The sequence below is a fragment of the Cajanus cajan genome, chromosome 4, assembly GCF_000230855.2.
Source record: "Cajanus cajan strain Asha chromosome 4, NIPB_CcT2T_4, whole genome shotgun sequence".
NCBI lineage: Eukaryota > Viridiplantae > Streptophyta > Magnoliopsida > Fabales > Fabaceae > Cajanus > Cajanus cajan.
Window position 1 is genome coordinate 57178630 of NC_138520.1, and position 72089 is coordinate 57250718.

At 31.8% G+C, this 72089-nt stretch overlaps 7 protein-coding genes across 12 annotated transcripts; 3 read left to right on the plus strand and 4 right to left on the minus strand.

Moving 5' to 3' along the window:
* Window positions 1–9877: 9877 nt before the first annotated feature.
* Window positions 9878–19901, minus strand: LOC109819238 (phosphoglycolate phosphatase). 6 transcript variants are annotated; one of them, XR_014433175.1, is made up of 11 exons: window positions 19641–19772; window positions 19121–19298; window positions 17895–18218; window positions 17551–17761; window positions 17126–17272; window positions 15236–15360; window positions 14005–14209; window positions 13105–13358; window positions 10854–10981; window positions 10588–10727; window positions 10051–10272 (listed from the first exon to the last, which is right to left on the minus strand). XR_014433175.1 is itself a non-coding variant. In XM_020384882.3 (9 exons), the coding sequence occupies exons 2-9, from the start codon at window positions 19228–19230 to the stop codon at window positions 10104–10106; spliced, it is 1545 nt and encodes a 514-aa protein (XP_020240471.1). In that variant the 5' UTR covers window positions 19231–19298; window positions 19780–19901; the 3' UTR covers window positions 9878–10103. The 6 variants fall into 6 exon arrangements, 4 of the variants coding, with proteins under 4 accessions (XP_020240471.1, XP_020240473.1, XP_020240472.1 ...); XR_014433174.1 differs by having other exon boundaries at window positions 10588–10981; XM_020384882.3 differs by lacking the exons at window positions 10588–10727; window positions 10854–10981; window positions 19641–19772 and adding an exon at window positions 19780–19901 and having other exon boundaries at window positions 9878–10272.
* A 2235-nt stretch (window positions 19902–22136) lies between these two features.
* Window positions 22137–23284, plus strand: LOC114915045 (uncharacterized). Its single transcript, XM_029269033.2, has 2 exons — window positions 22137–22587; window positions 22680–23284. The coding sequence occupies exons 1-2, from the start codon at window positions 22364–22366 to the stop codon at window positions 22897–22899; spliced, it is 444 nt and encodes a 147-aa protein (XP_029124866.1). The 5' UTR covers window positions 22137–22363; the 3' UTR covers window positions 22900–23284.
* A 430-nt stretch (window positions 23285–23714) lies between these two features.
* On the plus strand, window positions 23715–27509 carry LOC109819244 (vesicle-associated membrane protein 721). The gene is made up of 5 exons (XM_020384893.3): window positions 23715–24089; window positions 25756–25897; window positions 25986–26106; window positions 26193–26255; window positions 27198–27509. The coding sequence occupies exons 1-5, from the start codon at window positions 23900–23902 to the stop codon at window positions 27324–27326; spliced, it is 645 nt and encodes a 214-aa protein (XP_020240482.2). The 5' UTR covers window positions 23715–23899; the 3' UTR covers window positions 27327–27509.
* Window positions 27510–29618: 2109 nt separating this feature from the next.
* LOC109819241 (vesicle-associated membrane protein 722) lies at window positions 29619–32639 on the plus strand. Its single transcript, XM_020384890.3, has 5 exons — window positions 29619–30109; window positions 30931–31072; window positions 31153–31273; window positions 31498–31560; window positions 32177–32639. The coding sequence occupies exons 1-5, from the start codon at window positions 29920–29922 to the stop codon at window positions 32324–32326; spliced, it is 666 nt and encodes a 221-aa protein (XP_020240479.1). The 5' UTR covers window positions 29619–29919; the 3' UTR covers window positions 32327–32639.
* A 1563-nt stretch (window positions 32640–34202) lies between these two features.
* On the minus strand, window positions 34203–38913 carry PANC (pantoate-beta-alanine ligase). Its single transcript, XM_020384889.3, has 4 exons — window positions 38190–38913; window positions 35629–35742; window positions 35319–35450; window positions 34203–35114 (listed from the first exon to the last, which is right to left on the minus strand). Exons 1-4 carry the CDS (start codon window positions 38706–38708, stop codon window positions 34998–35000), a joined length of 882 nt encoding a protein of 293 aa, XP_020240478.1. The 5' UTR covers window positions 38709–38913; the 3' UTR covers window positions 34203–34997.
* Window positions 38914–39987: 1074 nt separating this feature from the next.
* ATSDI1 (Tetratricopeptide repeat (TPR)-like superfamily protein) lies at window positions 39988–44243 on the minus strand. Its single transcript, XM_020384878.3, has 4 exons — window positions 43915–44243; window positions 42825–43037; window positions 41593–41748; window positions 39988–40612 (listed from the first exon to the last, which is right to left on the minus strand). The coding sequence occupies exons 1-4, from the start codon at window positions 44044–44046 to the stop codon at window positions 40211–40213; spliced, it is 903 nt and encodes a 300-aa protein (XP_020240467.1). The 5' UTR covers window positions 44047–44243; the 3' UTR covers window positions 39988–40210.
* Window positions 44244–49304: 5061 nt separating this feature from the next.
* LOC109819239 (protein SULFUR DEFICIENCY-INDUCED 1) lies at window positions 49305–53588 on the minus strand. The gene is made up of 4 exons (XM_020384888.3): window positions 53353–53588; window positions 52010–52222; window positions 51762–51917; window positions 49305–49923 (listed from the first exon to the last, which is right to left on the minus strand). Exons 1-4 carry the CDS (start codon window positions 53464–53466, stop codon window positions 49522–49524), a joined length of 885 nt encoding a protein of 294 aa, XP_020240477.1. The 5' UTR covers window positions 53467–53588; the 3' UTR covers window positions 49305–49521.
* Between the last annotated feature and the right edge of the window lie 18501 nt (window positions 53589–72089).

Below are 72089 nucleotides of genomic sequence, written 5' to 3' on the forward strand. Positions count from 1 at the left end.
AGAAGGTGATTCAGCACTAGGAAATGATACTGTTATAATTATCAAATCATGGGCTCACACACAGAACCTTTGGTTGGTACCAGCTTTCTTGATAAGTGTGTTTGAGAAGACAAAAGCAATGTCCAAAGGCAGAAAAAATAATTTTGCTCAGGCAAAACAAAAGGTACCAAGTTCTCTCACTATTGTGTCATAGATCTGACACCACTCTGTGCCTCAGATTCCGTTCTTATCTGCATCTTTCCTTCTTCCTCAGTTTTCAAACCCAATAGAATCCACTCAACCAGCCATGCAAAACCTTACACACTTGTTTCTTTTTATGGATTCTTCTACATCTCTAGTCCCTAGTGTTTCAAAAATAAATAACAAAAAGCCAACTCTAGTAGTGTTTCAAGTAGTGATTCTAGTGTGTTAGCTTGTTGGTAAAACAAATAAATGAATTATTCCCCTTTAGATCTTCTAAATCACTTGCAACCAAATGGCGCAATAATTGTGGACTTCTTTTTAAGAAATAAAATACCATAGATGTATTAATAAAAATAAAAGTATCAAGATGCAAGTTGCATTAAATCCCACCTTTTCTTTAAAATAAGGATTAAGATTAATTAATAAGGAAGGAAGAAGACGAAGATTATATCAAAAATAAAAATAACACACAATCAATCCAGATGCTTTGAGAAAGTAAAGGGCAAGATCTAAAGAAAAAGTGAAAGATAAAAAATATAGACATATCAAACAACTCCACATAAATTTGAACTCTTTTGGTTCTTTTGTGATACAAATATGGTAGAAAGCCAAAATATATCACACATAGAAGATAGATTTAAATGTTTATGCCATCATCACCAACATCAACACCATTTGTCACCATCTATATAAGAAAGAAATAGGTGGGTACATACATAACATAGAAAATAGAGTATCTCTTACTATACATTTTTAGCCAAAAAAGGAGATCGAAATTAAATTTTGCTAACGATGATGATGACAACAACATTACTAACAAAGCTCTCTCACTGAGGACAGAAAATATTAATTGTGAACTAAAATAAGAATTTTGAAGATGACCATTACAATAGCGACTATGTTGTTGCATCTCCTTGTCATCTTCAATTAGCTTTATATATAGCTCCAGCTATATATATGTGGTTCATATATATATGTATATGCCTCTTGAGTTCTGACTTACCGTTTAATTTGATATAGGGTTTGGACCACTTGGAACTTCATGATCTTCAACTCCAAATTGTCTTCCAAAATCCTTAGAAGATGGATAATTATGTGAGTTGTGAGTATCCTGAGGGTGCATGTTTGTGGTAGACATGGGTGAATCTGATGAGGGCTTGGTGTTTTCTGAAGAGGCCATGGTAGAAGGGTGTGGTTGGTGGGATAGGTTGATGAGGAGGAGGAGGATGAAGAAAAGTGTGAAGAAGTGAAGAAAATTTGGTGATTTTGATGGGCAAGGTTCTGAGTTTGGTGATGATGATGATTTAGGTTCAGCCATGCAAATTGAAAGAAAAGACCACCCCCCAAGATCCCACAAGGGTTCAATATCCATCAACCAGCTCCAAGGCTAAGAAGATAGAGGCAGACTAGTAGATACAGATTATCAAATTAGGTTAGAGAGAGAAAGAGAAGAGAGGATGAGAAGCTTCAACAAAAGTGATTTTGGTTTGGAGGTATTGAAATTGGATGCAAAATTGTCCAAGAACCAAGACCAACTTATTATGGAAGTTTTACATGAAAGGTGTAGCACATAGATGGCTGAATTTACCAAAATGACCATGCCAGGTATTATAGAATAAAAGTTAAAGCCTAATATTATTGCTTAGAGAAAAAGGAAACCTAATTTATGAAAGAATTTAGCATTCCTGAATAAGATTCAAACAGTATTACTCAATTATTCTTGTAATTTCAATGCCTAAAATTAATTTGAATTCATAAAGTTTTAATTTGTTTTTGTTTTAACACCAAAGGTTTTAATTTCTTTAGATTGTTATTAATTAATTAATTTTTTGTACGATGCTTTTAGCTTATTTAAACTACTTAACTTTTTTAACTTAAATTCATTGATGACCAATTCTATCGAAAATTTTGGTTTATCCCTCCTAATGTGATTTTTTTCTCATTCAATCAGGTTTTTTTACACAAAAGATAGCTCAAGACTTTATTTAAGGGGAGTAGTTTTTTTTTTCTTTTTTCTTCAATTTAATCTTAGAAATTGGCAAAGTTTAGTTTTGTATACGTAACCATTCATCACATTTCTCCTCCACTGTTAAATTACCCTACCCTTTTGGAAATAAAATAAATTTTCGCCAAGTTTAATTTTTAATAGAGAATCTTCATGTTTCCACGCGTGCTTATATATAGTTCAAATACATGATTAATTAACTAACAAAATTAACAGTGCGACATACGTTTTTCATACACAATAATTCCTTAACGCTTCGCATTATTCGAATTTTCGTTTCATGTTGCATTGAAAATTATATTTTGAAATTTTGAGGAAATTATAAAAGCATAATGGGGTCATATCGCAAAATATTAATAACAACTTTATGAAGGGACCATCTTGTAATTGAAAATGAAATATTGTATAAAGAATCTCGAAAGGTAAAGCCATTGGCACGAGATGGAAAGAAGGCGCAGAGTGTGGTAAAAGGAGGTGTGGTGGCTTTTTCTTGTTTGGCTAGTTGTGCAAGAAATCTTTCTTTGACTTGGAGAACCCTAAGAAAATAAAATATATATAAAAAAATATCGATTATGTTCCTTCAATGCTTCATCTTTTTCCCATGCAAACACAAGGATTCAAAACCCTCCTTTTTTCTTTTTCGTTTTTGGCTCCTCAGAGTCAAGATATGCCATATTATTGCTATAGTATTTGCAAATATATTATACTATTATCATTTTTCTTAGCTTATATAAAAATATTTGGAGTTTTATATGTACAAAATCTATATCAGTTCGTGAAAGGAATCTGAAATAATTCTATAGGATTCAACTCCACATCGCTTTTTTTTTTTTTATTTAAGAAAAAATATTGTGTTTTTTTTTTTTCAGTTTTTGTTAGAAAAACTATTACAAAGGGAAAGGAATCTTCTGAACGCATTAGACACACCACAGATGGTTTGAAAACAACGAGTTTGATTAGAAACAAAGTAGTATTCCCAGGAAAGGAATGGTAATTTGCTTTATGTTTAAGATTCGGAAAAAAATTATTCTTCCGAACTAAAATCCAAACCCTTGTTCTTTTTGTTTCTTTTCATGTGATAAAAGAAAGGTGGAAAATCAATATTCCATTATATTGGTTTATTAATTGCAAAAATGTTCGAGCAAATGGTTTCGATTACGTGATCATTATCCTATAATAACGTCACAGTTTACGAAAAAAAATTCTATTTGAGAAATGATTACACGTATTATATTTTGGAAAGTCAAAGAAAGAAACTGACTTTATTGCAAACCTTAAATATATATATATATATATATATAATATAATATAATATAATATAATATAATATAAAAAATTATAATTTAGCAACACGCATTTTTTTACTCGTTTGTTTAATGATTTTATTCCATGTTTAGTCATATTAAAGTGTCACAAATAGGTTGTTTATGGTTCGAGTAAAAATGAGTTAGAATTTCTTAAATAAGGTTAAGTTCAAGTGGTGGATTAAAAAATGTTAATTAATAAAAAAGAAAATTCAAAATTTTTTTAATAAATTGGTCATATACAAAAACCGAAATAATATTGTCATAGAAAAAAACATATTTAAGTTTCGCATTATAGAAGTTATTAACTAAAAATTATTTAACTAGTAAAAAATCTCCAAATTGTTTATCAACCAACATATGAATAAACAGAAAAGAAAAAAAAAACATATTTAAGTTTCTCTTTAGCCTCGAGCTCAAGTTCTAAATAAACATTACATGCGAATGATATTTGATCAATCAAAGCAAACACATACAAAAATGTAGAGAGTGGGAATACATTGTGGCAGTGTGCTCAAAACATAACATTAACAATAGATAAAACACACATGAATACACATAGACATATGTATACTCCCATAATTTCATGCAACATGTATATATGGTATACTTAACAATCATGTTTGCATGGAATGCGCAATGTTATCCTAACTCTACTACACATGTCATGTGGCACCTATTCTAATTCACGAAATAGTCAAATTAAGAGCACATTTTCTACCCATAAGAAGTGTCATTGATGTTTAACGCTTCAGTATGGACCGCACTATATATAATGAGATCCATCCGATGACTCATCAAGGTTACCCAACTTCCAAAGTACACCTTGGTTTTATGCACTAGTGAAAAAAACACTTTTAAAATCGGTCATTTTTTACTTTTAAAATCGGCTCTCTGACCAATTTTAAAAGAGCCGATTTTAAAAAGTGACACTTTTAACATTGGTCATTGGCCGATGTTAAAAGTTATACTTTTAACATCGGTCATGCATCAACCGATTTTAAAAGTAAGATTTTTAACATCGGTCATGCATAAATCGATTTTAAAAGTGGGACTTTTGAACTGGAACAGATCGTTCCAAATTCTTCAAGGCCTAAAACTATAGTATGGAACGGCCCGTACTACAACTGAAACGGGCCGTATTGCAACCGGAACAGGTCGTTCTAGTTGTAGAACGGGTCGTTCTGGTTGTAGAACGGGTCGTTCTATTTTCAGAACGGCTTGTTCTCCAACCAGAACGGCCCGTTCCAGTAGCAGTACGGGCCGTTCTGATCATGCAGCAATCAAAACGGACCATTCTGCAACCAGAACGGGGTGTTCTGGTTGCAGCAAGGCCGCCAGATTCGAAAAAAATAGAATATTACCTTGATGAGAGTGTGAGAGAGTGTAAAGAAAAGAATAGAGGGAAGGATTAAAGAGAATGGACAGAAAGATCAAAAAGAATAGAGGAAAAGAGAGTAAATACAAGTGTTGACATTTTTAAAATCAGTTATCCAGTATACAAAGAGTAGCACTTTTAAAATCGGTTCTTAAGTAGCCAATTTTAAAAGTGCTACTTTTAAAATCGGCTCTTAAGTAGCCGATTTTAAAAGTAACTTTTAAAATCGGCTACTTAAGAACCGATTTTAAAAGCTACTTTTAACATTGTTTCTTTAAGAACCGATTTTAAAACCCCGATTTTAAAATTAATTTTTGTACTAGTGATGGGATCAATGTACATAAGCCTAAGGGTTCTCACACAAAGTTTTTGAAACTCTCAAGACCTAGGCTAAACTTGTTATGACCTCCACCATCTAGCTCATGTCTATTTCACTCCGACTCAAAGACTCAATGCAATGGTGCATTGCTAATTTCAATTCAAATCCAAGTCCCACTAAACTTCTAATCACATACAAATGAGCTCATTCTCATCATCTCATGGACAAAGTCCCTCCTCTCAATGGCATTCAATCTCATTACAATTATATACTTAAAAAGGATCAAGCAACATAAAATCACAATTTTCAAGCATACTAAGTCTCATATTTTTCATATATTTCACAACAAACATTGATTGTAATTAAACATGAACCAAGACATCAATATGTCAACACAACAACACAATTCATGCATTTAAATATATACACCAAAGATGACAAAGTGTCCAACACTTAGGGTAAAAACTCTCCTACTTAGCCTTAAGGTGACAAACAAGAGGGTGTTCTTTGCAACTCTAGCATTAAGTGTTACAATTAAGTCTAATGGTCAATCCTTGTTTATATCATGACTTTGATATATATATATATATATATATATATATATATATATATATGTATGTATATAGACATGTCAGTTATTATGTTATTAATCATATAACATAGTAATGTCCTTAAAATAATTTGTTTATTCAAAGACATATCAAATGTGACATTGGTAAGATTCTATTAAGAAAAAGACATTATTTTTTAAAGTATTTCAAGTCAAGTATTATTGTTGAATAGAACGACAATAATACATTGAGACTATTGTGTGAATTGAATAACCACATCTCACAGATCATGGATATTTCAAGTTGGCATACAAGTATAAATATTAGGAATAATATTTATATTAAATAGACCCACCATATGAGAGGTCTTGACAATTGTTATGCAAGTTCCATAAGCGTTTCTCATGACAACTATTGTAAGGTAGTCCTTCGACTTGAAGTCATTATAATTCCTACATATAAGGGTTATAGACCTTAATGTTATAAAATGTTATGTGTAACATGATAATTATAAAGCTAATTATTAGGTCTTCAACGAATCATATTGAGGGGTATGAGTGATTAAAAAGAATTTGTCTCTCTTACATAACAGGAGTCATGCCTTGGACCTATCAATGTAGTAAGACATGAAATATGCGTGACCATGTTCCTAGGAATGGGTCAATATGTAATATTGTATATATATGTGTGTGTTTGAACGTCTACTCAAGTACCAAAAAATTAATGATTAAACTTAAAAGGGAAAGACATCATTATATCTCGTGTTCAATGCAAGCATTAGAACAAATTTAAGGGACAAATTGCTTTATAATAATTTGGATTTTGAAAAGTTGAAATTGAATCACAAGTCTTCCAATAATTAGATGACAATGAAATATTTGGTAAATGTTAATCATTACTTATAATATTATTATTATATTAGATATAATATTTAATATTATTAAGGAGAAACTATAGGATTACACTCATAAAGTAAGTATTTGGAATAAGTAATTAGATAAATATGATATAATTTAATAATTAATTAATTAAATATGATTTAATTAATTGACAAAGATTTAATTAAATTGATTGGTAATTAAGTTTGTAATGTAGAAAGTCAATAAGGAAGTAGACATCTGTTACCTTAGTGGTAAGCACCACACATCTGGCACTAGGAGCCAAAATCAATGATCAGCTCTTTATACTATCTATTACTCCCACGCTTGGTGAACTTACAATTCATAATTTATGACCTTTGAGACCCTTTGAGGTTTCCTAATTCATCCCTAAACATATAACACTCACACGTTGAGTTTTAGCTAGATTAAGTATTAATTAGTATGTTCCTAATCCTTTTCAAAAGCAAACAATTAAATAATTTCATCAATTCAATCAATCACTTTAGGGTTCCTAAAAATCCCTAAACCTCAAGAGTATCAAGAGGAAAACAAATCAACAACACATCACAGATCAAAACTCATCAATCACAGCAGTTATGATAGAGACCAAAAAGAAATCGAAGGTGTTATCATAAAAACTAAAATGAATGATATTTTTTTAATTAAGTGTAGTAGGAACTAAATGATAACATTTTTTTACCATTGTAGACATCAAATGATGAATTAAACCCTAGAACAATTAACCTGGTTAAAAACACAGTTCCAAGAGCCAACCGAAGCAAAAGCGAGGGGCAAGCGCTGAAAAGTAGAGTGGGCATGGAAGTTTGTAGTTTTGCGTTTGGAAATTAGAATTGGGAAAGGCACACGGAAAGTAAAGCGCATATAGTCTTCAATATTTTGTGAAAAATATGAGCATATGCAATTTTTTTTTTCTCATAGAACAGTGAAAGAAGCCAAAGAGTCAGAGACATATATGTCTCCCATGAAGGGTGTGGTTGGGTCCCCACAACCTACCATCTTTGTTACAGAGATATGGAAAGCCATAGTACGTTAAGGTCTGCTTCGTTATTTCACTATTTATCCATCACTTTCAGTGGCCGATTCTTCTTCTTACTTTTTTTTATTTTATAGTTTTTGCTTTTGGGCATGGCCACTTTCCCACCACATTTATTTAACTTGAGAAGTTAATGATAAGAGTATAGAATGAAAAAGAAATCAAGTTAATACATGTCTTTCCGACCAAATGAAAACCAAAGTCCATCTGGGTTATATTTTCTCCACTTATAATTGCAAGAGCATTTTATGTGAGTTATGCTTGTAATAATATAGTTCAAATGGTAGTACTAAAATAAGGTTGTTGTCGTGCGTGGTTGAATGATTCGACACCCCTTTTACTAAGGTTTGTCCCTGTAGTTTTCGTATATGGGTAATTACATCGTTTGAATTATTATTTGAATGAATACATACGAATCTTGAGGGAGGTTCTGGTGGGCTTTTCAGGGAATCACGGCTCATGAGGGAATGAACTGGTATTCGTTTCCTCTTGCTGTCCTTAACGTGCATGTGTGGCAGCTAGAAGTTGGAACGATCAAATTATCATAATAATTAATTTGTAACAAATAAATATTTTTTAAGGGATAAGTTTTATCATAGATTTTTATTATAAATAATTTATGTTGTGATATAAAAATATTTTTAACCACTTTTTTAATATATATATATATATATATATTAATAGATAGATAGATATGTAGATATTAAATTTTGTTTAGAAATAAAAATAATAATGATTAATCCAAAGAGATAAGAGCTTGAAAAAATTCCTAAAACTAGTATCGGTTTAAAAAAAAAACTCCTTGAAAATGTTCTTATCAAAGAAAACTTTTTAAAAAAATTTCTGTTCATAATAATTATTTTAATTTGTATATTGAAATATTTGTTTTCTTTAAAACTAAAAATTATGTATCAAGTTGAGAAAATAAAAGTGTATTCATCTTTCATTTATAATTATAAAATATTGTGTAAGTTAACTCGTTTTAGATGAACCATATCCATTAAATACACAAGATTTTTACCATTAATAGGTTTGCCGAAATAATTCAGATTAAAATTAATGAGGGAGATCTTAAAACATGGATTAATTAATACTTCATTCTAAAATTCCTCGTTTGGACATGGTAGATAACTAGGGGGAGTTTCTTGAATTTTTTTTGGTTAATTATTGGACACGAGTTGAAGTCACAGGTGCAGTTAAAAAAATAAAAAATTATAATCATTGATCAGTATCTTCTATTTGGTATATGCATGAGCATATACTATTTTAATTTTAATTGTTAAAGTTTTAATCAATAAATTAATTTTATAATTTCTCTCTAAATTTCACTTATCTACATAGAAATTTAGAGTAAATACAAAATTTATTACAACGAGGGTGTGTGCTTCGCATTGGTGTGGATACAAGAAGCAACAATTAGTTGCTTTTACATTAATTTTTACATGATTTGGGTATAAATGTGGATCATTGATGGGAAAACAAACACGTGCACTACATAGATACATTTTAAACCAATTCGTCTGCATTGATTCTATATTGATTCTAAAAAACCTCAATTATGTGTGGATTATAGTTACAAATAAAGTAGATTATTGCACAATTTTACATTGGTTGTGTAAAAACTTTAAATTATAAAATATAGTTACTTATGTTTTTCTGAATAATGAGTTATGTAAATAAATTAGGAAAAGCATAATAAATTAGTAATTTATCAAAATTTATTAATTTGAACTAGTATTAAAATAAATCCTTTTATTCTTTTCATGTTTTAATAAATTCTGTCAAGTTGGCCCGTCAACTAACCTCAAAGTGGGATGGGTTAGGATTTTTAACTTAACATCACTAGACAAGCTAGCCCTTTATGCCCCTCTAGTAATGAAGCGAGTTATCTCACTTTATCACTCTAGGGTTAAATTTGAATTATAATAACATTGAGTTGGGTTAATTTGCTGTTTTTTTTTTCAAACAACCAACTAAACTTTAATTGGGCTCGTTAGGTTGGATAATTCTAAAAAAAACCATCAATCAGTGATTTTTTCGCTTCATCACAAGTCCTATTATGAATACAATAATGTATAACATCGGAAATTTGACATTTGCAATGTTATGTGATTGTTGAATATGCTGAAAAGGCCAGGAAATTGCAGCCGAAAAAGCCTCCACGTTCTACTATAATGATATTCCAACCAAGAAACATGCAACTTCAAAACTAAATTTGCCATTATCACGAGATGAATAAGCTTTCCTGATGTATATACCAGTTAAACCTCACATGTTCAAAATGGAGGGCAATGCAATATTTTCAATTTGATGGAATTTAAACCACAATCCTTCTATAAATGCCACCATATATGAAACAAAAAGAAAGAAAGAAATAAACAGAATGATGAAAAAATTAACTGCACTACACAAAACTGCACCACTTATCTCACTTCCATCTGAGAGACTGCCTAATGCCTGTATAAATGAGTCCTAAGGACCTCCCAATCAAGCTAACTAAAAAGAATGAGATAGCATCGCTAACTCTATCGATAACTGCTCTAACAAGGGGCATGGTGATGTCAGACAACTCAAGGAAAAGGCTGAAGTAATACCGCCTGCAATACATAAATTAACAGCAATTACATTTATTGTATGAAAATGTGTTTGTTTATAAAGTGAACAAGGATGTAAGAGTGTACCTTGATTTGATTTAAAGTATCATAATCTTACCCCGCTAAAATTTAAGAATAAACATACCCCTAATTGCTCAAATAAAAAGAGCATTGTTTAACTCATAGCAGCAAATATTGATAAGAACTTTGAAAGAACCACGCCACAAACGTTAACTGATTTAGTTGAAAAGTCCAAGGCCTTATAAATTTCATACTAGAATCCTTGTATTTTCAATGTAAAATTCAAGTCTCATATACCTTATAATTAGATTATAACATCCTTGCACACTCTGCAGCTTTAGCATCCACAGAACACTAGCCCCTTTGACTAGTCTTGGACAAACACTACAATATCAGCGTCACCACCCGTGCCGCCCATTTGTAGTTGGGAGACATGGCTGAAGGTTTTAATACCAATTGATAAGAACATTGAGAAGTCCACACTACAAAAACTAGTTGTAGTTGGAAAGTTCAAGACCTCATAAACCATTTCATACTTCCAATTGAGATTCTAAGTCTCATACCTTGTAATTGAATCCTAATATATACCGGCCAGCTGGGTCCGTTTGGTCTATGGACTCGACCATGCTAACCAACGTATTAAATGAACCACATTTTTGTCTTGTTCACGTCCAACCCACAAGCTAACTCACTGGTCCACGTGCCCAATAATAAAAAATTTGAAAATTCATAAAAAAATAATTTAAAAATGATAAAAACTGAAAAATGTCCAGCGTACGATATAAAAAATATATATTCATGGATTAATGAAATAGTAAAATCTAGAAGAAAAACTCATCCAACTCAAACATCAAATAAAGCATTTAAAAAAACAATATCTCTAACATTTTACATCAAAAAATTATGAATATTCAAATGCTAATTAAATACTAGTGATTATATAATTAAAATATAAAATAATAAATGATATTTAAAAGTAAAAATAATAAATAATATATTGAAGGAAAAATTGTACTCACCTCCTATGAGGTCTGATTAAATAACACACATCTCCCTTCTAATTTTCAAAAACTACTCACCTCCCTTAAAATAGAGTCATTAGTTAAAATGAGAAAAAAGAGAAAAAATAAAAGTCAATTCATATTCTATCAATCATATACATATCTAACCTTTGTTGTTATATCTTCTCTATGAAAATTTTCATTGTTCTTCAATTTTGAAAATAATAATTTTTTAGTTGTTCTTTGAAATTGTTTCTTAAAAGTTGTTATATTTTTTAAATCACAACACGCATGATATTTAGAATATAATTTGAGAGTTAAAATTGACTAAGAGATCAAGTCTCATTCAATTATTGACACATTAATAGTTTGTTCTCTTGTATTAGCATATGTATGGTGTTATCATATATAAGGGGTTGTATGTGTCACTTAAATAAATAAGAAAGGTTAGTGTTCACTTAAAGACTAAAAGGGAGGTGTGTGTCATTTAAAAAGACCTCAGGAGAGATCAATGCAAGTTTTCCTATATTGAAAGGTAATTGATCTGCAGGCTGGCCTATTAACTCACAGATCCAACCTGTTTAATCTGTGGGTTAAATAGATCGAGTCAAATAAACTCGCACTTAAATATTGTATAGCATTTTAGCTGATCCTAACCCATTTCGAAAAACAGCAACCCACCACAAAAATATGTTAATATGTTAAACAAGCTCAGAAATTCTCATTAGAAGCCATCTAGTGAACAGAACTGACCATCGGCAGATCTCTTAATTCCATAAATTAAAGGTTTTATTCCACAAACCATGGCTACTATTCTCCTGAACTTTGTGGACATATAAGCAAAATGAAAGGCATGATAGCCTCTTTGGCACGTCCCTATAATCCTAATCCTAATAAGAATAATCTTGCAGCAGATTTTTTTTTATCAGCCATTAGCAAATTTTTATCATGCTTAAAAGAAACATTAATAAAAGGCCTATTGAATTCTTTTCTCTTTAGTCTATGAGCATGTTTGAATTTTATTTTATTTATTAGAGAAAATTTATTTTCATTCAAAAGAAGTTGAGTCTCGCACAACAGTTGAAGTTGCTGCCGTGTCATGTGTGACCAGGAGGTCACAAGTTCAAGTCATGGAATCAACCTCTCACCAATGCACGTAAAGACTGCCCTACAATAGACCCATAACGGATCTCACCCTTCCCTGGACCCTGCCATGGCCACAGGATCGTTATACCACTAGGTTTCCCTTTTTTAATTGTATTTATTCAAAAAGCTCTCATGACGATTTTGATTATAAGCTGTCTTGATACAAAATAAACTCATCCAAACACTATTCTATCTACAGACTGCTCATCTTAGTTTTCTACCTGCATCAAATTCAGACCCTTAATTTTAATTCAACAGCTGCATTCAATATAGTTCTTACAATCAACGGCCATTCAAATCATACAGTTAACTGATTGTTTTGCATGTGCCAATGATGTCTTAATTTTAACTTTGCAAATACGGGTTGCACTCCCAGCTGACGGAAGCTAAAATAGATGTCATTTGCTAGGCAATTAGAAAGTTTAATTTGGACCCAACAGTTGCAAGTAGTGACCCATGTTTGCCAAGTTAAACACAACATATCATTAGATATTTAGCAACGTACCAAACAATCTAAATTACGTAACAGTTGGCAATAAAGACTACATTATGCACATACGGAACTCAACTGGAAAAATTGGACAAGCAGCGACTAAATGAACATAATGAGAAATGTAGTGACAAGACTTGATTAAGCCTTAATAGAAGGGGTGAAGAGAAAACATACCATCCTGTCAGGGCTCTTAATTCCTTGGTCCGCTTTACAGGCATTGAGAAATGGCTAATCTCAATGCAATGTAATTCAAGTGACATTGTTTTTGAATTTTGCTGGGTAAGCCTCTTCCACCAATTTTCCTTTTCAGTCTGAATATTGTCCGTTAGATCAATGGGTTGGCTCTCAAGAATACACAAGTCAAAGCGATCCTCATACATTGACGCAACTGTGTCCATGTTGTGGTAAAGCCACTGGTTCAAAGCCACCTGATAACAAGAATATCACCAAAAAGAGTTTCATAATAAATGAATCACAGAAAACTTGTTAATAAATATCATTTGATCAGACATTAATTTGTTAAAAGCAATGCACTAAATACATTTTGTGTCTAAAGAATTCTTTTAGTAGAACTTTTGTCATTATCTACATATGTACGATCTACACACAATGTATACCATGCAACAAAATTCCTGCTTTCGAAGATGTACACTTCGGTTGGTATGATAAGGATATTAAGAATAAAATAAATTTGTCCATGTGTGGCTAAATGAGCAAATACAAATTTTCCATATAACCTGTCCTCTCCCCATATATAGAATATCAGAGAAACAAAAGTTATGCGAATATAAAAAGAGAACAGGGACAACTCCGGTTTAGTTGATTTTACAAAAACTATTTTTTTCTACTTCCTAACCATATTCTACAAACAACAATAAAGGAAAATTTTATTCCAAGTGAATAATACTTTTTATGGAGGAAAAAAAAAACTGAGGAACCACAGTAGAAGCTTCTCACAATAAATAATATCCACATTCAATTGTTACAACTCAGTGGGCAATTACCAATATGGGCAAACAACAGAAACAAGATCCACGACCTTGAAATTTAAAAACCACACTATTACAGTAGTACCTCATTTCGTAACTTTTGGAGTTCTCTGGTGGATAAAGCACATAATGACATATCCAAGCTATTTGTTTTACTTGACACATCACTATCAACTGAAATGAACTCCAGATATATGCTCGCAACCCCATCTGCTAGAGCTATCACTAAATCTTCCAAAATGGAAATCCCATGCACAGCAAATATACGCGAATCATAATAGCAATCCTCCCTGATATTAGAGAGATGACTGGTGAGTCTCTTAAATCAAAAGATTACTTTAAATTTATGAATAAAGGGAGTAAACATTCAAATTGGTCCTCCACATTTACACATCACCGCAGTAGTCTGCCAAATATTTTTATTCCAACGTAGTCCCTCCCTCAAAGTTAAAAAAAGTCACCATATCCGTCCTTTTGTGTCACCACAATAGTCCACTTAAAGACAAATTTGGTTACGTTTAAATATGAGGGACTAGTTTAGACTATAAATCTTTGAAAGACTAATATGGAAACATGCGTCTAACTTTGGAGGATCAACTTGAGGGTTTGCTCTATAATAAATGAATTTTACAAAAGAAAAACATGACATGGTCACGGACTCATAACATGCTAATAAAATCAAACATGGTTAACTACTCTAATATGGACACTGACCTTCATCCAAAACAAATTTCCCTGTGTAGACAAGGCCAAATTTGTAAATCGGGAATTTAGAAACCATGCAGCGGCCATACATCAGATATTTTGCAGGACAAACATCATTTGCTACACCTTAACATTTTACAGTAGATGGAAGCAGGACATGGATTTAAAATCTTTCTATGTTGGTTATAAACCCATGGTAAGAATAAAACTAAAGAAAAGACCAAACTAATAACAATATCAACAGAGTTCCTCATGCTAACAGTTACAGGTCAGGTTTGCTTGGAAGAAAACTAAGCCACAATTTTTGGGTCCATTTGCAACTCACTTAAACTAGAATTCATGTTACTTAGTTGAAAAGCATTGAACCATTGAACAGATACATGAGAAAAGACGTGTTGATTAGAATTTAAATTTAAAGAAGAAAAGACAACTAAATGCCAAAGGACAATAAGGATGAGCATCAAGCAAGCGCACTAAATCATATGGAGCATCCCTGCTTCATTGCATAAACTGAAATAACATCAAAAATAGAATGCAGAAGAAACCCAAAAAGTGAAGAAAAAAAAAATCACTCTGAATAAAGTAAAAATAAAAATAAAAGCTGATTTTACCTGAGAGAACCAAAAGTAAGATACCAGAGTAATTCTGAATACAGATCTTTCTTGCCAGACCTTGTAATGCTCTGTACAATAGTGCTATCTCCTCTCACCTTTTCAAGTATCATAGAAGCAAGTTCCTAAAAATAATCACAGAAGTAAAATCAATACCTATGAAGCCTAGGTGATTGCCATATCTTGAATGTACTTCATAAAGTAATTTATGAAAAACACATGTAAAAGCACCAACATTTTTTTTCCCAAATTTCTCTGTCAATATATCTTGGTGAAGCATTACAAGCTTATATCACTCAAATACAAGCTAATCCAAGAAATACACCATGTTTTGCTACTAAAGTAGTGCTTCACCCAAACTTTTCAGATATCTATTAAGATGTTTAGGGGTCTGGGACTACATAGAATGTAAAAACAAAATTTTAACTTCTTTTTGATAGAAGTATATATAGGTAGGAAGTTTTTGTGAGAACCACAAAAAAAAAAAAAAAAAAAACTTCCTTACTCCCAAGTTGAAGTGAAAGTGGGGGGGAGAGCTCCTACTTTTTTTTTCAAAAAAAAAAAGTAAAAAACTAAACAGATGTTTTTAGTACATAAAAAATTCAACAATAATAAAGTTTTATGTTAAAAAAAATATAATAAAGCTTAATTTTTTGGGTTAAATTTATTCTTTTATACTGATTAAACTTAAATTATTTATTTATTTATTTTCCGTATCTTCCACTCATCCAAACAAGAGAAGTTTCTCCACATCTTTCTTTTGTATTCTATCCATCCAAATTCCAAAGAACACATTGTTTTTTTAATTCTATTTTCTTTTACTCTTTCCTCCCTGTTTTACTCTTTATCCAACAAAGCATAAAAGTAAAACTCCTCTAATTAGCTTCCATTAAAGCTCTACTTTTAGGGCTTAATAAGAGAAAGAAAAAAAAAAAACAACTTTTATTTTAAGAACTTAACTACAACTGTAATTGAAAGAAATTGTTGGATCAAACACTAAAAGGAAGCCTACAAAACGTTGGTTGATGGGTCAAACACTACCTAAATGAAAGAAATTGTTTCATCATCCTTTCAAATCTTGTGCCCTCATCGGGTATCATTTCTTACTTGGAATTCTGCTCCTCTAAAGTAAGTGAACCTTCGAGAGATATGTGTCAAATTATAATTGCTGATTGAAAAATTAATGCAATATATTTTAACTTCATGAATTGATATATATATATATATTTGTGCATGAATGTTTTCACAAACTCAATTGTTAATTTTCTAATCAATTATTACAACTATGCACTTTTTCATCTAAAGTACACCCTTGAAGATAAAAGAATTTGTTGGAGATCTCACATCAACTAATTATATAGCCAAAATAGAGTACATAAATGGGAAACAATTTTTACCTTACAAGCTAGTTTGATAGGGTTGAGTTAAGCCTAAAACTATTTTCTTAAGAAGGTATCAAATCCTGTCTTACTAATTGTTTTGGGGGGGGGGGGGTGATTAAGTCAATTGCTATTCGGCCATTATCAAACCACTTGCAGATGTTTATTCCTGCAAGTTTCATGCTTGAAATATTCAATCCTCAACATAAGGCATGCATGTTGAAGTTCTCATATGAATAATTGATATGGCCAAAGTAGAATAAGTGGAGAAAAATCCTCATCTTACAAGTCAATTTTGTAAGATTGAGTTAGGGGCAAAACCACTTTCTTAACTTAATTTGTTTATGCTTTGTATTTCTATATAACATATCATCCCACACTATTATTCTAGTTTTAGAAATTTTGTCGTACCCATATCCATGAAACCTATATATCAGTACTTTAGTCAAATGCACTAGCAGTATCGGCATGAGTTGAGTATTGAGTGGTACATTTTACTTTCAAGAAATACCTTGTCATCACTTCCCTTTAGAAGGAAAAATTCCTTCTCCAGCCATGCTGCACAGATAGAGTGACAGGACCTCTGAATAATTTCAGAAAACAATCCAAACATATCATCTACACCAACAGCTCTGGAAATGCTTGAGATATTATTAACCTGCAAAACAACATTTTGAAACAACTCATTCCAATTTAATCTTATTCAGACATGAAAACCTGCTCAGTAAAAAATAGTAGGATAGCTAAGATATAATTAGCCGGTAAACCAAACAACAAAAACATATCCTGCTAGGTTATTAGCCAGAAAACACATTTAAAAATTTATTAGAACAGAACCGATGCTGATTCCAATTTGTCAAAATTCTAGATTATACCAATATAACATAACACATGCATATGACACTATTGAAAGGAGAAAATAAAGACATTTCCTGCCTCTTCCTCAACTTGTTGAAAAGCAGCCCAGATCAACCTTAACTTTGGACCCCTGGCAACAGCACTTAAACTCAAGGGTCTCTTTGCAGATTGAAGGATGATGTCTCCAGAATAAGCCTTTTGCTCTAAAGAATTTAGAGAATTTAAAAGTTTTCCTCTCACCACATTTAAAACATATTTTGACTCAAATCCATAATTTTGCTTCACTGAACTGCAAAAAAGAAAAAAGTTCTCAAGTAATTAGACAAATAAATTAGTCCTTTATCAAAATACCACAAAATATTCATCCATTTAAAATGATAACAACAATTCAACCTTCAATATCTTGGTGTGCTTACCCTTACCTACCAGAAATGTCCGAGCTTTCAGCAAACACATTTTTATCAGAATTAGTCTTTTGATAACTAGCAAAAGATTTCTCGACAGGAATTACTCCAGCCATATAAGTGAGAAATATACTGCCCATCAAAAGCACCTGGTCAACAACTGGAACCAAACCAGAGGATGTTGCACCATCAAAGTCAACCAAAGCCCCTAAACCAATGCACTTTATTGGAAGTTGCTGACGACGAGGAGTAAAATTCAAATCTATGCCCCCAAATAGACTCAGTTCAAAAGTTTTCCTTGTAGAGAAGTGAACAAATTTACATCCATTTCTGGAATACTTTCTGAACAAATAAATATTGAAAGGTCAGACTTCCAAATTCATAATAGCAGGCATGAAAAGCTGTCAAAGATCACTGCTGCTTATTAAAATCAGGAAACTGATACATCCAACCAATCAACAATACATATAATTAAAACAGGGTAAATTAGCAGAACCGTCAATGTGATATGTATATAGAATATTACTGAATGCAACAAACCATGCAAAGTAATGAAATCCCCGTTTCTACAGATAACACTGTGAGTTATTATCCATAATGTAGAAGGGGAATTCCAATTTTAGGTATTTACTTTTAAATGTCTAAACATGCCCTAGTCGAGTGTTACTGTTACCAACAAATAACAGCGTAATTTCACAAAACTTAAACCATAACAAAAGTTAGTTTCAACTGCCACCAACCAGTGCAGTTTTATCAAGTTTTTTTTTGTCTACCAAAGAAACACTTTGCACATTGTTTTATCCATTTTTTCCAATTAATTTACATTGTTTTATTAAATGATTAACGATAAATATTCTCGTAACCTTCAAAATGTTGAACTTTCTCTTTTGTATGTGCCTCTTCTAGTTTAATATGTCCCCATAACATAAAACTCCCACAGTCTATTATCCACCCTAGTCCACTCCACATACAAGGAATTGAAAATTTTAGCTATATTCCATTATAGCAAGTACGAAAATAATACACAAAAGGTTCCATCTTTCATTTTCAACCATTTTTACTATTTCATAAACAATCAGTATTTACTATATGCCAATTCTCCAGAATTATCATTTCCATGCTTCCTTCAAGTGCGGAGGAAGGAAATAGAGGATTCAAAGCTAGTCACACATGTAAGGAAGAAGAAACAAATGCCAAGTAGAAAAATAATGAATAAATAATAATATAATTAAGAGGAATGAAACCTTTGAACAGTCTTGAGATTTGTAGTCTGACCCAAGAAGGGTCTCTCTCTAACAGGCCTTCTCTGTGTATTCAACTTAACACAGAATGCGGAAGCCACACATTCTGCCATTGATAAAAATGTTCTTGCTCCAAACTCAACACATGGTGCTGCTCTTACATGCGCATTTGATCAACCTACTACAGAAAACATCAAATGTTTATCAAAAATAAAATAAAATAAAATAAAATAAAAAAACCTAAAATTACAAGCATAAGCTCAAGAAAAATTCAATACAACTAAAATAATAAACAAGGATGAACCACCCCTAATAGGCACACTAGTGAATTTAACAGTGAGAAAGAAAGGAAAGGGAATCATATACATTCTTAACACTATTCAAGGTCTCCTAATGTGGAACAATCAATCACCCACAACTACGCAAGTAAAGTTCCACTTAATAATGTGTAATCGACTAACGGAAACATAAATGGACAAAAACAAAAGAGGAATTCGGAGAAAAACGAAATTGAGGTTCATACCAATGGTGAGAGTTGGAAGAGAAAAGGGAAACGTGAAGAGAATGAAGGAGTGTGAAGGGATTAGTGTAGTCAAAGTTTGGCGGGGAAAGGGTGCAAGAGGTTTAGAAATTGATGAGATGAGGATTGGATTTGTGCGTACCTGATTCGTTTCTTCGTGGCGTGTAACTATTTTCGGTGTACAGTCAAATCGTTGCTAAGTAACGGCCCGATTAGGGCTTTAACCTTCAGCAACGTTAGATACCGATTTCTTTCCTTGCTTGTAACAAGGTGTTAAAATAATATTAGGTTACTACAATTTTTTTTTTTTTTTTTTTCGTCCTTAGAGTATCCACCGCCGATAGTAGTGACTAACCTCCTCGCTGCGTTGGAGGCACCTCAAAGGGTAGATTTAACGCGGCTGCATACACAAGGCAGGATTCGAACCTCTGACCTTGCTTAAGCGTGAATCAACCCCTACCGCTGAACCACTTGAGGTTAATATAAATTAATTTTTAATTATCTTTCTAATCTTTCTTATTTTTATAAAAAATAAAATAAAATCCTATACTTTAAATATGTACTGTATTTCATTTTGTATAATAGATTATTTTTGTTTCCCTTTGTGAAACTTAATTTAATAATTAACTTAAATCACATTTTACCCAGAAAAGGTTTTGATGTATAAGAATGCAAGTTTTATAATTTCAATAAATAATTCATGTGATGACATATTAACAGATGATGTATGTCAAATTTGATAAAGTCTTCAACTATAGACACATATGAGATCTATATGTTAAATGAGGGATCAAATGCTTAAAATGCAAGTAAATGATGAATAGGGTAGAAGTGTTATGTTTCAGATGAAGGTTATAATATTATGAAAACACAAACTAGATTTTTTATATAATGAAAAATTAAAACTGTATCTTGTTACAAGGGACACTTGAATCTTGCCCGCTCAATTTAACATACAACGCACTTACCATGAAGCTAAATAGTCACATGTAATTTTACATATGTAATTTTTTAACAATTAATAAAAATTAGACTTAAATACATTAAGCGAGTTCTTGGTCTCTATAAAAAAAATTTATTTACTTTTTATCCTTCTAAAATTTATAAATATTAATTTTTATCCTTATAAAATATTTTTAGTTATTATAAAATAAGTAAATTTTAGTTTTTATCTTTGTAAAATATTTTTTTATTTTCATCTCTCTAAAATTACTATTTTTGATCTCTAACAATAATTTTAAGATATATAAATAACATTTATTTTAAGAACCTACATATACTTGTATGTTATATGTTACAAATATATTGTACATATATAGTTTTATTTCTATTTTTTTATCTTAAATTATGTTAATTATATTATTTTATTTTATTTAATATAAATCATTTTTACCAATTTAATAATTGACTACCATTAAATCACTACCATACCAATTTAATGAGATGTACGATTTCATAAATTTGATTCTAGATAGAGTTTGGGGTTAGAGCTGTTCATTGGATCAAATCAATTTAATAAATCTGATAATTTAAATCAATTAAATTAGTTTGAATCTTTTTTCAAGTCCAATCTAAAACAAATCATTGATTAATTTGGATATCATATTTACATATTTAAAATTCAAATCAATTAATTTATATATTATTTTTTAATTAGGTAACAATTAATATTTATATATAGTTTTGATTATTTTAAAGACGCTTTTGTATTATAATATATAATTTTTTCATTATTTTTCTCAAATACATAAAAAAAATTAAAAAAAAATATATATTGCAATATATATTAAGTGTCATCTTCATATAAGATAATACATTTAAAAATTTTAAGTAGATTAAGAAAAGAAACTGGAAGAAATTATATTGAAAATCTATCAATTTAATTAATTTTTGACAATATATCAATTTAGTTAATGTTAGAAAACCTATTTACTTTAAGAAAAAAAGATATTTATTTTAATTTTTCCTAAAAAAATCATTGCATATTCAATGACCCAAAGCGAACCAATTGATGAATATCTGATTGGTTCAGTTCAGAATTAAAAAAAAAAAAAAAAAAAAAGTTATAAAATTTAAATCATTTAAATTTAATTAAATTTTGACTCAAACTTGAATTAATCCGAGGAAAGAAGTGCACCCTTAGTCAGAGTCAGGTGCAAGAGGGATATTTATAGTTTATTTGTTTTACCCGTTGAAACGGAAGCTTTCACAACATTATACATCTTTTATTTAGAAATACGTGTACCACACTGGTGTGCTAATAGGCAATAGCATCGCATTGAATGTTGTTTCACTTGTAAATTTATACACGAGAAGTTCATATTTACATTGATGTACTCTTTTAATTGCTACACAGTTCCTTTGTAAGAACTCTAATTAACATTCCATGTCCTAGAAATTTCGAAGTGATATCCGGTGGTTATGAAAGCTAGCTAGTACTTGAGTTAGTTACTTAATTCAGGTATATATTATTGTTTAAAGAGGAGATATTCGAAACAAGAAGTAGCAGGAAATTGAGAAACCTAGGTTAGTGTTGGTAGAGGATGTGCATGACAGTTAGGTTGACAATGACAGGTGTAACAGTCTAGAGTAAAGGGTTATCACAGTTAGATTATATTGAGGTATAGTTCTAATATAAATAACAAGGGTTAAAGTTGCAAGTGCAAGTTAGTTAACTACGGAAGAATAAAGAAAAGTGAGAGAGAAAATTAAGAAGAAGAAGAAAAATGGATTCATCAGGATCAAGATCAAGATGTAGTGATAAGGAGAAAGAAGAAGATGAGAGGGAGATGTTGGAAATGGTGGAACAAAGGAGAGGCTTTGTCCAAGCATGGTCATTGAGACCACTCAACCAGCCCTCACTGCGCCACCGCTTGGCCATGGCCCACCACGTTGAACAACAAAAAATCGCTCAATACGAACGACAAAAAATGGCTCAACTCGAACTAAGGTACGTGCCTTTCATTGGAATCAAAAAATATGTATATAACTCCAAATTTGTTTTTATGTTGTATAAATAAATTTCCTATGATTCATATATAGGGCACGAGCCACTCGCGACCAAGGTGATAAAGACCCTCATCCCATGTCGCAAGAAATGGTGAAAGATGGCACAACAAATGCTGAAGAACCTAGTAGCAATGCCCCTCATCAAGAGACCACAAGAAATGCAAAAGAAGAAGAAGAAGATGATGATTATGATGGTGATGGTGATAATGATGATGACGCACAACAGAAGAATAAGAACCCACCAAATGAATAAGTCCCTTTTTGTTTCGCTACCCTACCTCACTGCTTTCAGTTCAATTGTGTTGTCTGTACATAAATAAATCATTCCTTATGATTGTTTGGCTAAAACTAGTACTCGTATAAGGATTACCTGCTATGGTTTCTTTGTGTGACTGATATATACAATATACAATGATATGATTAGAGCTTTTGATAACTGCATAATCCCTATGTGAATCGCCCATATGAAGCGTGTGTTACAGAATGCTAAATGTTGACTATTGGGCAATTGACTATGTGTTGATACAAATAGTTTACTTCAATCTTTTGGTTTGAAATTGTTGAACTCCTAATAAAGAGGCTTTGTTGAGAAAAAATATTTGTGTTGTATGTTTGCCTAAGAGGTAAGATAGAAAATAATATTTGCATTGTTTCCTTGGAGAAATAAGGTAAAAAGATTAGTCGACTCTGATCTCGGAAAAACTTGAAACAAAATAGTTAGGTAAAGAAATAGTTTTGAAGATTGAAATCAAATTTTACTTACATATATATGATTCAAGTGAACGATATATACTTGTACGTCAATTTTGTATAATTTATTTTACAAATTAGCCCGAAAGAAATAAACAGCGAAAAGGACATGCAAGACTATATATAATTAATACAAGATGAATGGTATAATAAAAGAAGAAGAAAAAAAACTAGTAGATAGGAATTCACTTATTTGATTAAATTTTTTTAATAGCAAAGTCAAAGAGAAGAAAAGGTGCGAATTAAGGTGCTTACGTACGTACGTTACGTGTTTCTACAATAAGATATTAGAATTTGGCTGTTCCATTGGGGTCTTCCAGAATGCAAAGTCTTGTTCCTCCTCTCGTCTCTGACCACGTCCCTTCCTAGTTTTCAAAACATTGAAAAATCGAAACGCGCTTTTGCTTCATTCTTCACCCTTATTAAAAGTAACCCTTTTGAATCATTTCTCCTTAAAATTCAAGAAACCAAACCAGACCAAACGAAAGCATCGTTTGAGGCATATGGGGCAGCAATCGCTGATATACAGCTTTGTGGCGCGTGGCACGGTTGTCGTGGCGGAGCACACGGACTTCACCGGAAACTTCGTGGACATAGCTTTTCAGTGCCTGCAGAGGCTTCCAGCTTCCAACAACAAATTCACCTACAACACCGATACCCACACCTTCAACTACCTCACCCATGATGGATTCAGTAATAATCTCTCTCTCTCTCTCTCTCTCTTTCTCACTACAATACCCTTTTCTTCATCTCCATGCTTCCTTTATGTCTTAGTAGCCGCATATCATGGATTGCATATGGTCTTATGGATCCTTAGGATGTCTTTGCTGTTGGTTTCACAATATTGAAATCTATGTCTTTATTTTTTAGTATATAAAATTTGAAAATAATAACACTACCAATTTGAAGTAAAAATGAATTTAATCTTAGTAATTAGAAGATGGGTGGTTTGAGAGTACAATGTCTTTTAAAATATATATATATATATATATATATATATATATATATATATATATATATACAAAAGAGTTTTTATATATTGCTATAAATATAATTCGCCTTCTTGTAAAATTAATCTATATACATAATATTATATTTAGTTAAGAGTTTTTTCCTCTCCTATATTTATACTTTGAATTCACTATCCCTAATTTTTTAACTATAGTTAATTTTTGTTTTTTATTGACTAATTTCTTTCTTATATTTTATCTCTTTTTTTCTGTTTACTTTTCATTTCTAATAAGTATTTTTTTTTCTTTTTTATGTAATATTTATGTGTCAATATATATATATATATATATATATATATATATATATAATTATTTTTTATAATAAATTCCGCCCACTAATTTAGTGTCCCTGTTCATACTGCTATCTATTCCTATTCGTCATTGAATTGTGGTTTGATTATGCGCAAATAACAACTAGTAAAAGTTCTAATATAAGGTGTACATTTAACGATTAAAATATATTAAATCGTGGTTCGCTTATGCACAAGCAACAACTTGTAGAAGTTCTTATCTATGGTGTACAGATAACGATAAAAAAAAAATATTAGGAACGGGTGTATAATTAAGTATTAAGTAAAAAGGGATGCAATACATGTTAAAGAAAAAATTAAATAAGGTTTTAGTTCCTTATTTTTTAAGATTTTGATTTTTAATTTTCTTTTTAGAATTTGTTAATCTTTTATCTTATAAATTATAAATTAGTTCTTATGATAGTGGTGATATATACTAATAAATTATTATTAATTTAATTATTGATATTTATGTGATTATTTAGTCGATATTAAATTACATGACACTTTAATTTTTTTATTAACTCATAATCAAACATTTTTTTTAAAAATAAAATATGTTATAAAGACAAATTTTTATCCCTATGATCATAAACAAATTGTAAAATTACAAATATCATATAACTTGTCATCTATTAAATAATTATTTAGATATCAATAGTCAAATTATTATTAATTTATTTTATACATTATTACTTAATAAATGAGATTTAAATTTAAGAACTAATTTATTAGTTGACAGAAAATTAATGGAAGATTAAAAAAAATTAAGAGACTTAAAAACTTAATTTACCAAAAAATTTAATGCAATACATAGATACATACGACAAGGTAGTGGTTGAAAAATTAAGATATAAGTACGAAATACATGTTAAGCAAACCAAAAATGTTGTCTCGTATGCATGGTTTTTCGTTCAAATATATAAGCAGAAACTGTTATTTCTGTCAACTTATTTATTAAAATACGTTACGTTTATGCTTTCAATTTAAATTTTGCTTTCCTAATCCTTCTGAATTACACAAAAAATAGTTTAAGTTACTCACTTGTATTATTTTCAGGTTACTGTGTTGTGGCAGTGGAACCTGTTGGTCGCCAGCTTGCAATGCCCTTTCTTGAACGCATAAAGGATGATTTTACCAAGAGATATGGTGGAGGAAAAGCTGCAACAGCCACTGCTAAAAGCTTAAACAAAGAATTTGGGTACTTATGCACCATGAATTAAAGCAAATTTGCCTCTATGTTTTGAATTGGTATATATCAATTAATATGAATATGTCTTTGGTTTTAGACCCAAGTTAAAGGAACATATGCAATATTGTGTGGAACACCCAGAAGAGGTTAGCAAACTTGCCAAGGTGAAAGCTCAGGTTTCTGAAGTCCAACAAGTTATGAGGGCAAACATTGATCAGGTATAATAATATATACTAATTATTGGAATTTAATTATTTTATATTATGTATATGTTGCCAATTATATTGTACCATTTCTTGATCAGGTTCTTGATCGTCAAGTGAAGATTGATGTTTTGGTGGGCCAAACTGAGGATCTTCGCAATCAGGTACTTTTAATTAATTCTTCACACATGATAAAATATTTCTGGAAAATTGAACTGAGAAGATGATTTTAGATCATGCAGAGTTAACCTATATGTTTTGGTTGAATAATGCCATAGTTGTGAAAATTAAACATTGTGTATCGGGAAAAAAAAATAAGGAAGTATTATTTTGATAGACAGGAAAATTTTAGTTTTCTATAAATTCAAAGTTGAGAATGATAATTTTTTATGTTTGATTTATTCTTTAAAAAAAAATATAACATTTCGTGGAACATCGTTTCTTATAAATATTTGTTACATAAGTTTTTTCTAAAATTTTTATGAGAGGTGAAAGTCATTTTTTCTAAATTAAAAAAAAAAGTGTTATAGTAATAGAATTATTATATTATCTTAATTTACTTACTAATTTAATGTCGTGAAAATTACTGGTTTTTAACATATATTAATATTTTAAGAATATTTATGATTAAATAAATACATTTTAGTTATTCTTAAAAATCATTATTTTAAGAATTTGTGATTCATATATATAATTATGATTTTTTGGTATGAAAAATTTCTCTATACCAAACATTTTGCAGATATTAGGTTCTTGTGAAGGGTAAGTTCACTTTGTCGCGAAAGTTTAATAAAATTACAAAACTATGATATTTATTGTTGTTTATGAATTTTGTGTGCACCAACCCTGTCTCTTGCAACAGTTTTTTTCTTTCAATGGATTACACTTGGCTCATTTAGATTGCTTGTAAGCTAGATTTAAGTAGCAGCCAAAATGTTTGTTAAGGAAAACTATCGTCATTGAAGTATTTTTTAGTGGTATGTCATAATCATCTATATGTTGACTTGACCTTTACTTTGATTTGTTATATGTCATAATCATGAATTAAAATTTGTATAGAAAAAATGATTGTAGAGTGTAATTGGTATTTGCATATGGCTTTACAGGCTGAAGATTTCAGGCGGACTGGAGGCCAGATAAGGAGAAAGATGTGGTATCAGAACATGAAGATAAAGCTAATAGTACTTGTCATCTTAATTGTCATCATTTTGATAATTGTTCTTTTGGTAACATAACATAGAATATTACAAGTTTGTAACCAATAAAAATAAGAGTAGTTTCATTTTTTTAATTCAATCTTAAATGTTTTATTTTAAACTCTTTTTTTTTTTTGTTTTGGAAAAACTTGTGTTATTATTGTATGAGTCTCAAGAGAACTTTCACATGAGAAGTCAATAGAATTGTGAGTGTTGAGCATAGCAGTATGTGACACCCCTTATCTCTATAATTATCATACTTAATGTAACCGTCTAGTCGCGTGAATATTACTTTCAATATTATACGTATATAATAATTATGTACATTATATTATTAATATTATTAAAGAAAATTTTATAAACTTATTGCTTACATATAACACTTTATATTTACATCATATATTAAACAAAAATATAATTACAATAATGTATATACTTTTAAACTACTTATTTCTTACACTAATTTTATAATGTTTATATATCGGGTTAATACAAGTTCACTATAGGATTAACATGATTCATTGGAGGTAAATAAAAAGTGACTACTATCTGGCCATTTATGATAACGGGATTTTGTTGAGTTGGTGAAAATACAAAAGTTAATAATCTTATCCCCTAAAATGTAACGGCACTTGCAGACGCGTTCATACCCCAACTGGTACCCGAAAAAATTACAGTAATAACGGAAGTGAAAGAGTCTGGTATGGTTGGTAGATCCATCTATTTTTCATTATATTTAATTAAATATTTTAAACAAGAAAAATAAGGAGTGAGAACAATTATCCAATAAATATTAATAACAGTATGCATAGAAATATTTAATATTAATAAATATGTATTAATTATTCTAAAATAAAAATTTGAATTATACTTGTAGTGACTATTCAGGATAAATGAACATTGTTATAATATCAATCAACAAAATGATATTTTACATTTAATCCTTACTCATCCCTAAGGTTAAACCTCCAACTACAAATTAATTCAAATTTTATCTTCTATGACCATAGAATAATATTTATCTTCATCAATACATGAAAAAATAACAACAAGACGAGTCTAAGATATCAAAACTATATTATAGTTGATTATAAAATATATTTACATTAAATAAATTTGAATAATATTTACGTAAAAATAGTATATTAAAAGTCTCAATCATATATATAAATGAAAATGACAATCATTATAAAATAATTAAAAAAACATAAAATATGAATACTTTAATAATTATTATGGATAAAAATAATCATAGATTAAACAAATAAATAAGGTTAGGGACACCTCACTAAGTAAATATACTTAAAATATAACACAAAAAAATAAACATAGTAACATATAAAAAATTTTAAAAAGTTAAAGTTCTCGGTCCCCCTTCCCTTAAAAGAAGTAAAGTTGCTCCAAGATATATAAGATTGTTTTTATCTTACTCGTTTTTCTCTTCTCTCACAAGGTTTCCTTCACTCGTACTTTCTCTTACAAAGTTTCTTGCTCTCTCGAAATTCTGTTCGAGGCTTCCCTATTTATAAGCCCGTTCACCTTCACCGTTTCACCTTTTCACCTTATTTATAAGGATAATAAGGTTTAGATAATTCTCAAATTGATTTTCGTAATTTGACACTTTATCTTCTGGAACATTAATTGTTTACTACAACTTTATAGATATCAAACTTTATATCACTTTGAATGTTGATATCAAACTTTGTTAAAATTGAACAATAATTTTAAAATAATCAAAACATTCATATTTTAATATATTAATTATACTAATTATATATATATATATATATAATATAGATAGATAGTAGAAGCTCCTCCTATATATATTAGAAGCTCATAACAGAAAAATAATCAAAACTCTTAACCCAAAAATAACCGCCTAACAAGAGGTGTACTTAACTTGCTATTTTTTATTTATTTATAAATAACTAACTTACTATTTATAACATCCAACTAATTGAATTATATCAAGAGAAAATATACTAATTGAATTATATCAAGAGAAAATATAGTCTCTTACAATTAGTTGTTTTACATATATAATATCCAAAAATATTTGTTTAAAACCCCATAAAAATATGAGAATAGTACCATATCTCAAATTCATATATTAAAAAACGAGTTTGAACATGTGAAACAAACACATTCTAATTTTGGTGGAGAAACCCCAAAAAGCACCGAAAAGTAAAAACCAAGTAAAATCCGTCGTGTAGACGTGATGTTCTTCTAGAGAGAATGGCAACTTTTTTCCAAAACCCTCCTTCTCCCCGTTTAAAAATGCCACGCAGACGCAGCAAAATTTGAAAAGCAGGAAACACTACGGCACGGCGTGGCATTCCCGTAATAAAAGATAAACCCGAGGGTCGTTCAACAACGCGTACCCTTTTTCCTTCCGTTTCACGCTTGCTTCGCATCTAAGCCAACAAACAAAACCAAACCCAAACGCCCCCTTTCCTTCTTCTTCCTCTCACCCTCTCCGTTAAGTACAGCAGAAGAACGAGGCCTCAGCGTTCTTCTTCTTCTGCGCCTTCTCTCTCTCTCTCTCTCTAAAACCCTAACCCTCGCTCCTTTCTCTCTCCTCGCCCGCCACGTCACCAGCGTTGCTCCTTCTGCTGCGGTTGTGGTTCCGGCGATGGGACAGCAATCGTTGATCTACAGCTTCGTCGCTCGCGGCACCGTCATCCTCGCCGAGTACACCGAGTTCACCGGAAACTTCACCGGCGTGGCGGCGCAGTGCCTTCAGAAACTTCCTTCCTCCAACAACAAGTTCACCTACAACTGCGATGGCCACACCTTCAACTACCTCGTCGATAACGGATTCAGTAACTATTTCTTTTTTCTCTCTCTCTCTCTCTCTCTATATATATATATATTATCTTGTTGCGCTGATCTGTTTCCATTTTTGCTGCGTCTGTTTTTGGAGCCGGATTCGGCGCGTTTACGCGTTCGCGCAGCCGTGAACCTGCGCCGTTGGATGAAGATCGGGCGGTTCAAATTGCGGATGCATGTCTGAATTTGAATTTTCGAGATGAAATATGATTCGTCCGATCTTCGTCCAACGGTGTTCGTTATTTATTGATCTGCGTGCAAAGAAATCGTACGGGAAAGGAAACAAAGAAGTAGCGTTCGGTTTTCGGTGTACGGCGTGCTTTGCTTGGTTTGATTAGGTTAATGCTCGGGATCGAGCTTTGTTTTTTCATTGTCGGAATGTGAAACGAAAGGGAGGTGGAAAAGGAAGCAGTTAAAGTGAATTTGTGTGATTGAGAATTGGATTGTTGCATTGTTGTGTTTATAGGCATATTTAATAGTTTCCATCTGATGTATATGTTATGCTACATACTAGATTATGACATAACATTTCTATTTTTAGAAACATTATTTGCGGATAGGAAAGAAGATTGAGGGATATTTACCTGTTTTGATAGCTATTGAAGAGGTTGATCGAGGAAAACTTTATAATTTTGCAAGGATTGTAATAGAAATCATGTTTGTTCCGTATATAGACTACATGGAATTATAAATGACTAATTCTGGCCATATTTTTTGTAGTTTTATAGTGTTTTTTTGAAACTTGTTGATTTCTCTTATACTTTATTCTATTTTTGACTGACGTAACTAACTAAATGCCTTCTGAATGTTGTAGCTTACTGTGTTGTTGCGGTAGAGTCTGCTGGACGGCAGATTCCAATTGCTTTCCTTGAACGAATCAAGGAGGATTTTACCAAGAAATATGCTGGAGGAAAAGCAGCAACAGCAGCTGCTCAGAGTCTCAACAGAGAGTTTGGGTATGTATGTGTGCTGCAAATTTCTAATGCTGTTTTACTACAATGACATCAATTATTGTGAAATGTTTGTTGTTCTTTAGACCCAAGTTGAAAGAGCAGATGCAGTACTGTGTTGATCACCCAGAGGAAGTTAGCAAGCTTGCTAAAGTGAAAGCTCAGGTTTCAGAAGTCAAAGGAGTTATGATGGAAAATATTGAGAAGGTAAAGGAATTATCTTATCTTCCCTCTTGCTTGGATGCTATGATGCAGATATTTATCTTTTTGTTGTGGGTTGGTTGAGTGTTTCCCGAGGCTAAAATTTCCCATTAGTGCTAATTTTTCTCTGGTAGGCATAGATCAATGGGATTGAGATTGAATTTAAACTTGTATAATCTCATAATTTTTTGACTGAGAAGTTGCTGCAACGTTTATATCCTATTTGGCAGGTTCTTGACCGTGGGGAGAAAATTGAGCTTTTGGTGGATAAAACAGAGAACCTTCGCTCTCAGGTGTCACTCTACACCTGTCTCTCTTTAAAATTGATTATATACGTGGACCAAAACCTTTCCCCCATAGACCCCCCTTTTTTTATTTTATTAGTGTTATCAATGGTATAGAAGTAATTATATATCTTAGACATGGGCATCATCTACAAACTGACGCATGAATTGAATACTAATTTTCTGTCTAATTCAGCAATTTGAGGAAACTTCAAACATAGTAGTAATTTTCCGTCTATATTCACCAATTTGGACAGATGCATCACAACCCAAACATTAGTTATTAGATAAGAAGATTTTTATCACAGAACAATATATCTAATTTGTTATGTGTGGTTTCTCACATTTCACATTATCAGATATTTTTAAGGAGAATTTTGTGCATGTTATACTAGGTTAACGAGAGAATTGGTCACTAAGATAAAACCAATTTACTTAACTACCCTTTGATGTGTGTATGTTATCTGAGTATTGTGAGATGTAACACTTTCTAACATTGAATTTGATTCATATTATGCTTGCACGGACTTTCTTGTTAGAGCAATTAAAATGTCAATGGTTTTTCTTCCTTACACATCATTGCTTATATTTTTCTTGTGCCTCTTGGACTTGGTTGATTTTTCAGGCTCAAGATTTCAGGCAGCAAGGAACCAAGATTAGGAGAAAGATGTGGTTCCAAAACATGAAGATAAAGCTAATCGTTCTGGGTATCATAATTGCGTTGATTCTCATTATTGTTCTTTCCGTTTGTGGTGGCTTCAACTGTGGTAAATGAGTCTTCACACGTTCTGGCTTCAACTGTGGTATTTGTCTCCTCACTCGATAAGATTGCAATTGCTTCTACTGTCGACATAGTGCTTTTGACATACATTTTGGGATTTATATTCTTCCGATTTCTACAATGATCAAATTGTATGGCATTGCTTGTATAGTGTGTAATGCTTTAGTCTTTTCTCAACTTGTCTTTTATAGCGTAATATTAATCTGCCATTCTCTATAGTGTAGGTGGGAGTTTCACCATTTGGTCTTGAGGATCATGCTGTTATATTTATGCTTACATATTAAGAAACCAACCATTATGTAGTTGAGCTTCCTATTGCCATATTTTTTGTTAGATGAGATAATTCGCGCATTTGTATGTCAACATCTATCCGTTTTCTCGCGTATGTGCTAATTTTAAACGCTGGTGCTTTGTTTTAACTCATTAATTTTTAATTCATTCATTTGATCTGCTCAAATTAACTCGATGTGTTTGGTTACTTATGTTGCAATTTTATTTATAAGTTTTACATTGATAATATATAAATTAGGAGTCTAATTTTCATTTACTATTGCTGTCAATTTTGTTTTTCATATACTATAAAAATGATTTATTTTTTACTTTATCAACTAATTAAAATTGAAGGTATATAGGTAACTATTACAAAATTTAATAATGTATCATACGTAACATTGTATAATTTAATGAATATAAAAGACCTTTAATTGTCATGCATTTGGACTAATTACAGAATTTAATAGTTTTATCATACGTAACATTATATAATTGGACTCTATTATTTGGTCATTCTATGATTCTCGATATGAAACACTGAAAGGGGCCTAATGATGGGGACGTTATTTTCCAAATCCTTATCAAATGAAAGGTCATTTGACTTTAAGATGTGACTAATGATTGAGGGGGAATTGCCGGTTTTATTCCCAGTTCTATTTATTTATTAATCCTTTTAGAATCGAGATAGTCCGTGAGAAAGAAAGGGGAGGGTGCGCACATTAAAACTCACCTTCCACGCACCCCTCCCCTCTTCAACTACACCAAACATGGTATTAAGGGACGCGAAGGGAAGAGGTGAGGTGATAGGGAAGAATAGAATTTTGAGAATGTCAAAAAATCCAAAAAAAAAAAAAGGCTGTAAAATGAGTGTGAATCTTTGATGAGAGAAGTGAAAAGAAAATCATGGGTAGTTATTATTGAGATGGATATATTTTTTTTTCACACACATCTTCTCATTTCTTCTTTAAGAGATACATTAGTAAAAAAAAATTAGAAAATAAGATAAGAATATTATTATTTTTCAAAAAGTTATCATCAAAAGAATATACTTTTTTTTTTATATATATTATATATATCTCGCGATGTGAATGGGAAATTCTTGTTTTTTAATTTTTTTTTTTTTAAATTACGGCGACAGAATTAGAGCTCAGAATTTGTAAAATATACTCGAACCTCCGACCAGTGTGGATGGTGAGTGATCCTTTAAAACGTTTAACCTGACTGAAGCTTGACTTACTCTTTAAATGGCCACAAACTACCTTAGAATTATAAATTATCCTGAACAACCCAACTAATGTCTTTTGGGAAGGATCTTCAGCCCGCAGAACCGCACTTTGGCAGGCAACTCCAATAATGGTGCACGCGTGCTAGTGGCTATGCCACCAAGCGTTTGAGCTCCACCACTTACTTCTAGTGACTCTTTTCTGCTTATCCAAATGCATCTTCTTTTGACAAATGTAGCCCAGATAGTAAACCAATATCATGGACACAGATAATGACAACTGAACAAATGTGAGAAAATTGAAGTGGTAGTCAACCAAAGTGGGGATAAGAAGCATTGCACCATCACCTTTTCAATTATACACCCGTGAAGCCGTGGAAAAGCTACCTTGTACCCAAATCCATTTTATTCATGGTTCTCTTCCCATGTACCCCACTCTTGGGACATTTTGTACACTTGTACGACAAAGCAAATATTTAAGTGCTGCCTAATACAATTTTTGGCCTGAAATACAAGTGAAAAATAAAAATAAAAATTCAACTGCAAGACTCTTGAGCTTATTAACCCCTCATCCATAAGTTGTCAAAACTGATTCATAAGGATAATTGCCGGATTGTCCATTCCAAGTTTCCAACAGTGTTCCTAGCTAGTCTAAACTTATGCTGGTACGTCACATAAATTACAGCACGCCAAATGTTTAAAACAAACCATGTTCCTTAAGAAAGCAGGTGCCTTGCGCTGGCCTTTGTCCTTGGGATAGTTTTGCTTGAACAAAACCATATCAATAAAATTAATCTTGAAAAACGAATAGTTGAACCTTCAATCCCATGTTTTGCAGTCAGTAAACTTCAATCCTCCCCTCACATTCATGGAAGTGTTATTCATCAATCAGTTGACCTCTTGCATTAAATAATACATGCACGAATTCTACTTAAAAAGGAAACTAAGCAGTTCACGGATTCCTTGTAGTGCCATTGATAGCAGTTCTCTTGGAATGCATGATGAGGTAAAATGCATTTACAAGTAATAATGCATGGCTGGCAGGAAAAGAAAAGAAAATATCTGTCACGACCTATAACCATGAACTCTTAGAACTGCTAAGCATGTGATTCGAACTATTAAGCATGTGATCCTTGTTTGAGATGACAGAAAGTTAGAATAAACATCCATTCACAAGTTGATTTCCATGTTGTCTATAAGCCTGACTTTCCCAAACCATGCAGCAACACAGAAGACAACAGGACTCTTGATCTGTTCCACTTTCTCCAAATTATTTTGATCAACAATCTGCAGCAGGTAAAAGTATTCTTGCATTAAAACAATACCTTCCATTATTCATAACATCTAATTCTGTATTGTTTTGGAAAGCCATACATCACTGCCAAAGTAACTTTGGAATTAATTTATTAATTCTGTGCTTCCAAAGGAATACAAAGAGTTTATAAGAAACTCCAAATTAAACACAGAAAAGAAAGATATTTAACATTTCACCTCAGCGTAATCAATCCTTCCACCTGCATCAGTAATACATTTGATGACCAAATTTCTCAACTTCTCACAATGCACCTGACCATCTTTTGCTGCTGATTTAGCTCTTAACAATGATTTATTTATTGATAGTGCCTGAAAAGGATTGAAAGAAATCATTGTTACTTAGCTGTAGACAGAAGGCAAAGTATGCCAGCAATGTATTAAGCTTTGTAACATAAATTTCACATTATCATCATCATCATTCACATAAGGTTTAAAATTAAATATCATTGCTGGCTTTAAGTAATTAAAAGATATTCGAATAAAATACCTTTTCCCTCTCTTCAGGTGAAAGGTGCACATTACGTGAACTCATTGCCAAGCCATCATTGTCACGTGTTATTTCAGCACCTATCACTTGTATGGAAAAATCAAGATCTCGAACCTACACAATAACAAAATCAATCAGTTTGTCTATGTGAACCTACATCTAAGAACAGTGATAAGCATAGCATCAAACATATCTGGTAGGCAATGTTAACTTCATTGATGTTTCATGAGGTGACATTGTGACCAGAACTAGGTATGACATTAACAGTAAGTAATGATATAATTTCCATTACCCTAGTGTATATTAAGAAGAAACAGAAGGACTAAAGAGACCCAAGGACTACATCCCTTCCATGATCTGAAAACCAGTGGGAATAACATTCCCTATCGTGGAAGAATCAGAGGAATCAGAGCTAGTGGAAATAGTTTTCCATGATAATGGAATCCCTGTGTGACCGGAAGAGGGAAAGTCAAAGATAAATTTGTAAAGGAGGTTGGGATAAAAGTTGGTGGGTGGGGGTGGTGGATGGAATCATGGAAGAGAGAAGTGAGAATTGAGTGTAAAGGGAAAAGAGGGGTATCGAATGCCCTCATATGCTGTACTATCTTCCTATTTTTTTTTTCTCAGTTTTCTTCATTACTTCTGGGTGCTAGCTACTGATCCAGAAAGGAGTATTTGTTATACAGAACACTATTAGTTACTGATACCATATCAACATCACGAATAGAAATGAGGGATTTTGATAAGAAACTTGGGAAAATCAAACCATAAAAGCTAGCCATTGTAAATGGAGAGTCACAGGCCTTATAAACACAACACTAGAATCCCATACTTTCAATGTGGGACTCGAGTACCATACCGTGCAATTGGATCCTAACAGATATGCAATAGGAGATTAATCATACAGTACCTGTTTCTCCAATATCCTATCATCTGATATCAGAGCTCCCAAGAGAATAAAAGCATGCGTGCATTATTGGAGATGGTAAGAATAATATTCCCCGTAGCAAATCAGAAGCATAAGAGTTGGGAGAAATAACATCCCCAGTGATAACAGAATGCAGACAAGGCATGGAAAGAGGGAAGCAGGTAATAGTGAATTTTAGAGGTTAGGATAAAGGTGAGAGGGGGGATTGGAAGAGAGACAAGAACTGAGTGGAAAAGGTAGGGAAAGAGGTAGCAGACCCCTCAAACTGTTCTTACTTTTTTCTTCTCATTTTTCATCTTTAATTCTAGGTGCTATATACAGATCTCTACTTGTTACTGATAACATATCACAATCAGTGATTCGCAGTAGTAAACCAACAATATGGCACCATTTATCTATTTTTATACTAATATGCCATAAGTAAAAGGTAAAAAATACCATCTCATGTACCCAAACTGACCACCCAAACCAAAATCAGAGAACCTACACAGTAGAAAATATTAGAAGTGAAAAGGAAATTTTTTATCGAACTTATTAATTACAGCAATCCTACCAAACATGATTTCAGACATTCACCAAACAAGTTGGTATCTTCAAATAAAATAATAAACTGATCTAATTACTCAATTAGACAAGATAAATTTCACAGAGCATAAAGAACTATCAACATGAGTATTGTGCAACAACAACCAAACCTTATCCTACTAGGTAGGAACACCTATATCACAAGTATCGTGCAAGTGAATAAAACAGAGTAATTAAATAGCAATTGATTGGAATCTGATCAGAGATAACCATTCCTCATTGCACTCCTTCCTTCCTTTCTACTTTGTACCAAAAGCAAGGAAAAAATAAAATGCATATAGCACCACAACAATAATGTGTTAGGGACGAGGCAGACCCGAAAGTCATTTATTCAAATAATATGCCATGATTGTCAAATTTTGGTTGCAAGGCGATGCAAAAGAAGCAGATGGAAGACAAGCAAACTTAAAATAAAAACAAACAAACTGTATTAACTAGTCAATCCCTCATTATGCAGCAATTGTGACCATATTAACAGAATAATACCTGACACAATTTGGAACAGAACATTCAAACAAAACTGCAAGCAAATGTATCCAAACAAAAAAACAGAAAACGACAACGTCAAGATGATAAATAAGACAAATGCTTCTAAGTATTATTACAAATTTCAATTTTAGTCGAAGATTTTTCTTTGGTTTTCATCTTGACAAAATCTGAAATAATTATTTTTGTTCGTACTCTGATGTGATAACATGATCCTATTAACCGGTTACGTGTTCAATAAAAAATGAAGTGATTATTTCAAGTGATACTGACTGGTGTTTGTAGAAACTATAATACTTTCTAATTTTGAGTGGATGAAGACAAAAAAAAGTATTTTTTTCAACACACCAAAATCAAAATTTGCTCACTAAAATTAAAATTTGCACATTTTATCTTGATAAAAATAATGATTTTGAATTTTAAAAGAAAAATAAAGTTTTTTTTTAACAAAACTAAAAGCATATTTAAACACTACATCATTAATTCACCAAAAAAAAAAAAAACACTACATCATTAAAATTTGTCTTGTAAGCAACAAAGAAAAGCCGAAAAAGATCATTACCATCCTCTGAATAATTCGCCACTGCTGATAATCCTTTTTCCCGAACATAGCAACATCAGGCTCCACTATATTAAACAACTTGGTCACAACGGTCGCCACCCCTCGAAAGAAAATGGGCCTACTCTTCCCACAGAGGCCCAACTCCAGCTTCTCAACCCTGACCCAGCTCTCGTGGGCCGGCCCACTGGACACCGGTGGGCCACCGTAATCGTACAAGTTAGGCGGATGAAAAACGACGTCGACGCCGCCGGGAAGCGCAGCGAGTTTCCGAAGGTCGCCGTGGAAGTCGGAGGGGTAGGTGGCGAGGTCCTCGGTGGGCCCGAACTGGACCGGATTGACGTAGATTGAGACGGCGACGACGTCGGAGTGGGAGCGGGCCTGGGCGACGAGGGAGAGGTGGCCGGCGTGGAGGAAGCCCATGGTGGGGACGAGCCCAATTCGCTTGCCTTGGGCCCGCATGGAGCGGGACCAGTTCCGCATCTCGTCCTTGTCGGAGATAACCTTTGGGGTCGGAGCCATTGGAATATGAAACGGAAGTTACGTGAATGAATGTGAAACGATGAAGGTGATACGAGAGGCGCAACCAACAAACACTGCAAAGCTTACGGAACACGGGGTAGGTAGGTGTTAGGCAAATGCATTACGTGTTGGATTTCGACGCCGCTTCTAGGTTTTTTTTTTTAATTTTAATCAAATAAATAAATATTAATTGGTATCTTATTGTGCATTGGATGATGGAATAAAATTTAAAATGATTGATAATATATTGTTTATTTGTGTATTTTGAAGTTAAATAGAGATATGTTATTAGAAAAATATGAAACGTGAAATAAAATGGATTGGTAATGTGTAAATAATTTATTTATAAATAGATATAAAAATAAAAATAGTTCATTATCAAGCTATGCATGATCCTTCGATGAAAGAAGAAATTGACATGTTTCATTAAGCTCCAACAAGATTTTAAAGATAATAACAAAGATAAGACATAAAAATAAGTGTTTAAGACTTTCAAAGATGCCTTTATCACTTACAAGATGTTCCCGCCATTTTAAAGATATTCATGCTACCATCAAGATGTTTTTGTCATTTTCTTATCTATAACTCTAGATTAGATTCTTTTTGTAATAATGTTTGTACTATATTTCGTTTTCTATCTATGTCCTAAATAATTTAGAGTTATCAATACCCATATGTGTAAATTAGACATGTATGACTTGTTATAAAAAAGATTCTCCAATGTATGTCATGGCATCAAGAGTTTTAAGATAATAAAAACTTTGTCTTACTACTTTCACAATCTGATCTTCCAAACTTTCTTGCAATATTTTTCTTTGTAAGTTTTTCATTATAAATTTATTTCTTTTATCATGGTTATGTTCTTATTTCCTTGTTTCCGTCAAAGTTTATGTTCTTATTTCCTTACTCCCGTCAAAGTTGATACAAAGTTGGTATGAGAGCCAGTTATGATATTATAACCATTATTGTTCTTATTTCATAATCTTATTGTGCTCAATAGTTTTCTTTTTAGTTTTGTCATTTTGAACCTTCTTTGGAGGGAAATAATAGTTAAGGTTATACATTCTTGTTGGTGGTCAAAACAATAAAACCCGAGTGAGATAGTGACATATTAAAATTATTTGATTGAGTTGCTTATGAGCGGGGAATATTATGACTTTCCTCATGCCAAAATTCACATTCTGCATTCATATGGAACAAGTTACTCTTTGGTCACAATCCACTGTGCTTATGTTATAATCATTTCATCTTTGGTTCTAATTAACCTAACAATTAAAAGTGGGTTCCAATAACTTCTTATTGAAGTTTATAAAAACAACAGGCTTATTGTTTCGATCACATCATTAATTTACATCAACTTTTCACTCCATTTAATTCCCCACTCTTCCAGAAATGCTACACCCTTCACTACATCAAAAATAGGAAAAGAAATAAAAGAGGCTAGTTCTTCTTACACAGCTATTACCCAACTCAATTTCAAGAAATATATACACAGTATGAACTTAACATGCTAATTGATCTCTAAATGAAGAAATCTCCTCAAAAATTGGAAGTCTCTTAGATCTAATTGGGCCCCATTCATTCATCAACTGTTCCAGGCCTTTGATGAACTCATCATCCAGGCCCAAAAGATCTGACAAATGTGGTGGAGGTAGCATGGATCTCAACTCTTTTGTAAGATCTTGGGCTCGTTTCCTGGATTTGCTATCATCTGAGCCCGGAAGTTTTCCATTTAATACATCTTCAAGAATCAATTGGGCCTCTTCATACCTGGCTTGTCTAATGAGGCATAGACCCAAGTTACAGGCTTTGTTACAATCTGGATCAATCATTTGGGCTTTCCTATACACCACTTCGGCCATCATGTAGTTCATCTTTTGCATGTAGGCCCAGCCCAGGTTTCCCTGTACAATAATGTTTTAGATATGTCGGTGTCCAAAAACAATGATAATAATCTTAAAACACAGCAACTAGATTGAATTATACAATGAACAGATATACTAAACATAGAGATAATGAACCATGTCTGTGGATTTTATTCAATCACATTTGATATGGATAATTATAATTATTGTTCTATTTTTAGGTTTTCAATGTCATTTACATAATTTATAAGCTTTAATTAAGTAGTGAGCAAACTGTGATCATTATTCCTTAAGGGTGGTATCTGTCTCACGTATCTTTTATTTCAGACTTACTTTACCTTTTATGTTCTTATGATGGATTAATCATTGTGTCAGAGATAAAGTGAAGTAAAAGTTACTTCCTTCAGTTCATTCCATTGATGTAGGTAAATATTAAGAAAATTAAAAAAAAAAATTAAAAAGTAAAATAATTTTATCGAATTGTTCTTATTATACATTGTCTTTTTCTTAATTTTCAAATTTTCATGCGAGTACACTGACATATTCATACAATGGTTAGTATTTTCATTTTATTTTAAGTATTTTTTTAAAATAGTTTTTTATTTGTCATTCTAAAGTTCAAAAAAATATTAGTTACTATTTAACCAATTTTTTATTCAATTTTAAAATATTTGAAACATTTATCATGAAATTTAAGAGAGAAGATATAAAATAAATGATTGATAAATTAATTAATTAATAAGATAGATGTGCATTAGATAATAATTTTCATAAAAAAAGAACATTAATTATATTTCTCCATTCTTTTGATACAATCCTAAGTGACAAGGAAGGAAGCTTGTTAAGGATATAATTAAAGAAAAAAACTTTAATTATGCACTAATATAATTTTTGACAGGATAAAATCATAAAAACTAATAAAGGCAAATCCTTCAACTAAGTTTCTGCAAAGGAAAAAGCTTAGTTTTCTATACTAGTGGTTGAATTTTAAAAGAAGGTTTAAGTGAAATATGAAATACCAATAATCTTGAAGTTTCTTGTTTAATGGAAACTTGGAACTTCTTGCCATGAGATCTTGCTGTCTTAGTGAGTTTCCCATTGAATGCCTCTCCTTGGTAGATCAACTTCAACTTTCGCTTCAGCAATTCTATTTGCTCATCTATTTTTCCACATTTCTATCATTTCACCAAAAGAAATTTAATGTACAAGTTAATTAAAAGACCCAAGTATAATTAAAACAACAAGAAAAAAAAATCATTCACTGCTAATGAACAGGAGATTTCAACGAATCAATTACAAGCTGTACACATTAGAAAACAAGTTTTCAACTAGTTGGCCTTCAAATTATAGAGAAAACTCTTCAATTATTTGGATTCTACATCTGCCAAAATAAAAGGTATTCCTACTCTTTTTCCTGACTATGATATATAAAACAATGTATTAAATTAAATTCTTTGACTTGGACATATATTTCTATAAATACCGATTCAATGAAAATGAATTATACCCCTTTTTATATAAAAATAAAATAAAATCATCTTCATGTTAATTTTCATATATTTTCAAGGTTTTCTACAATAAAAATAATTCAACTCATAATTAAAAGAGGAAATAAAAGGGTAAACCAACATGAAAACCTTGAAATTAAGAGTTGAAATTAACTTTATGCATGTACTATGAAAATATTTGTAGTCACCTTGATTCACCTTTTTATCTCCTCTTCTTTTAATTATCAGCTGAAAATATTTGATGCATAAAAATGATGAGTTGAATTTCACTGTTAACTCATAATTAACTTTTATTATTTCAAATCCCAATATCCAAAAATCCAAAAAAATTAAAATAATAAAAGTTAAATATGTAACATCAAATATTTTCATAATTTATGCATAAAGGAAGGTGACTACAAAATGGACTTTAAATTATGAGTAACACTCTCTCTTGTAATACTCTTTATTCGTCGAAAATCACAAAAATTTTAGTGAAAAAAATAATTGTGATTTTTAATAAATTTCAGTTAATAGAAAAGAGATATTAAAAAGAGAGTACTAGTTAAATCAAGAGTGCATACTACCACTAAATCAAGAGTGCTTAATTAAATGAAAACGAGTAAAAAAAATTGTGATTTCTAGTAAATTTCAGTTAATAAAAAAAAAGATATTAAAAAGAAAGTATTAGAAAGAGTCTTAATAACATCCTCTAATATTAATAATTAAAAAAAAGAAAAAAAGCTTAATAAGGAGATTTATACCTTGTAAAGATCAATTAGTACATTATCAAGGGACTCTTGGGATTGTTTAGAGCATAGGCCTCTAAATGAACGTATGGCTTCAATGGCTTCTTCAGATCTATCCAACTGCTTCATCACCACTGCCATGTCCTTTAAAGCACTGTCCACTTTATCCCCTGAATTTATTGCTTTCCAAAATAATACAATTGCAGCCTCCGGGTCCTTTTCTACCAGCTACATATTTCACATCATTATTAATTATTAGCATTAATAGAGATCTTTGATCAAGTGAGAATTAGCTACAGCAACAAATCTTAATTATTTTAACCCAAATTTTAATTATATTCTCTTTCTTCTCCCACGAGAAAATTTTGAAAGCCATCAAAGTTGTAGCAAAGATCCATTATATGTGGATTATTAAAAAAAAAAATAACGAGATTCCTTTGGCCAAGTATATAATTAAGCATGGGGAAACCAGAAAAAGAAGATCTAAATTCAAACCATGCATGATACAAAAGATATCTCATTTCATGAGGAAAAAATCGCAAAACCTCGAGATCAGATTGAACTTTCAAACATGGAGGAATTTATAAAGTGATAGAAGGACTTTCGGACAAGATATATGGAGGAAATTGTTTATAAACCATTAAAAGATGATTATTCTTGTTTCCTGAATAAAACTTTTACCAAAGTCAACATTCAACAAAAGTTTCCAACCTATGTTTTCATGAAAAGAGACAAAGAAAAATCAGATTCGTGGCAAGTATTCTAATTAAGCTTACAAGAATAATTCATGCTCCTTGAATCAAACAATGAAAGTGGGATCATGATTCATGAATCACCCATCAAACAATTACAACGTGAGAGAAAATATCAAATATCAAATATCAGATATCAAATATACACACACAAGTGGTGTAATTTAGAATTCAATTAATTAAACCGACCACCCAAAAAAAAAAAAAAAGAACCTAAAATGAAAACCAACATAATCTAAAAATATTTATAGTTATTTAGGAGAAGTGAGAAATTGAAGTTACAATTATAACCATGTTAAAATGATTATTAAGATGTGAAAAATTGTTGTGAAACGTGTTTGGTAATTAAGTACCTGGGCATGCTTAGCTCTGACATAAGGGCTATCACCATAAGGAACCTTGTGAAGCACATGGTAAAGGTCTTCTTTTTTTCCCTTTGAGGAACCCATGTTGTGGTTGGAACCAACACTTATTATGTCTTCCATTCGTGTGAGACACAGAGAAACAAATTAAGGAAAAGAAGAAACAATAGTGGGTGTTGTCTCTCTTTTTCTCTCTCTCTCGTTGGTTACAATTAAGATTGGAAGCATTGGAGTTTTGAGTTAAGTTTGAAGACAAGTTGTTGTTTGAGAAAGGAGGAAGAGGGTGAGAACAACGTTGTGAACCTGGTCGGGTTTGCGTCCTCGTTCCTTTTCCTTGGGCACTGCTGAGTCGATCAACGACTACCAGCGAAGTAGTTTCCATCGAGGGACACGTGGCGTCGTGTGATTTTAGTTTACCAAAGAACGTGCACCGGTTCAACGTATACAGGAAAAAGAAAGAAAAAGATTACTACCGTCTTTCTAATAGGGGTGAGCATTAAACCGACACCCGAACCGAACCCGAAAACCCGAAAAAAAATATTGCTTTTAGGTGGGTTCGGGCGGGTTTTATGAGTAAATCGGGTTAAAATTTTAATTTTTTACGGGTTATATTGGGCGGGTTCGGTTTTGAATTTTTAAACTCGCTAAAAACCGAACCCAACCGAAAATGAGATAAGTTTAAATTTTTATTACTTTTGTATAACTAAACAACAATGGTCCAAATTTAAAAGTCTTTATTTCAAGTATAATATAGCCATCAATTTGTAACTTATTTTTTTCCTTTTTCTCATAACTTAGATATTTATTTTGTCTTCTCCTTCCTCATTCAACTTCTCAACACACTAGTCCATTTTTAGAGTTATCTTTTTGCTTCTTTCTTTGTCTTTCTTTTCCATCTTCTTATCTCCATTTTGAGTACATTTTGTGTGACTGTAATTTCTTATGATTTTGTAATCTAACTTTATATTTCTTTTCCATGTAACAACTATGAATTTTGTTATCTTTTATTTTTGCTTCTTTAGTTTGTAAATGTTTCAACTACGAATCTATTTACACCATCTATTGTCACCTTCATTCTATTTTTATACACTATTTTAAAAATATTTTTTTATCGTTTTAAGCTTCATCTTCGTTAAGATAAATTGGTCTAAACAAAATTCAAACCCGATTATACCCACCCGCTTAAATCTGAATCCGTTTCAACCCGAACCGCCTCAAATCGAAAGCTCAGTCGGTCGGATATGGGTCACATTTTTTCAAAGCCGGTTTACAACGGGTTGGACATTTTTCACCCGAACTCGACCAAACCTACCCGTTGCTCACCCCTACTTTCTATATACTAGTACCATAGAGCCATAATGTTCCTATATTATTTTAAAAATAAATAAATAAATAAACAATAGAATCTTTATTTTTTATATAATTTATCTATACGTATACATCTATATATTTAAACATATTATAAAAGATATATAGATGATCTAAATGTTCTTTATCTCCACTTTTAGTATATATTAGTATATTTCTAAAAGAATCTCTCAAATGTTATGAATAATTAGAGGTAATGTTATGAATAATTAGAGGTATTAAAATGGGTTGATTTATAGGCTGGTCGTTGGTCGCTAAAAATTGGTGAGCTAAATCCATCATTCTAACTCGTCAATCTGTTAAGTTTGTCAACCTGTCAGACTAAATAATGGGTTGACCTGTCACACCCTGTCAACTCGTATTTGAGGTTCTTATTTATAAGTTTGTAATTTAGTTTTGATTTTGTTGTAAAGTGAACTAATTTTTATTGATTTTGTTGTAAGTTTGTAATTTTCTTTTGTTGAACATATATTATACACAATATGTATGCATTTTTAATTTTATGTGATTTTATTTATTTATTTATTTCTAATAATTTTTTTTATTTGAACATAAAATATATTTTTTTTGTAATTTTTTTAGTGGTATGTGGGTTGGTCCACCGACCTATCCTTAGGTAGGGCGGACCAACATTTCCAACTCGTTTTTGGTAGGTCGGGTCAAAATGGGATGGATTGTCCCGTTTTGTTACCCCTATGAATAACTACTTATAACTATTCATAAATTATCTTTCTTCAATTTTTTAATTTTTAAAAAATTAAGAGATATGAAGTGCCTCTTTTCTCTACTATTTAAAGAGTTGTAATGATTAATATAGACAATTCTTTCTATTATTTGAAGTTTAATGATTTTTAATTTACGCGTGTGCATATATATAATTTACAATTTAAAACAAATATGCATTTTAATAATTTAATGCAATATATGTTAGACAATGTGGAGTCATATTCTTTTAATTGTTATGAGAATTTTAAATGATGCATTTGGTCTATTTAATTTATAATTTATCATTAATGAAAACTCAAATTTATGAATGAATTAAAAAAATTTATATTTTCGAGACACTTTGCATTTCAATAATTTAATGCAATATATATGTTATATACTACAGAGTCATATTCCTTTAATTGCTGGGATAATTTTAAATGATGTATTTGGTAAACTTAAACCTCATTTATCCTAATTGTTATTTATCTTTTTTATCTAAAGTTCTTTTACGTTACATTCTCTAAATTTTTCTATCATATCTTAATATCTGGATAGGCGATTTATCATTTTTGTGTACACAAATTTTAAGATGTTTTTATTCTTTATTTATTATGATAACTACATAATTATATTTTTTTAGTAGATGATAATTTGGTGATTTCACTTAATTAATTTTTAAAAAATTATTATTTTCTAAACATAAACTGCAACATAATCGCTTTGTAACTTTTACATCCCACAACATTAGTAAGACACAAAATGTCTTTTTTTCCACTAGTATATATATAAAGTGAAGAAGCCCTCTCATAATATTTTTCTGCTTTTTCTCTTTTCAGCTACTCTCATTTATATTTTCAACTATTGCACGCCTATACACAATTAAGACATGCCTAATAAGTCTTTATTGTATATTAAAAATTATTTGTTACCTCTAAAAATTAATTATATGCAATTTACTAATCATTTATTCCTCTTCCTTTTAAAATCATTCCTCTATTGTGGGTTGATTTTCTAATTATAAATATATATAATTATGTAACCAAACTATCACCCTTTTTCTCACATAATCTCGCTAATTAGAAAAATTATTCATACATGCTTGATATTTGACAATTAAATCACAATGAAATTTGTCGTAAATCTTTGTATGAGAAGGTTACTGCTTTCCAAAAGCACATATTTTTTTAAAGGATCATTTCTTTCATTTTTTTAATTTATATGAAAAAGTTCATTGCTTTTGTGTAAATAAGACTCAGAATTGATCCGACTTGTTGTTGCACCACCTCTTCCTCATCAACCCCTATGATGACTCCTTTGAACTTAGAGCTTCACAAACCTTAAGATTTTTTTTATATAGTATTATTTTACCTTTTAATTCAATGTAATTGTTTTGTATGATTTTTGAGAGAACCATAATTTGTTGCCTTTCAAATTATGACTTTATTGACAGAGCATGATTATTTTTGGAATATAAATCAATTAGTATTTTTTTTTGATAATTTCTTATTTAAAATTTGTTGAAATGGAATAGTTACGATCAACATTTGGCAACAAGATCTAATATTATCTTATGATATTGAGATAAAAGTTTTTCATTGATTAATTAATTCATTCATTCTTGAATATTAACAAGCATCTAATCATTTCCCATTTATCAAGTTATTACAAGTCTTTACTAAGATATAGTTTTTCTTAATACTTTTATAAAAAAAATTATATATTTTTATTTCAATCAAGATAATTATCATATATATATATATTTGATACTCTATTTTATTAATTCAAATCAATGTATAAAATATTTTTATAATTTATTCATCAATTTGAATTAATGAAATGAAGTATCAAATAATTTGCAGATTTTCTAAAATATTAGAAATTTGATTTATGTATTAAAAACTTTTAATTCAATGGTTGGATTGTTGAAATTTAATTTAGAAAATGAATTATTAAGTAAAATAAGTTTAGGTAAACTTACTCTTGGAATAAGTAGATCCCTTTCTCTCTCTCTATATATATGTAACATATATAATTTACAATATATATAATGACAATAGCCAAATTTGGTAATATATATATATATATATATATATATATATATATATTTATAGACGATTTTATCTTTATTAAATTTTTAAATAGTAAAAAATAATATTGAGAATGAATTATCCTTACAAACAAAAGTCTCAAATCTAAGATCTTAAGATTTGAGGATCAAACACAACACTAATAAATCTAATAAATATTGATAATTTTTAAATATTTTTATTAAATAAAATATAGAGATACAAAGTATTTTAACCTCAGAAAATAAACATCAAACTACCTTTATAATTGGCTTAAAATGTGACATATCAAACTATCAAATATTAATGTAAACCACATAATGTGGTATATGAATATTAATATTAGTTTGCCAAACTTCTTTAATTGAGTTAGGTACATACAAAATTAACTTTCAATGATCGTGCCTAACTTATTGTATGCTTTCAAAGAACTTGCATACCATTAATTCATGATAAATCATCGTGACTTGAGTTTCCTCTCATAATTTATGTTCCATGAGTAGCTATAGATCCTAATGTAGATTAAGATACAACAAAAATTAGTGTTATTTACATATTATTACATTATTATTAGAAATTTATTTAAGATATCTTTTATCTTTTTTAGAAATTAATATATATATATATATATATATATATATATATATATATATATATTAGTTTATCTAAGATTTTATAGATTATTCGGTTTTTATATATATGATTTTCTTAATATTTGGGGTTGTAAATATCCTTTAAATGTCTACTGTTGTATAAACTTTTGAATAACAATACAGTTGATATTGTTTAACTTCAATTATATAAATCCGATGATTGTTTAAAAGATTAAGATATGGACCCCAATAATATAATTAAATATAAATATATGTTTATATACTTAATAAACAATTTAAATTTATCAACATGAGATGAAATACAACTGCTTTAAAATGAGTAAATATAATATTTTGATTATAAATGCCCTTTAAAATGTCTAATGTTATATTGCATACTAATATGATTGAAATTGTTTTACGACAAATACACAAATATAATCATTTAAAAGATTAAGATATGGACCCAATAATATATATTAAAAAGAGTTTGTTTATTTACTTAAAAACAAATAAAGTAGTCAACATTATCCAATTATATATTCAACAAAAAAAAATCACAAAATTATCCGAGTCAAACTCGAATCGGATCTGAATACGCCATCCAAAGTAGCATAGGTGTGTCATAACTTACACAAACTATATGTTTATTTTATAAACAATTATATTCTTATTCATTGAGCACTACTTATTATTAAATTACAAGATACAAACAACACTTATCCTATTTTTTTTTTCCTCACCATTTTAGGAAGAAAAAGGGTAGAGGAAGAAATGGCAACTACTAGAGAAACAACAAAAAAGGAAAGAGGCTATTTGCAAACCTAATTAGCAATAGACAATAGAAGAAAAAGAAGAAATTATTAACATGCCAATTGATCTCTAAAGGAAGAGATTTCTTCAAAGATGGGAAGCCTTCTTGATCTATTTGTGTTCCATTCATTTAGCAAATCATCTATGCCTTTCACAAAGTCATCATCAAGGCCAAAACTATCCATAAACTGAGGTTGGGGAATGTTAGCATTCAACTCTTCAAGCAATTCCTCAGCTCTTTTTCTTGATTTGATTTCTTCAGACCCTGCAAGTTTTCCATGCAAAACTTGTTCAAGAATGTAGTAAGCTTCCTCATAACGTGATTGTCTCATAAGGCATAGGACCAAGTTGCAAGCCTTATTGGCATCAGCATCTATCATTTGGGCTTTCTTGAACACAACCTCAGCCATCATGTAGTTTGCTTTTTGCATGTAGGCCCAGCCCAAGTTTCCCTGCACCATCAATCAATTAATTCAAATCTTGTTTCATTTCATGGTAAAATAAATATTGAAACCTGAAATTCATATCTTATCCTAAATCCCAACAATTAAAGGAAAATATTTATTTGACCAATTTTGGTTTAATTTAGGGGCAGGGTAGGTTACCCTGTGGTGATGGTAGGCCAAAGATTCTAACCCATCTCCCTTAAGGATGGGTCTGCCTACAAAAAATAAATAAATTTAAGACTTAAGATTTTTATTTTAAGACTAATCCAAATTAAAAAAAAATTAGTTAAATAATTTAAAGTATATAAATAATCTATTATATATATCCTAAAATAATTTTTCTTTATCTCGTTATATAGAAGAAAAAAATTAACTATATTTTAAAACTTAAAATTATAATATAGTATATTTGATATTTTCTTCCTAATGTTAGGCAATCTTTTAATTATATGTTGCAAACATTTTCTTAGTAATGGTTAGTCATACACTAAAGTGTAATAATTAAATTTAAAACGCATTACACATTTATAAATAATAAAAAAGAGGTGGCTTCGCCTCTTCTAATTTAATGAGGCGGGTTACGTATGGTTCCACTCTATTTGGTGGACTTAATATATTAAAAGTTTTATATTAATTAGTCATATGATCAAATAAATTATCTCTGTCCTCTAATTATATAATCATTTCAATTAAATTATATTATTTAAGAAAATTAATTAATTTAATTAAGAGTATTAAATTTATTAATAATTTAAACTACTTTTTCAAAATTAATATATAATTTTTTTATTTAATAATTTTTCACCTAATTAATTAATGTTTACAAGAAAAATATCTGAGTTCATTTATCCTTTTCAAACGTAGAAAATTTTTCTATTCAATTAATTTCAATTATTTATTATCTTTTGTTTAAAAGTATTATTAATTAAATAAGAGTATTTTAGAGACGATATACTTAATAAATATGATAATTAGAAGAAAGTCTTATAAAAATAACCAAGAAAAAAATGAACATAATTTTATATATAAGAAAAGAGGTAGTAATATATATATAAGTAAAGGTAATTATCACTTTATAAATCAATTTTATAATATTGAGTTAAACTTTAATCTACTTTCTTAAGATGATATTAGAGTTTAACTTAATAATTATTGTTAAGTCTAATATGTCACTCATTATCAAGTTACAATTAAATCACTTACTAATCTTATAACCTTCACATTTAAGATATTTAATCTTCAACATAAAGAATTGTATTGAATAATTCATATCCACTAATAATATGGTAAAAATAAAATATATAAACGAGGTAATTTTCACCTTATTACTGGTGGAGTAATCTCAACAGTTGAATATTGGACTCTACCATGGCTAATTAATTTGTTTGATTAAACCAATGATACGCAGCTGACCATTGTATTTTGTTTTTTTGACACTCTAATGATATGTTTCTTATGGTTACTACATAAGATAAGTTTTTCTCATTGAATTGATAAAAAAATAAATAAAATCAATTATTTTGTTTTCTTACTGTTAATTCTTGTGTATCGATCCTATTCCCGTGAAAGTTAAAGCAAAAAAATATTTTAAAAGCTTTGGCACGATGCTTTCTATGAGAATTTATATCAGATTCAAAGCTGGCTGCAGTAATTTAAATATGAAGAGCTAATTACAAATGGTTAGCAACAATGTTATGTATAGTAGCCTCAGACTTGAATTATGTTTTCATTATCTGTTTGTATCTTTTTGTGATGTGCATTTATTTTTTTCAAGTTTCAACCTAAGCAAAAAGAAAAAGGTTGTGAAATTAAACTAAGCATAGAAATAAGTTAGGTAAAGGTACCAATAATCTTGCAGTTTCTTGCTTGATGGAAACTTGGAACTTCTTGCCATGAGAGCGAGCAGTCCTTGTGGTCCTTCCATTGAAGGCCTCGCCTTGGTAAATTAGTCTTAGTTTTCTCTTTAACAATTCAATTTGTTCATCTATTTTGCCACATTTCTGTCTTTCAGGAAAACTGAATTAGATTCATCAAACAATAGTTTAATTAATTAATAATTTTTTTTTAACTTAAAGAAGCATATAAATCATACCTTGTATAGGTCAAGAAGTACATTATCAAGTGACTCTTGTGAGTGTTTGGAACAAAGGCCTCTGAAAGATTTGATTGCTTCAATTGCTTCTTCAGCTCTATCTAATTGTTTCATCACAACTGCCATGTCTTTCAAGGCACTGTCCACTTTATCTCCAGCATTTATTGCCTTCCAAAACAATACTATAGCGTTTTCTGGGTCCTTCTCAACCAACTGAGATCATGTGCATTTTTTTTTTCAATGAAAATAATAATTGTCAATTAGTATATTATGCTATGATTATAATGTATCAATTGATATAATCAAGAGATTTGGTTAACTAATTATAGTTATATGTGGCTGTTTAGATACAAATTTAAAAGTACTCTAAAGAATTTATTTATCAAAAATTATTTTATATTCAATAAAAAAATTCAAAAAAAATATTTATAACTTGTATCTAAAAAGGATCTTATAAATATATAAGATAGTGAAAACATGATTATTAAATATATTTCTCATTAATAATCTTGTATTAACGATTAAAGATTAAATATCTTCTCACTATAATGTTAAAAGATATTATAAATTTATAATGATATTTTGAATTTTTGTTCCTATCCCTCTTTTTTCCTTTAGGCCACTATTAGACTCTTGCTAAGAATATGTATTGTATTGAGAACTAAACTTCAAAGTTTGGCCATCTAAGATCATCTCTATAGTGCCCCATAAAAAGTAAAAAGATGAAATTTTATATCATATGAATAACTTCAAAACATAAAAGGGAAGTATAAAGAAAAGATAATCGTTGAATTTCTAAGATTTTATGAATCTTGCAGAAGCATCACAAGCACCAGATCTGAAACATGTGTTGGAAAAGGAATGTAGATGTTATAGTACATACTATGGTCATCATGGCAGATAAACTACAACTAAAAAAAAAAAAAAGACCTACCACTCAACTGAAAGTCAACAATACACAGTAGTTCATTACATGAACATGTTTTTGTATACTTTCTTGAGAAACAAACAGAGCATCTCTTGTTTTGGTTTGATGCTATGCAAACTGATCCAATTCCAAATAACACTATTTTCAGCAAGGCAGTAAAAGCTTTTCTATTTCTACTACAAAATCTGTCTCAAGTCTCAACCCCAAAAGTATGCAAACGACAGCATACACTACAATTACTTTGAAATATTGCGAATTATAACATAAAATTAAGGGAAATAAAAATGGTGCAGTTATCACGTAATTGGCTATATATATATATATAAATAGTTTCACAAATGTAAACATACACCAAATCAGTGTTCCAACTTAGAAAAAGAAAAGTGAATCAAAATTGAAAAGGGTGAGCATATACCTGGGCATGTTTGGCTTTGACATAAGGACTATCTCCATAAGGTACCTTATGAATAACATGATAAAGATCATCTCTCTTTCCCTTTGAACTCTTCTTGATCACACTTCCTTCCATCTTTTATCACACAACAAACTTTTAGCTTGTTTCTCCTGAATTTAGGTACACATGCACCTTATGAGTTTATGATGAGGAAGAGAGAGATTAAAAGTGAAGGGGGTCTAGTCTCATAAAAATAAACCAAGGAATTAGGAGGATAATATATACAAGGAATCTATTGTGACACAACTGTGAATGTGGATGAGAGTGCGTCCACATTCCCTTGAGCATAGTAACACACACAACAACTAATCATGCACCCCTCAAAACAAATTGCAACGTGACACGTGTCCTTATATATTAAATATTGTTTGACATGTCCTTTTGCTTGGAGTAAAGGATAGAGTGCGAAATTCGTACTATGTTCACTGGGGACCGAGATCCTCCAGTTCAAGAAATAATTAAGGATGGCATTCTTTTTACAGAATTTTCAACCGTGTAATATAATTTTTTTTTTTATAATAATAATGATGCTAAAGTTGGTACATGTTTAAGAAAAAAAGGTGTATTAATGAGTGGGAGTCAATGAAATATTGGGTAGATCAGTAGAGGATTATATTTAATTTACTGTTGACTTAAAGGAACCTTATCCAATTAGTTTGGCAAAAGAAATTTCAGGGATGTTATATGATATCCTATAATGCAAGATTTATTGCTCATCTAATTTGGAATTCTAATTTAGCTAAATCTGAGGTAGGAACTTTTACTTGAAGGGGGTGTTCTAGGACTAGTTAATATAGCCTACTCTTGTGTTTATGATGATGGTACCATGATAACTATTCAATTAATAGAACATCTTTCATGTTTGGTTTCTTACATGAGAGCTTAACTTGCTTTTTAAAAGCTCTAACTAGATTTTACTCCATTGCTAAAATTATAAATTGAGATTTTAATGTACTTTTGTGGACCTTATAATTGACCCACATCTTTAATTATGCTCTTGTTTAGAGATTTAATTTAGGTTTATTTGTATTATAATTTTGAAGCTTTTTTGTTTGTTTAATGATATACTAACTTTTAGTTTTTTAATTTAACATGCGTATTTAATTAATAAGACAAATATTTATTTTTATATAGTTAGTATTTTAGTTTGTGTGTTTCACATCTTAAATATTTATTATATGTAACTAAAATTTATAATAAATCATATATAAATAAATACTATATTTTAATATATAAATTATATTTAAAAATTATAAATAAATATTTTTAAACATATGACTTATATTTTTTTAAGATAAATGAATATATATTTTACTAATATTTTTTATATTTATCAAAAGGATATTATTTTTAATTGATGATAATTTATTTTAAAAATATTAAAATTTAATTCATAAATAAATATGATAAATAAAAAATTAAATTAGATAGAAAACTAAAAAGATCTCTCAATACATTTTCATACAAGATAGTCATTCGATCATATATGATATATAGGAGTTGATTATAAATAATTCAAAATAAACAACTATTTTAAAATTTTTAAATATAATAGTTAAAAAAGAAACATATAAAAATATACTCACACGCGCGCGCGCACACACACACATATATATATATATATATATATATATATATATATATATATATATTCAGACATAAATAGACACATATAGACACAAGTACAAATTTTTTATATTAAAATATTATTTTATTTGTATTATAACTTTTGAAGTATTTTTTTCTTAATTCCCATATTTAAAAATACTTATTTTTTATGAATTATATTTATAATAATATAAAAATAAATATTTACTTATTAAATACACATGCTAAGTTAAAAGTAAAGTTAGTATATTAATAAACAGATAAAGACACAAACGTTTTATATTAAAATATTATTTTATTTGTGTTATAATTTTAAAGGTGTTTTTATTGTTTATTAATATACTAACTTTTAATTTTAACTTAGCATGAGTATTTAATAAGATAAATATTTATTTTTATATAATTACAAGTATAATCTATAATAAATAAGAATTTTTAAATATGGCAGTTAAGAAAAAAAAAACTCATACAAATACAAATATACACATACAGAGAAATATAAATATAGACACATATACATACACACAAACATAGACATAGAGAGACACAAAAATATACACAAACATATACATAGACACCAACATACACACAAGCATGCACACATGCATTCCAAAGAGATGAAAGAGAATATTTATTAAAATAACATGAGTAAAGATAAAAAAAAAAGTTATCAAGTTATTATATAAGTTTTTTAAAAAAATTTGGACCCCTCCTAATTCTAAGTCCTAGGCAATTGTCACTTTTTACCTTTTCTCAAGGTTAGCCATGGTCTCCAACATATTTGAGTCTCTTTATCTACTCTTACACATTCAAACTTCTTTGACATACTAGTGAAAAAAATATAATATAACATCTGGATATTACATCAGTTGTGTTGCGACCAATGTAATAGCTGACAATGACATTTTTGAAAATAATGCCAACTTTTATGTACTATTTTCATAACAGATGTTGTATGTGACATACACCATTAGTTATTAAATAACCAATGTAATATATCATGTTAAAATATTGTATGTCTTCTTCTTAACAAACTTGATTAAAGTTGGCTTTCTATTCCTATTAAAAATAATGTCAAATTTTCCATAGGATTTTCACAACAAATGTTGTATGTGACATATGACATCAATTATTAAATAACAAATGTAATATATCATGTTAAAATAAATATTATAGGTCTTCTTCTTAGCAAACTTGATTAAACTTGGCTTTCTATTCCTATTGAATTAATTGATTAGGTTTTTATCATTGTACCTTTATGAAAATTTTCAAAATAATTGTTCATATATGTTGATAATTTTTATGATAATTTGAAGTAATTTTTGTAACGACCCGCCATGGTCTCTACACTTAGTGGAATCGCACTACTACTAGTGAACTAAGGAAAATATTAAATTGGATAACTCATACATACAGGTATAGATAAGAATAAAAAATAACCAAATTCTTTAAATACAAAAATAAAATGCCATATATGTACAGTCATCCCAAAAATAATATTCCCTAGTGCCGGTCAAATTAACAGACAAAAATCGCTACCCAAAATGGTAACCCTAACACGAGGATCAAACTCCCCGTCTCGCAGCGGTCATCTCGACTCCAAGCTAGCCCTGACCTGCTCCCATACCAAGTATGATCATCGCAGTTCCACCACATGGAAACAGAAGGGTAAGATAGAATTCACAAATGAATCATAATAATCTATACTACACAATCTATTCATAGAGTCACACCATACACTCTATCCAATACTACTCATGCATAAAATACAATCCACCAATCATGATGTCAAACACCACACTTCATCATATTAATAATCATGCAATAAATGCATCTCATGACAGATATCAATGCATATCAATCATCTAATGCGTCGTCACGCATACACCTAGGAGATATCCACAACAATAGAGCTGTATAAGTGACATTCCATCCTACCGAAACCACCCCAACCGTTTTCACGCCCAATGCGCTCGCTCGGTCACAACTAAACAGGATATATAATCCTCCCTCGGGTTTACTCGGATGATGTCACTTACACAATTGGAAGTCCAGATCCACCGTCAAGTATAGCACAGCTGGGTACGGGCTTACCATGACCTTGGCATGCATTAACCAAGTCAATTGTGGAGTTCGCCCACCGACTATCCGCAAGGATCCACGCACCTTCCCGAGTACTTGGTTAAGGGAATAACCCTCGACCTCATACCCCGCTCCAACACTAGCTAAGGACTTAGAGGAGACTCATCCAACCCAGTGGCCTATCTGAGCACCACTCTCCCAAATCCAGTGGCCTCCCAGAGCACCACTCTCATATATCAGTGGCCTATCCAAGCACCACTCTCAAGAGACTCTATGTGAGCTCTTCCAGTTCGAAAATATTTTTCCTCTCCTCAAGTCCTAGGCTAGACTCATGCCATAGGCATCACATGCAATCAGATGCATAATGGTCTGCCCACCATCATGATCAACAATCATACACATGTCATAAGACATCACATGCAATAATGCATCATACATCATAATGGTCTGCCCACCATTATGATCAACAGTCATACTCATATGAACATATACGCATGTCATATCATATTCAAACATTCATACGTATCATCACAAAGCATACATATGAATCACACCTCAGCATACATCATATATCATACATACATGATCTAAAACTTCAACTTTAAACATGCATAAACATCAATTCATTCATAAACTTATTCACGCTCGGCGTAGCCTGAGCTCGCCCATCCTAATCCCAGCCTGAGAGTCCCAAGACTCATCCACGCCTAGCGCATTCAACCTGCGCCCGACCTAAATTCCAGCCTGAGAGTCCTAAGACTCATCCACGCCTAGCGCATTCAACCTGCGCCCGGCCTAAATTCCAGTAATAGAGTTCACAAACTCTCATCCACACCAACAAATCCAGCCACATGCAAACACAAAATAAAATGCATAGGCTCCATACAACTTAAATAAACCTAGAATCAACATGCACCCATCTGATGCATCAAATTCACCAGAAACCCCATTTTTTCCAAGACTTTGAACAATTAGCGAATTCTCCGATCCAGCCATGGATCCTCAACTTTCATGCATCAATTGAGTTTCTAAACTCACATGCAACTTAAATAACAAACATTCTAACTTCCCTTACCTGAAGATTGGCTCAGATAGCCAAAGACTGAACAAAAGTATAATTTCCCCTCGAGGCTCAACTCGGAACTTCAGTCCTCCCAAAACAAGCTTTCTAATATGAATTTCAAGAAAAGTCAGAAGGAGTTAGTGATCTAGAGGAGAAAAGGAGTCAAACAGAGAAATTTGGGAGAGAAAGGAGCTCACTGACCCAGAGACCTTCTCTCTAAAACTTCTCTCTAAAAACTCCAAAACTCCTGAAGGCCTCCAACCCCCTATTTATAGACTTTCGGATTGGCCCAGAACGGCCCGTTCTGAAATCAGAACGGCCCGTTCCGGGACTCATCCGGAACGGCCCGTTCTCCCTCCGGAACGGCCCGTTCTCCCTCCAGAACGGTCCGTTCTCCTTCCAGAACGGTCCGTTCTCAACTACAATATGTAGTTCAATTCAGTAGCTTGGAACGGCCCGTTCCAGTTTGGGAACGGCCCGTTCTGGGCTACTGAATCAGCCTTTTTTTTTTTTTTTTTTTTTTTTTTTTTTTTTTTTAACAATGTTACAATACTCCCCAACAAATAAGAATTTTCGTCCCCGAAAATAGGTCTACCTGAAGAGAGGAATGAATATTGTTCCTTGAATTGACTCTCCACCTCCCAGGTAACCTCACCAGTAGCTGCATCCCAAACAATTCTCACCAAGCTGATGGATTTGCCACAAAGCTTTTTCAACTTGTGATCAACCACAGCTACCGGTCTCTTCTCATAGGTCAAGTTCTCTCTAACTTGCACCTCATCCATCTCTACCACTTGACTCAGATCTGGGATTTACTTCCTCAACTATAAAATGTGAAACACATGCTCTCCCTCATCAAGTTCTAGAGGTCTCCTCCTCCTATCGGCATAGGACTTTCCATCAACTCTGGGTAGCCCTCAACCTTTGCTGAATTTATCTCACCATCTCAGTAGTCTGAAGAACTAACTCTAGACCAACCACTACTGGCTCACCCTCTTGATACCAACATAATGGAGTCCTACACCTCCTGACATATAAAGCCTCAAAAAGTGTCATGCCAATAATCAAGTGATAACTGTTATTATAAATAAACTTTACAAATGGTAACACCTCTTCCCAGCTACCCAGATGATCCAACACATAAGCTCTCAAGAGATCCTCCATTGACTGAATTGTCCTCTCCGACTGACCATCTATCTGTGGATGATAAACAGAGCTCAACCTCAACCTTATTCCCAAAGCCTGATGCAGAGTCTGCCCACCGGGAAGTAAACCTTGGATCTCTGTTAGAGATAATACTGTAAGACACTCCATGCAACCGTACTATCTCTCTGATATACAACTGTGCAAGCCTCTCCAAGGACCACCTCTTGATAGGAAGAAAGTGCGCACACTTTATCAACCTATCAACAATCACTCAGATAGAGTCACTGTTCCTAGCTATCCTAGGTAACTCAACCACAAAGTCCTTAGTGACACTATCACACTTTCACTTGAGAATCTCCATCAGCACTAAGCTCAAAGCACTAAGCTCAAAAACAGCTGCCCTCTTAATACCAAGCAATCCCAAAATCCTCAACAATTCTAGATCTTGTAATTGCTTAGTTCCCACCTGTCTCAAGAACTCATTAGTTATGGTGATCATACCGCAACTAATGTGATCTTGGACAACCTCCACTTCTAGTCTCAAATCTCTAAACTACTCAATCAGCTCCAACTCCTTAATCAACATAGCTGACACATGAATGGATTTCCTACTCAATACATCCGCTACCACACTCGCCTTCCCAGGATGATACATCAACTTAAAATCAAAGTCTTTTAGGAATTCCATCCACCTCCTCTGCCTCATATTCAAACTCTTTTTTTTATATTTATCACTAAATACATTGAATCTCGCATCATACAGATAGTGTCTCCACGACTTCAAGGCAAACACCATAGCTGCAAGCTCCAAATCATGAGTAGGATAATTCCTCTCATGAGTCTTATGTTGCCTCGAAACATACACTACTATTCTCCCTTCCTGCATCAACACACAGCCCAACCTCTGGTGAAAAGCATCAAAAAAACATATCAAAATACTCACCAGTGTCAGGTAACACCAAAACTGGAGAAGTAGTCAATCACTCCTTCAATTCCTGAAAACTCTGCTCACAAGCGTCCATCCAAACTAAAAGCTGATCTTTCCAAGTCAGTTAAGTCAAAGGCATTACTATTCGAGAGAAACTCTTCATGAATCTCTGATAGTTACCCATTAACCCAACAAAACTCCTAATCCCCGTAACAGTCCTCTGACGCTCCCACTGGATCACAGCCTCCACCTTGGTTGGATCTCCTGTAATCCCCTCTATCGATATTACATGCCCCAAATCTCACCTCAGACAGTCAAAACTCACCCTTGGACAGCTTGGCATACAACTACCTCTCTCTCAGTACCTGTAAAACCAACCTCAAATGCTCATAGTGATCCTCCAAAGATCTAGAATACACCAATATATCATCAAAACATTGAAGCTCCCCTCAGTTGATCCATCAACTCATCAATTCTCAAAAGCGGATACCTATTCCTTATCGTCAATTTATTCAGTTACCGATTGCCGATAATCACACAAACGGGCCCCACCATCTTTCTCTACTAACAGTACCAAGGCACCCCAAGGAGAAACATTGGACCTCACTACTATTTCTCCAACAAATCCTCGATCTGTTTCTTCAGCTTTACCAACTTAGCTTGAACCATCCTATAAGAAGCCACTGATACCGATCTTGCACCCAATACCAGGTTAATGCTAAATACAACATCACGCATAGGTAACAATCCCGGCACATCATCTGGGAACACCTCAGGAAACTCACTGACAATCTCAATCCCAGTGATAGCCCTCTCCATCTCAATCATTCAAAACGATAAACAACATGAAGCACTCAGCTCCATCTTTCATCAACTACTCAGCCTGACCCGCTGACAACAACACCTCATCCTCTAACTGAGGAAATACCAATCTTCTCCGAGCATAATCTATAAGGATGTGATGGGCAGATAACCAATCCATCCCTAAGATTATGTTAATATCTATCATGAGCAACCCAATCAGGTTCACTCAGAACCTCCTACCAAAACACCTCTATTAGGAATCTCACACACATCTCCAATGTCATCAAAGAAATTGAAGCCAGAGTAGATACATACAAAACAACGTGCCCTGCAAACACCAACAACCCAATCTCCCCACACAATCAACAAAAATAAATGAATGTGTGGCACCAGAATCGAACAAAAATAAAACATCCTCACCTGCTGCCTTCCCTTTCCCCTTCACCAAGTCTGATGAAGTGGAAGCCTCTGCACCTGATAATGTAAACACTCTCCCCGCAGTTGTAGGTCTAGGTGGCCTCGGGGCACTCCCAGATGAAGTCGGCGGTGTCTGACAATCTCTAGAGATGTGGCTTGGCCTACCACATCTGAAGCAAACATTCCCCGGATGAGAACAATCTCTAACCATATGTGCTCTTCCACATCTGTAGCACCGCACCGACTGTGCTCCGCCCTGAGCAGTAACAGGTCGAGGTCCTCTACTAACAGCTCCTCTCTGAGACTGTACAGGTCTGTCATAGGGTCCCCTCTACTGGCCTCCCCTCCTGAACTCTAGCAGCCTTACCACTGCTACTACCACCCTCCAAACTCTCAATAGTCTTTGCCTTCTCAACCAAGGCAGGAAACTCCACTATGGACATAGGGACTATGACCCTCTTCATCTCGTGCCTCAATCCCTCTGCAAACTTTCTACATCTCCAAGCCTCAGATATGGCCTGAGAGTAGAAACGAGTTAAATGCTCAAACCTCATAGCATAATCTAGAACAGACAGGCTCTCTTAATGCAATCCCTATCAACAGGTACACTCCTGTTCTCTAACATTTGTTTGGTGTCTCTCCACCAGTACTCAGCCTCGCCTGCCAGTATACATATTGCATAGGCCAACTTCCTTTCCTCAGAAGATCTCAAAACACTGAAGATCTTCTCTATCTCACACAACCACTAATATGCCACATCAAGATCTGAATCCCCCTTAAACTGAAGAAGCTAACATCTCCTGAACTCTGCCTGAGAGACCACCGGTCTAGCTGCCTCAACCGCAGTTCTACCCACCTCCATCTGAGCAAAGTAAGCACTTTACTATTGCATCACTATGGCCATCATCTCCATAGTTCTAGCGATCTGATCCAACTGAGACCTCACCATACTAAAAGAATTCAAACATTCTTTTACTAACACTTTACCACTACAACTCACCAAAGTTAACACATATAAAAGATATGACACAACAGAAACATAGAAGGATCACTCCCCACAGAGCATCCTAACAGACTCGACTGGCTCTGATACCATAAAAGTGTAACGACCCGCCATGGTCTCTACACTTAGTGGAATCGCACTACTACTAGTGAACTAAGGAAAATATTAAATTGGATAACTCATACATACAAGTATAGATAAGAATAAAAAATAACCAAATTCTTTAAATACAAAAATAAAATGCCATATATGTACAGTCATCCCAAAAATAATATTCCCTAGTGCCGGTCAAACAGACAAAAATCGCTACCCAAAATGGTAACCCTAACACGAGGATCAAACTCCCTGTCTCGCAGCGGTCACCTCGACTCCAAGCTAGCCCTGACCTGCTCCCATACCAAGTATGATCATCGCAGTTCCACCACATGGAAACAGAAGGGTAAGCTAGAATTCACAAATGAATCATAATAATCTATACTACACAATCTATTCATAGAGTCACACCATACACTCTATCCAATACTACTCATGCATAAAATACAATCCACCAATCATGAAGTCAAACACCACACTTCATCATATTAATAATCATGCAATAAATGCATCTTATGACAGATATCAATGCATATCAATCATCTAATGAATCGTCACGCATACACCTAGGAGATCTCCACAACAATAGAGCTGTATAAGTGACATTCCATCCTACCGAAACCACCCCAACCGTTTTCACGCCCAATGCGCCCGCTCGGTCACAGCTAAACAGGATATATAATCCTCCCTCGGGTTTACTCGGATGATGTCACTTACACAATTGGAAGTCCAGATCCACCGTCAGGTATAGCACAGCTGGGTACGGGCTTACCACGACCTTGGCATGCATTAACCAAGTCAATTGTGGAGTTCGCCCACCGACTATCCGCAAGGATCCACGCACCTTCCCGAGTACTTGGTTAAGGGAATAACCCTCGACCTCATACCCCGCTCCAACACTAGCTAAGGACTTAGAGGAGACTCACCCAACCCAGTGGCCTATCTGAGCACCACTCTCCCAAATCCAGTGGCCTCCCAAAGCACCACTCTCATATATCAGTGGCCTATCCAAGCACCACTCTCAAGAGACTCTATGTGAGCTCTTCCAGTTCGAAAATATTTTTCCTCTCCTCAAGTCCTAGGCTAGACTCATGCCATAGGCATCACATGCAATCAGATGCATAATGGTCTGCCCACCATCATGATCAACAATCATACACATGTCATAAGACATCACATGCAATAATGCATCATACATCATAATGGTCTGCCCACCATTATGATCAACAGTCATACTCATATGAACATTTACGCATGTCATATCATATTCAAACATTCATACGTATCATCACAAAGCATACATATGAATCACACCTCAGCATAAATCATATATCATACATACATGATCTAAAACTTCAACTTTAAACATGCATAAGCATCAATTCATTCATAAACTTATTCACGCTCGGCGTAGCCTGAGCTCGCCCAGCCTAATCCCAGCCTGAGAGTCCCAAGACTCATCCACGCCTAGCGCATTCAACCTGCGCCCGGCCTAAATTCCAGTAACAGAGTTCACAAACTCTCATCCACACCAACAAATCCAGCCACATGCAAACACAAAATACAATGCATAGGCTCCATACAACTTAAATAAACCTAGAATCAACATGCACCCATCTGATGCATCAAATTCACCAGAAACCCCATTTTTTCCAAGACTTTGAACAATTAGCGAATTCTCCGATCCAGCCATGGATCCTCAACTTTCATGCATCAATTGAGTTTCTAAACTCACATGCAACTTAAATAACAAACATTCTAACTTCCCTTACCTGAAGATTGGCTCAGATAGCCAAAGACTGAACAAAAGTATAATTTCCCCTCGAGGCTCAACTCGGAACTTCAGTCCTCCCAAAACAAGCTTTCTAATCTGAATTTCAAGAAAAATCAGAAGGAGTTAGTGATCTAGAGGAGAAAAGGAGTCAAACAGAGAAATTTGGGAGAGAAAGGAGCTCACTGACCCAGAGACCTTCTCTCTAAAACTTCTCTCTAAAAACTCCAAAACTCCTGAAGGCCTCCAACCCCCTATTTATATACTTTCGGATTGGCCCAGAACGGCCCGTTCTGGGACTCATCCGGAACGGCCCGTTCTCCCTCCGGAACGGCCCGTTCTCCCTCCAGAACGGTCCGTTCTCAACTACAATATGTAGTTCAATTCAGTAGCTTGGAACGGCCCGTTCCAGTTTGGGAACGGCCCGTTCTGGGCTACTGAATCAGCCTCTTTTTTTTTTTTTTTTTTAACAATGTTACAATTTTAGTTTATTAGATTGTGGAAAGGGAGACAAAGGGAGTTAAGTTTATCAAATCTTTCATGTGTCCCTTTTTTTTTATATCAGATCTTTGATCTTATCTCCCAAGGATGTGTACTCTTTGATCAAGTGGCTTCTATTGTAGTGATACCAACATTTTTTTTTGAATAATCTTCCTTTGGAGGTGTGTTATCACATTTTGTCACTACTAGAATCTCAATTGTTAGTTCTTATTTGAGTATTATTTCCCTACTAGTGTTGAAGGGGAGTGTGCTGAAGATTACAAATGGCTCGGTCCTTAGATGGTCCCTTTTTGCCTTTGGTGAAATACTTAGTTTTTGGTGCTTGCTTAGCCCAATAGGCCAATTAAGCATAGGTTAGGCTGGCCCAATTACAAAAAAGAAATTTTTAATTAATAATATTGTTTCACTTGAATATCAGACTTAGCATGATTTGAATACTTAAGGAGAGTCATTTCTTAGCCCTTCATTTGTAATGATTAAAAATAAATTACAATAACAATGAGAGCCCTTGATTCTAAGGATTATATAATCAAACATTAAATACAATAAAATGATAACTTAACAAGAATAATAAAAATATAAAATATAAAATAATAATGATAGAGATCAAATAGAAATCAAGAAAAAATCTCATATAGAAATCTCGATCAAATCTCAACATTCCCCTCAAGTTGGAGCGTATAGATCATAAACATCCATCTTGCAATAAATGTAGGATATCCTTGGCCCTCTAAGAGACATGGTAAAAATATCTGCTAGCTGATTATTAGATGTGACAAAATAAGTGGTGATTTTGGCTAAGAGCATACTTGCATTCAAAGTATCATAACTAAAATCATAAAAGGCATAAGGCAACAACATAACCATTAAGTAGAAGTCATAACACAAGACTTAACCATTTAATAGAAGAAAACATAAACATGCTTAACCACCAAGAGGTAGTGTAACCCTTTCGTATTTGACATCTTAGGCTAAGATTCTTAGTGACTCCACCTAATGACCCTTCACACGGTGACACTTCACACAACTCCTCGTTGGTCAGAACCCTTCATCGATCAAAACCATCTATGGATAGTCCTTTCTAAGATGTCCATTTGCTTTTTAGGATCAACGATTGACCCATTAATCAACACAAGATCTTTCAACGTGCTTTGTTCTCGCTTGCACACGTTCTAGGAATCTTTCCAAAAGGTCACTCATTCCTAAACCACTCCAAGTGAAGCATGCTTAACTGTGGATATGTGATGAGCTACCGAAAAGTAGATGCATTTTGTTGGTCTAGGTAGTACAAATTATTTCCTTTAAGGCATCCTCAATTGTATAGTCTCACACATGTACAATCTATAGATCCTTCTCATTTTGGTCTGCTCGAGATGTTACAAGCCTGTCAGCTTCCACTTGGTTCATCCCCAAACCACATTGTACTGGGAGAGAGGGCCTACTTTGATACCATTTGTAACACACCTTTATATTTGACATCTCAGTGGCTCTACTCCATCACACTTCACTCGGTGACACTTCACACAACTCCTCATTAGTTAGAACCTTTCATTGGTAAGAATCCTCCAAGGGTAGCCCTTTTTAAGATGTCCATTTGTTTTTTAGGATCAAAGATTGACCCCACAAACCATACTTTTTAGTGTGTTTTGTCCTCATTCCCACACTTTCTGGAAAACTTTCCAAAAGGTCACCCAACCCTAAATCACATCATGTCAAGCAAGCTTACTTGTGGAGTTCTTATGTGATGAGTTATCGAAAAGTAGATGCATCTTGTTTGTATAACTAGTACAAATTAATTCCTTTAAGTCATTCTCAACTGTACAGTCTTACACATGAACAATCTATGGATCTCTATCATTCAGGTGTGTCTAAGATGTTACAGGTAGAAGCAAAACAATGATAAATGTTTAACCACTATACGGTAGAAGCAACGAAGCTTTACCATTAAGGCCCCGTTTGGAAGAGCTTATGAACAACTTATTTGTACTTATCTTATTCTATAAGCGATTATGAAAGTATTTGAATAAAATTATAAAATATCTTATGAGTAATCAATAAGATGTTTTGAACTAATTTGGATAAGTTGTCTATTATAAATTATTATTTAACTTATGAGAAAATTTATTGAAAAATACCTAAGTTCAAATTCCATCATCATCATAAATAATTTTTATTTTATTTTATTTTTTCATTCTTTCACTTAAAATTAGTTATATATATTATATATATATATATATATATATTTTTTTTTTTTTCATTACTCCAGCCAAAAGTTTTTGTTTCTCCCTCCAAATTTTTTTTCCTCTTTATTTTTTTTATCTTCTCCTTCATTTTTTTTTATCTCGTCCCACTAAAATCCATATTCCCCAATTATAAAAAAGAAACTCAACTTTTTTCTTCTTCTCTAAAATAGCATATATGAAATAATTTTGTTGTTAATATTTATACAATAATTTTTTTAATCATGATCTTATAAAATATATATAATTAATTTTTAAAATTCATGATTCTTAATTTTTATTCATAGTTATATATATAATTGATTTCTCATATTTTATTAATAATTTTATTTTTTATAAGCTAAAATTAGGTGAATGGTGACAAGTAACTTTTTTTTTATTAATTTTAATATGATTTTGATGTATAATGTCATTTTTTAAAAATATTTAGTCACTTTTTATATTTTTATTTGGGCTTAATTATGTTTTTATTCCCTATAAAATTAGGGAGTTTTGATTTTAATCCCTATAATTTTTTTTCTATGTTTTTCATCTTTCTAAAACTTATAAACATTATTTTTCTTCCTTGTAAAATAAATAAATTTTGGTTTGATCTGTGTTAAATATTTTTCTTTGATTTTTATTCCTCTAAAATTTAAAATAACTATTTTTGGCCCTTAACAATTATTTTAAGATAGATCAATAATAATTATTTTAAGAATTTATACGTATTTTTAGAAGTATGAAACATCGACATGATATCACTAGCAGTTGTATGTAACACTTATAATTTTCACTCAATCTTTTAATACATATAGGGTCTATAAACATTAGTTTCAACTTTAGAGAATGAAAAATAAAGAATTTTTTTTTATAAGGACTAAAATCAAAACCAATTAATTTTATAGGGACTAAAAATATTTTTAAGCTTTTTTTATTTTAATTTTGGTCAAAATTTAATTTGTATTTTTAAAATTTTAAAATTTTAAAATGAGATATCTTATGATGGCAAATCTTGAATAATGATGACAAATTCTTCAATGACTTGCTCCAAGGGATATGAACAACGCGAATCAAAGACATGAACAATGCCGATTGCAAATAGTAGTACGTGATGATGAATAGTGCCCACCAGAGAGTGGCCACTCATGAGGCGATGAACAATGATAATTCTTGAATAAAACAAGTTGTCAGAATGAACTGTGTTATGGATGAACAATTTCATGATGAACAATGTCTGTAAGATGAATAATTTCATGAGACAAACAATGACACAAAATGAACAATGTTGCAAGATGTTTGAAATGATGACTAGTAATGTAGAATGAACAACATTGTGAATGAATAATGTGTCAAAGATGAACATTGTGTACAATGAATAGTGACTTAGATTTGCTTGAGAACTCTAATGTCCTTAAAACCACTAGGGTTGAGTTGCATTTGATGAGGTGCACTAAACCCTAAGGTTCTCAAAAAGAAAGGTCATTGGCTAACGATGGAGGATGTAGATGGTAGTGGTTGGGGCCACGTGCGACAATGACATTAAACAATAGTGACAAACAATGGATAGTGACATAGTTAGGCAAATAGAGAAAAGTGGAAGGTAAACAATGGTAACTAGACAAAAAACAAAGAATAATGGTTGGTGATCAGTAGATAATGGTCAGCTGCCAATGGCCAATAACATGATCTTGACTTGCTCTAATACTAACTTGAATATTAGACTTGGAATTTTGAATTCTTTAAGAGATTTATTCCTCAACCTTTTATTTATAATGATTAGAAATAAATTGCAATAATGATGAAATCCCTTGATTATAAGGATTATACAATCAAATATTAAATACAAGAAAATGGTAACACAACAAGAATAATAAAAAAAATGAAATGATAATAGTAGAGATCAAATGGAATTCAAGAACAAATCTCATATGGAAATCTGGATCAAATCTCAACAATTTCATTACATGTGAGTTATTAAACAATAAAAAAATTACTAAATTATATTACGTATTTAGGTCCTCAAGTTGTAATGTTTTGTTATGCCTCCCTGTCTTATGCTCTATTTCTTAGTTTTTTTTCTTTATTATTTGCTAGCAATCTATATATGATGCATTTTGTAAAGCAACAAAATTGTATATTGTTATCCATCAAGTGAATGGGAATAAAATGTTAGTTATATGTTTATACTTCTAATGATCAAGTGTAAGGGAAGAATTGCTAGTTATGCATTTTTACTTCTAAGGACCCTTTGCAAGTATTGATAAGCTTAATATTTAAATTTTAGAATTTTTTATTGTTATAAGTGCAACACTTATTTTTTGTTTTTCATTTTTATAAAAAATATATTTATTTATTTTTAATCTAAAAACATTCCTTTTATTTTTTTATTCATTTTTAATTAGGGGCAATTTGGCCTAATGCCCCAAATGGACTAGGTTGAGCCAAAAATATACCGATCCAAAAGTAATATGACACAGGATAGGTTGGTCCAGAAACATCATTCAAGTTTACAAGTCAGGCCGACCCGACTTATTTGAGACCTCTAGCAGCAATTGAGTTCTTTTCAGGATGCGCTTGAGTTTGGCCATTGGGCTTCCACAAAAGATTAAGGATTTAGAGCTTGACATTCACCTATCAAAGTGTTGAAAGCTTTTGGGTGTCTCATGTTTGCTATTGGTGCATGTTCAACATATACTCACTAAACTGACAAACAACTAAGGATAAATTTTGTTAAAATAAATGACTAAATCAAAATGAGGGTGTACCAATTTAATTCAAAAAAAATTTTGCCCAATAGATATTTAGAAACTTCTAACCAAGATTGGTGTGAATCTTTATGAATAGTAATGATCTAATACTACTAAAACAATAATTAAAAGGTCTAATGAAAATGTATATAGTAAGGAAACTAAAGAGAAGAGAGAGAAAAAAAACAAGGATTTTATAGAAATTCAGTCTCTACCACTAAGAGCTACATTTAGTTTCCCAACTAACCACTAAGACCATTATCTTGAATATCTCTAACAAAGATTCCACCCTAGAACAAGACTCTTCAAGACAATGCTACTCAAACACCATGAGTGGACTTTAAACTTGCTTTTTGTTCACACCAACCAATTCTTGCAAGCACTTAAGAAAAAACCCTTCTCTATAGAGTCTTATAACACTCTTACACTAAGAGAAGAAAAAACATTTCTTTTGTGTAAATCTTTCAACAACAAGAATATTTCCACCTTGTCATCTTAAACTTTCTTTGAAAAAATTTGATCACATAATGTTGGTGATAACTTATGAATAACCACATAATATATTCTCTCAAATCATTAAAATTTTGAATAAACGTTTCTGAGTTATTTATAGAATGAGAGATTTAAATGTATTTATAATTTTTTTTTTCTGTAACAACTTGTAGTTGATTACAACCATATGATAATCGATTACCAAGGGTTTAAATCTCTTCTAGACTTGCAAATTAACAATAGTAATTGATTATGATATTCTTGTAATCGATTAAAATAGGAGACTATGTTTCCAAAAATAAAATGTATAATCAATTAGCCTAAAACTACAATCAATTATAATAGTTCATCAAGTTTGAATATGAAACCTAACAAGCCTTGTAATCAATCATGTTCCTACTATACCAGTTAAAATAGAAAGATTCATATATTTTCCAAAAAGAAAGAGAGCCTTTTGTAATTGATTACAAATTTGTGGTAATCGATTAAAAAAAGACCAACTTACTTTGAAGGTTAAAGAAACACATGGAAAGAGGTTGAATGTATATGTGTAGGTTTAAAAATTTTTCGCAAATGAACAAATATAAGTTCATAAATTTGAGGGAACAAGGGATAGAGAAAAACATGTTATGTTTTTACATTGGTTCACTCAACTTGATCTTAAAACAAGAGATTTAAAAATGAACAAGATAAAAAGAAAGATATGCTTTCATAAGTAAAATCAATTGAGCCAAAAATTAATTTAAAAATAACTTAAAGTTTTTCAAAAAGAAAGAAAAAAATCTATGAAGTAGTCAATTACCATAACAGAGTAACCGATTACATAAGTACTTGACTTTTCCACAAGTCTAAAATGTTTTGATGTAATCGATTACATAGATTTTTGGAAAACCAAATCACTATAATGGAAATAAAGGATTGTAACATTGATAACATACACAGGTTATTAGAGCTTTTATCACAACTTGCTTTTGAATATTTGAATAGCTTATTTTAAAGAGCATAGACATTCAACAAACATTGGACTTGTAAACACTTCAAAGATGCAAATGCTCGTCATATTGCCTTAGACATTGGATGCTAGTAACAAACACTAACTAGCCTATGTTACTAAGTGTTGTTGAAATTTCCTATAAATTCTTGTGGGCTACAATCAATTGTGAATTATTTTTATTTTGTAAACAATGGGTCAATATTATGATTTATTTGATGATACTTAAGCCTACTAATTATATGATCACATATAATGGGCCTTGGGCACCTAATTTTGATTTGTGTGGAAACAATGTAGGTTTAATCTCTAGGCTCATGATGGGAGGTGTCTAGAGTTAATTAAATAGCATGGTGTTAAGTCTCAATTTTACCTCTTTTTGGATGAGACTTATTGAACGAATTCCACTCATCCTCTGAACCATTGCAATATAATTGTTCTCTTTTTGGTTCTTTTTGTGTGCAGATATAACTAACCCAAATTTAGCTAACAATACCTTAATACACCTCATTTTTTGTGCAGGTATTTAGCTAGGGACTTGAGGATTGAAGATCCATAGGATTGGAAACTAAAGGAGCTAAGGAGCAGAGAAGAGGTTATGCGCGGCGCAATATGAATTGCGCCGGGCGTGTCCTGAAGACAGAGGGAAATTGGAAGGCCATGCGCCGGGCGTGAAGACTTATGCGTCGGGCGCATGAACCCTAATCTGTCTCCCCAAGCTCGTATTTGATGGCATTTTCGGGGACTTCTCCCCCATTCTCACATTGGGCGCCTCCAGGAGCTGCAGAAGGGATTCCTAGGGCTTGGGATCGTCCGTGTGCGGATCTTTC

What these genes read in the sequence shown, in the direction of transcription:
- LOC109819238 (XM_020384882.3), bottom strand. Translation starts at nt 19,230, where the DNA reads ATGGCAGAATGTGTGGCTTCCGCATTCTGTGTTAAGTTGAATACACAG. An exon ending in TTCAACAAGTTGAGGAAGAG is followed by an intron (nt 17,273 to 17,550) that starts GCAGGAAATGTC and finishes GTTGTTTTGCAG; the next exon opens with GTTAATAATATCTCAAGCAT. An exon ending in TAAAGGGAAGTGATGACAAG is followed by an intron (nt 15,361 to 17,125) that starts GTATTTCTTGAA and finishes GATTATTTTTAG; the next exon opens with GAACTTGCTTCTATGATACT.
- LOC114915045 (XM_029269033.2), top strand. Translation starts at nt 22,364, where the DNA reads ATGGATTCATCAGGATCAAGATCAAGATGTAGTGATAAGGAGAAAGAA. An exon ending in ATGGCTCAACTCGAACTAAG is followed by an intron (nt 22,588 to 22,679) that starts GTACGTGCCTTT and finishes ATTCATATATAG; the next exon opens with GGCACGAGCCACTCGCGACC.
- LOC109819244 (XM_020384893.3), top strand. Translation starts at nt 23,900, where the DNA reads ATGGGGCAGCAATCGCTGATATACAGCTTTGTGGCGCGTGGCACGGTT. An exon ending in TGAGGGCAAACATTGATCAG is followed by an intron (nt 26,107 to 26,192) that starts GTATAATAATAT and finishes TTTCTTGATCAG; the next exon opens with GTTCTTGATCGTCAAGTGAA. An exon ending in CTGAGGATCTTCGCAATCAG is followed by an intron (nt 26,256 to 27,197) that starts GTACTTTTAATT and finishes ATGGCTTTACAG; the next exon opens with GCTGAAGATTTCAGGCGGAC.
- LOC109819241 (XM_020384890.3), top strand. Translation starts at nt 29,920, where the DNA reads ATGGGACAGCAATCGTTGATCTACAGCTTCGTCGCTCGCGGCACCGTC. An exon ending in TGATGGAAAATATTGAGAAG is followed by an intron (nt 31,274 to 31,497) that starts GTAAAGGAATTA and finishes CCTATTTGGCAG; the next exon opens with GTTCTTGACCGTGGGGAGAA. An exon ending in CAGAGAACCTTCGCTCTCAG is followed by an intron (nt 31,561 to 32,176) that starts GTGTCACTCTAC and finishes TTGATTTTTCAG; the next exon opens with GCTCAAGATTTCAGGCAGCA.
- PANC (XM_020384889.3), bottom strand. Translation starts at nt 38,708, where the DNA reads ATGGCTCCGACCCCAAAGGTTATCTCCGACAAGGACGAGATGCGGAAC. An exon ending in GGCGAATTATTCAGAGGATG is followed by an intron (nt 35,743 to 38,189) that starts GTAATGATCTTT and finishes GTTATTGTGTAG; the next exon opens with GTTCGAGATCTTGATTTTTC. An exon ending in GAAGGATTGATTACGCTGAG is followed by an intron (nt 35,115 to 35,318) that starts GTGAAATGTTAA and finishes TACCTGCTGCAG; the next exon opens with ATTGTTGATCAAAATAATTT.
- ATSDI1 (XM_020384878.3), bottom strand. Translation starts at nt 44,046, where the DNA reads ATGGAAGACATAATAAGTGTTGGTTCCAACCACAACATGGGTTCCTCA. An exon ending in TCAGAGCTAAGCATGCCCAG is followed by an intron (nt 43,038 to 43,914) that starts GTACTTAATTAC and finishes TGAAATATGTAG; the next exon opens with CTGGTAGAAAAGGACCCGGA. An exon ending in TACTAATTGATCTTTACAAG is followed by an intron (nt 41,749 to 42,824) that starts GTATAAATCTCC and finishes GTGAAATGATAG; the next exon opens with AAATGTGGAAAAATAGATGA.
- LOC109819239 (XM_020384888.3), bottom strand. Translation starts at nt 53,466, where the DNA reads ATGGAAGGAAGTGTGATCAAGAAGAGTTCAAAGGGAAAGAGAGATGAT. An exon ending in TACTTCTTGACCTATACAAG is followed by an intron (nt 51,918 to 52,009) that starts GTATGATTTATA and finishes CCTGAAAGACAG; the next exon opens with AAATGTGGCAAAATAGATGA. An exon ending in AAGAAACTGCAAGATTATTG is followed by an intron (nt 49,924 to 51,761) that starts GTACCTTTACCT and finishes TTGATGGTGCAG; the next exon opens with GGAAACTTGGGCTGGGCCTA.